The sequence below is a fragment of the Sceloporus occidentalis genome, unplaced genomic scaffold, assembly GCF_023333645.1.
Source record: "Sceloporus occidentalis isolate IW3139 unplaced genomic scaffold, rSceOcc1.0.p SCAF_2, whole genome shotgun sequence".
NCBI lineage: Eukaryota > Metazoa > Chordata > Lepidosauria > Squamata > Phrynosomatidae > Sceloporus > Sceloporus occidentalis.
Window position 1 is genome coordinate 168598306 of NW_028316982.1, and position 72089 is coordinate 168670394.

General features: G+C 40.6%; 1 protein-coding gene and 1 pseudogene across 1 annotated transcript; both read right to left on the minus strand.

Annotated features, from left to right (window-relative positions):
• Positions 1–1624: 1624 nt before the first annotated feature.
• On the minus strand, positions 1625–51992 carry LOC149319265 (sodium/hydrogen exchanger 2-like). Its single transcript, XM_089508009.1, has 12 exons — positions 51532–51992; positions 42623–43086; positions 32368–32618; positions 23459–23676; positions 21734–21936; positions 19052–19141; positions 17381–17451; positions 14907–15068; positions 12442–12541; positions 9956–10081; positions 8857–8947; positions 1625–3313 (listed from the first exon to the last, which is right to left on the minus strand). The coding sequence occupies exons 1-12, from the start codon at positions 51785–51787 to the stop codon at positions 2976–2978; spliced, it is 2370 nt and encodes a 789-aa protein (XP_089364135.1). The 5' UTR covers positions 51788–51992; the 3' UTR covers positions 1625–2975.
• Positions 51993–57498: 5506 nt separating this feature from the next.
• LOC149319266 (ATP synthase F(0) complex subunit C3, mitochondrial pseudogene) lies at positions 57499–57930 on the minus strand (annotated as a pseudogene).
• Positions 57931–72089: the final 14159 nt, after the last annotated feature.

Sequence of the window (72089 nt, forward strand, 5' to 3'; positions counted from 1 at the left end):
CAAACAAGTTGAAACTGAATTCAGATAAGACAAAGGTGTTTTTTGTCAGTCAGAAGATCAAGGAATAGGGATTCAGCCTGTGTTACATGGTGGTACAAGTCCCCCTGAAGACACAGGTTCGCAGTTTGGGGATACTCTTGGTCTCAGCTTTGAATGTGAAGACTCAGATTTCTGCAGCGGCCAGGAGTGCTTTTAGACATTTAAAGTTTGTGTGCCAACTGCACCCATTCCTTGAGACATCAAATCTGACCACAGTGGTACATGCCTTAGTTACATCCTATTTGGGCAACTTTAATGTGCTATACTTGGGGCTGCTTCTGAAGGGTGTTTGGAAACTTCGGGGCTGTACAGACCACCCCTAATGGGTAGCCTGCAGCCACCTCTTTCTTTGCCAGATTGGGGCCATGGCAACCACATGCCACGGCCCTCATCTGGCCTATCTTATTGTAATTTTATCTCTGTTGTAATCCCACCACAATCTGCAGGGAGAGGCAGGAAATATAAGTAAACCATTATTATTATTATTATTATTATTATTATTATTATTTCCGCAGTGCAAAAAGGAGCCACAAAAAGCAGCTCCTTTCTGCACCATGGAAAGGGCACCATAGCCATCGGCACCACAGCTTTTCTGTGCTCTTTTGGTGCTGCATCATCTAGACGCAGCACCAGAGGAGTACCATGATGCCACCCACTGTATGGTGGGGTGCGCAGCATCACACCAACACGGGGGCAGAGTCGAGCCGTGTGTTGTGTGGTGTCATGAGAAAGGGAAGTCTTTCACTTAGTCCCACCACCATCACAAGCATGGTTGGTGGGGACACAAAAGAGGGCTGTCTTGGTGGCTGCCCCTAGACTCTGGGACTCCCTTCCAAGAGAGGCCTTGTTGTCCTTCTGTTGGCAAGCTAAAGCCTTTTTATTCAGGCATGCTTTTAAAACAGAAAGGGATTTTTTAAAATAAAAGTAAAATAAAATGGGGTAAGAGGTACTATATTGTTATAAACAGTTTTTAAAGAGCTTTCCATCTTTTCAATTGCATTTTATTCTTTTAAATTTCAATGTGAATTGTTTGATGCTATAATTTAATTCTATTTTACTGTTCACTTTTTGTATGTTTTTAATAGTAATGTTCTTTTAAATTGTGAGACACCTCGAGGGCCAATGGGGGGGGGGGAGAGGAATACAAATAAATATAACAACAACAACTTGATTTTCCACAGTAAAATGCATATCATCTTTCAGAAAGATTAAATTTGCTCATTTTAAAAAGGTCATATCTGATACAGTTTGGACTCAATCAACACACTGAGGGGAACATTCAAGACAACCTGAGTTCATTTAGAGATCTGACAAAAATTTCAAGTTAAAATTTTAAAAGCTGGGAGATCGGTAGGAAAGGAAATTATACTCACAGTTTTCTCCCTCTCAAGTGACAAGGCAACTCCAAAGGGAACAAATATTCAGAAGGGAGTGGATAATCAGGACAATATACAGTATAAAAACATTCTGTTTGTAACTGTCAGTTCTGATACACATTATTGTTCTTCACATCATATTGAAGGCTGAAAGATGATTAAAAAATATTTTATTGAATAAATAATATGTCTCATTTAACTCTTTTACGTAAAAAAGTATGTCTAGATGAAATAAGAGCATTTTATGTCTTCATTTTTACCAGGGTTGAGAATTTAGATATCTTCGAAGCATCCTTCATATTACCTGGACCAAATAATAACATTAAAGACTGCAACATACACAGAAATATTACATTGGTTAAATAAGAATAGTGTTCCATCTATATCCATGCATTGTACATCCCTAAATTATATGAACAACTTTTGAATCTGATACAGACCATTTGATATGGCAGTAAAAGGGGAGGACGGACTGGAGGGGAGGGGAAGAGAATGTATACAGCTGCTGCTGCTGCTGAATAGCATGTTCAAGCATGAGGAAGGCGGCAATCCTTCACTCACCTACTTAGGTGTAAGCCCCTTTGAACTCAGTGGACCTTACTTGTGAGTATGCATGTGCTGGGTTGCTCTTGTTAAGACATTTCACAGTTCACTACTGTAGCCTTTTCACTCATCAGCACCGCTCTAGCTTGCAACATGTAATTGTGTTTTGGTGCCTTGTGCACACTTAAGAGCAGGGATGGGCAACTGTGGAAGGCTAGCGGTCCATATTAGCTTCCTGCGACACCTAGGAGAGTTGCAATGCTTCCACAAAAAATAAATACCTGTAAATAACCCCCCCCCCCCAAAAAAAAAAAATACCTCTAGGGGCAATGGGGGCATTTTCACCATATTTGGCCAGGAAATGTGCACACACACACACAGACCATGGGCTTATTGAAGTTATTTGGGGGCAAAAAAGTTTTTTGGGGGAAAATGCAAGAATTGTTTTTAACCTCTGCAGGGGCCTCCTAATCTGGTGTAAATGCCCCCTAGGGTGCATCTGGGGAATTCTGGAACAAAACTGAAAAAAGATTTTATTTCTGATAGGGGTGCTGGAGGCCACAAGAAATGGCCACATGGACTGCATGCCACTTTGCAAACCCCAGCCTTAGAAAAACACTTGCAGAGAATGCATTCTTGCAAGTCCCATTAAAAGGAGGTGCATTGTGCAATTTTTCAGTGCAGCTCATAGTTAAAATTCACCATTGACAACGTTTACAATAAAACAAATTGTGCATATTAAAAATACAATACAGTACATACTTGGCAAAAGTTCCCTTCATTGTAGAAATTAGAAAATAATTGCAAAATTGTTGCATTATTTGGCTCCATATAGCAGATAAGGATCCCTCTATTCTCCTGGCAACTTAGTGAAAGAACATGATTTTCCTTCCTTCCCATCTTGTACCAGTTTTGGGGACTATACCTTTAAATGGATCCAGCTGATCACTTACAGCCTACAGAGTACTGGCCTGCTACATCTGTTCTTGACTAATATTTACTCTGTGTATTAGTTTTTCAGTATGGTTCATTCTCGGATTTATCTCTAGGCTTTTCTGCTTTCGAGGACTGACGGGCTAGCCGAGGTGGTGGTACTGGCTTGGCTGATCTGTCTTCTTCTGTTGCCTCTTCTTCACTCACTGTGCCAAATGTTGGTCTTGGCAGTAATGGTTGCCTGAAGCCCCTGGTTCCCAGAGGATGACTTCCTGGGTCTCTGTTATCCCTCTCCATTTCATTCTTCCATTCAAATCTACACTGCTGCTGTCGAAGTCTCTGGTCTCTCAAAATTCTCCCAGCTTCTGACTTCAAATTCAGCACTGAGGTATGGTCAGATTCAGAATCACTGCTCTCACTTACTGTAAATGTAGAAATTATTAGATATTAATACCTTTTCCAAATATTTAGCATGAAAATATATTATGGAGCAAAATGTTATAATAAGAATCCCAAAATGTGAAATCCTTGAGAGACACTTATTATGTGAATTACCTTGTTGCTGTGTGCATTCAAGTCATTTCCAGCTAATGAGAATGCTAAAGTGAACCTATTATAGGCAATGGCATCACTTACTATGGTGTCACTCAGTGCGGGAAGGGCAGGCATGTGCCCTACCTGCTCCTCCATCCCCAGGCTTCCTCCCTGGATAGGAAACCAAGGGATGGAGCAGTCAGCAAGGGCACATGCCTTCTGCCCTGAAGGGGGAAGAGGGCCCAACTAAGAGTCACCCCTCTTCTGGGTGTCATTTGGTGCGGTCCACACCCTTTGCATCCCTCTTTCCCATGACACCACTGATTACAGGGTTCTCTTAGCAAGATTTGTTCAGAGAAGATTTGCTTTCCTCTGATACAAAGAGAGTGTGATTTGTCCAAGGTTACCCAGTGGATTTCCATTGCCGATTCTGGTACCTCAGAGTCCTAATGCAATTCTCAATCCACTACACAACATTGGCTCCATTCCATTATATATTGCTTTACCTTGTGGAGATGAGAGACCCACCCTTTCACATGACTGTTGACTCAATGTATTAATCACATGACTGAAAATGCTTCACAAATAACTAAAGTATTACTCATTCCCTAGACATCTGCATAGATGCATTCCAATTATCTGTACCCAGCCTACTTGCCATTGTCAAATATTCGGACCAAGATGCATACCAAATTTCATGTTTCCCTGGCAAAGTTTTATTTGGGATATACTCCTGTATGAAATGGGATTTGGGATTTGCCACAGAAGGAAATCCTAATGAAAAAGAGACATTCCTCCTGATGTATCCAATACTATGTCTCACCAGTCAGGTCCCAGTACACAGGGGTGGAAAAGCTGGGAGAAAGACTCTTTATAAGAATCATCTGCTATATAGCAAAACCGAGTTTTTGCACACATGGTTGAATCAGGGTGCAAAGCTAGGAAGCGATGTGAAGATGTGCCATCTCTCCTCTTTCCATCCAACACTGTAGGGTGAATTCTACTTTCTGAGACCGCAAATTCCATGCCTGTTCTTATGTAGATTCAAAGTTGTTGCAGCAGCATCCCAGTGTGATCCAGTGGTGACGTGGAAAAGTCATGCAGTGCTTTGAAACTTGAGTGCTAATTTACTTTTAAATAATATCACGGTGGGAGAGCAAGATCATACTTATGCCAAAACATGAAATAGACATAGTAGGCAATGAGAGCAGGCTGATAAATTACCACAACACTGTCATTGTGTTGCAGTTCCAAAAGGAACATGAAATGGTAGAATGGTTATGGACAGATCCTAGCACCTTTCAGATCAAAAGAGCTTTTTACCAAGGCATGTCACTAAGAGAAAGATATTAAAATCTAGGAAACTATGAAAGATGCAGTGGCATAACTAGACCTCTGGTCAAATGCCTTAGGCATTGCAGCAGTGGCATTGAAAAAGGAAATAATAATAATAATAATAATAATAATAATAATAATAATAATAATTTGTTTTATTTATATACCGCTATTCCAAAGATCATAGCGGTGAACAGCAAGTAAGCTAATTAGCAAGTAAGCTAATTTGCCCCCAACAGTCTGGGTACTCATTTTAGCGACCTCGGAAGGATGCAAGCCTGAGTCGAGCTTGGGCCCTTTTGCTGGTCTTGAACTGTTGAAATGTTGTTACTTGTTTGAACTTGATGTTCACATGACAGTTACGGTGTTTTTATTCTTTCAAATACTACATGTTTACAACACATGTTCTAGTTAAAGCAGAGGGTTTGAAAAACAGGGCTAATACGCAACCCAGTGATATTGAAAACCTGTAGGTATCAGGAATCTATGGCTGAGATGCAAAAAATTGCACAGCTAGTTCCATACACCATTGGTTTTTTTAGGGGTTGTGGTTCTTAAACAGCTCCCTGGCAAACTGCTCTGGAGGCTTTTCAAAAGTAGCTTTGCTGCATAGAAGCCTGCATCTGACCTGGATAAAGTAAAGAAGGGAACTGGGAATGTTCAAAACCCTGGATGTGCCTTCAGTAGTTCTTTGGATCTGGGCCTAGTACTTTAACGTCAGAAGAAGACAATAGCTTCTTTCAGAGAAGTAAAGATGTTGCAACAGGGCCTTTGTTACATGTCCCACTCTTGTCTCTGTTCAAACAGGTTTTGCAGGCTGTTTTTAAAAGTGAGACAATATACAACAACAGGACTAAAGTAATGGGTGTGTACACAATAGCCAATGATGCTTCCATCATACTCCTTTCCAGGACTAGCTTAAGGTGGTGGTGGTGAGAGTGAAATTTAGTCAAATGCTTTCCTGTGGGCCATCACCACCCTCCAGTCTTACTCAGTGAAAAGTCCTGTCAAACCCTGTTTCCACCCTCCTATTCTTGTAAAAAAGTAGGCAACAGAAACTGTCACTTCTTGCTGTTACTATTAACATACTGTCACTCAAATGTACTATAGACTGTGAACAAGTGTGCCCATGCATGAGTGTCTAAGGCAGTCAAACAGCATGTCAGGATTCTTTGACCTGGAGTTACAATGTTCAGTGAAATGAACTGATAGATGGGGAAGAAATGTAAGCTGTGTTCTCACTCTATAATGGGGAATGATTAACAAGTCAGGAGACAGGGTTGGAATAACTGAGTATGATATTTATTGCAGACAAAGAACAGAAACACATATACACAAGCTAATAAGTCTGACAACTAAAGAGTTAAGTTCATAGAGGAGGATCAATGAAGTAGGGGTAGAAGATGCAGCATATTAGAGAAGTTATCAAAAGAAGGGGATAGAAAGGAGGAAGAGGAGGGGGGTTGGACCCAAATGGAAAAGTGGAAAGTAACACTGGGGAAGGGAAAAATAACGAAATATAAATATCTTGCACTTCACGGTACACAGGTAATTTGCTTAGGCAAGGAAGGAGAGATAGATAATGTGAAAGTGGAGAGAAAACAAGAGAATAGGATGCAATATTATCTCATCTAAAGAGAGGGTAGACCTGATGTGAATTGTGAGACTAATTCTTATACTAAAGTGCAAGGGATATGCTAGTTGTCTCTTATAAATGACTAATCCCTCCCTGGGACTTAGATAATAGGTTGTGGGCTATTATCCAAAAGCAGAACTGTGAAATTTCTCAACTTGATTCTGTTATGTTTCTACAAATATCCTGCTTTGTGTTTGTGTGTGTGTGTGGTGGGGGGGGGGGGGAGGTTGCAAGGAAATTTGTTAGGGTGTCCTTTTCTATGTTTAACAGGAGCACATATTTTGTATGCATTTTAATATATGTGTTTTCCCACTGGGGAACATATGTATGAATGTTTAGCTGATCGTATTTTTAAAATGTTGATAGGACTTTGGGGCATAACTTCTTGTTGTTGATGATGTTGTTGGGCCTTGAAACCATTTCTGACTTATGCCAACCCTAAAGCAACATAATCAGGGTTTTTCTTGGCAGATTTGTTCAGAAGGGGTTTGCCTTTGCCTTCCACCGAGGCTGACAGAGTATGCCTTGCCCAAGGTCACACAATGGGTTTTCATGGCCAAGCTGGGAACCCTGGTCTCTAGAATGTAGGCCAACACTCAAACCACTACACCATGCTGGCTCTTCCAGAACATATCATGTTTCTCCAAAATGCCCTGTAAACTTCACAAAAGTGTAGAATTGGCAGGCAGGCTGTGTTTTATCTCATAAAACTAAGGGAAGTCAATGGCAATAGGCAAATACTATGAATAGAACTGTACACACTAGGGGACAAAAAAAGTAAAGGGACTGGGGGAGAGAAGGGTCTTAGCAACTCCAGAAGGGGGAGTTGAAGCATCAAAAATAGATCAGCTAAACAAATTTCTGATGTACACTCTTAAAGGATTGGTTTAGTGTGAGAGAGGTCTTCTCAGGGGGCAAAAGTGATCTAAATAAATCTTCTTTACCATGGATGCTGTGTGCAAAAAGTAGACCTATGGTGAGCTTATTGTCTACCCTGAGTGCAACTAGAATTCCATGTATCCATTTTAGGTAGATATTCTTAAAGACTGCTAATCATTTTACTAGCAAAAATCATACTTTTTGGCATGGAGTCACCCTTGCCATGATTCTGGCTTGGCCCATTAAAGGGTGTTCCCTGGGTGCTTTATATTATTATTATTATTATTATTATTATTATTATTATTATTATTATTTCATAAGACTCCCCCTATTAGGTGAGATTACAAGATTCCCTCCCTTCCCCCCCATTTTGGGACTTGGGGGTTTTTTTGGAGGGGGGGTGCAAGAACATTCATTTATGCAAACCAGCCCAAATTGTGCGAAAGATTTCATGTGATATTAAAATAAATGAGGATATCAGCTGAGATCCTGCAGTAGAATTATGGGTATGATACTGTAGCTACACTCCATCTCCTGATCCAGTCCCTGAAACCTATTTTAAAACCTAATCAGCCCTTCTGAGCAATGGAGTTCTGCAGTGCTGGGATCTAATGGGCAGTGTGCTGAGAAGTTACAACAGGAGTCGCTCCTGCTGCTCCTGGCACTCTTGCTGACTGATGGAAGGCGGTGGCATTACTAAGGGGTGTGGGGAGTGTGGCCTGCACTTGGTGACACCCAAAAAGAGGTGGGCCCTCCTACTGCTGTGCCACTCCCAGCTTCGCTGCAGCAGTAGAGGCCTCCTCACAAGGAGACCTCTGCTGCCATGGCAAAGAGGGCCGAGCATACCCTTTTGGCTGCCCCCCCCAACAGCTCCCCTGCACCAGTTGACACCAGGACTGGGATGCCACTGGTGGGAGGGAGCTGCTCACATCATTCCTCAGCACTCCTCTTATCAGCACCACATAGCTCCATCATTCAGAATGTCTGGCTGGCCTTTAAGGTGAGTATCAGGGCAAAAAATCATAAATGTGAATATGAAACAGATGTGTGTTCATAATCTAACTTACTAACAGAATGCAGCCACTCTTTTCTTTCTTTCTTTCTGTCAAGGATAGGAAAATATGCAAATATTATTTACATCCCTGTTTCTGACACATCTTCATCTCCTGAAGATCAGAGAGTTGCTCGTTTACTTATTGGACTAAAAGTCCCAGAATTCCCCAGTCTGCATAACTGCTCACTCCTCCTGTCCTGGTAGCATAAACTTTTGCTTTGCATCATCTCTCAGACAGAATAAAATGTGCTCAAGTCAAAGCATTAAGCATTATACCCAGCAGCCAGGCCAAGTCCCACAGTAAAAAAAATAATATATTAGTATACAATTATATACACAAATATACTTAGAGAATGTTGCTTATACAACATATTCAACATGCTGCCTATAAAATAAATAGATGTGCAGTAAAACTACTTTAAACATATGAATAAAGCTCATGGCTTAGTCTAACATTTTTGATCCTTTAACAGGTAACCATGACAGAAAAAAATGCTGAATAATCCATTCTTCTTTTCATTCATTACCTTTGAAAGAAGACTGATTTCTTTTCCGTACATTCTCAGCAAGTTTAGTGTTTTTAGGTAGTGAAAGGTAACGTGGTGCTTTGGAAGTCGGCTGTGAAAACAAGCATAATACTGTATGTAAATGTACAATATACCTAATGCATATTAGTGGAGCTTCTTACACAACATTCTGAATTTTAGTGCAAATAGAAGTATGTGAAATACATGTTACATTGGTAAGTATGTCATGTGTTAACCATAGAATTTTTCCTCCATTTAAAATAATTTTTTATAAATTTAAAAATATTTAAAACTATAGCCAGAAAATCTAGCTATTCTTCCATATTTTTGGAAAGATAATATATACATATGTGATTCTCTCAACTGAGAAGGCAGGGTGCCTTTTATTCTCATCCTTTTTACCCAAAGACCTCCCACCTTCCAAATCCTTAGCCCTCTTATCAAGATCTACTTTTGTTTCTCCTTTAGAAAAAATAAGGGCAATCCCTGGTAACATTTCAGAGCAAAAAGGCTGAACAAAGTTTCCAAAGTTGAAATTAGGACATAGGTGTGCTAGATAATTCCTTCTGGCTCCTTCTTTCCCTCCTCCACCCGCTAAAGGCAGAAGTAAAAAAAAATATTGAAAAGGTGTAGACAGTGCAGAACTGAGCAAATTAGAAATATCATAGAAAGTCATGTAGTGTATACATGACACATAATTCAACTTTCTGTGTTATAGGATGTAATTTCCATAGTGCAGAACTTTTGATATCTCTTCAAAGCTCTATGTGCATATATCCTTGCGTTAAATAGCCCTCTAAGATGTAACTCATGTGATGCTTTATAAAAAAAAATACTCAATTTTCATTGGCAATGACATTATGATCACTGCCATATTCCCACATTAGATGAAGGTGACTATCTAATTCTACCTTAAGGTCAGATGAATTTTACTTATAGGTATAGTCTGGCTGTGTGACCATGAAATAGAAACCACAGGTACCAAATAGAGCATGCTCCGACTATTGAAAGCCACCCAGTGGCCTCACCATGTTGTTCCAATAACATTATATATTATTTAGTCAGCTTGCTAGTAGGACATATTATGAATTATGAGTACCGGTCTTGACAGGCTGTTGCTCTTCCTAATGCTCTCCCTCAGGCTGTGCCGGCGACGAATCAAGATTTCTTTAGCTTGTTTTTCATTTGCGTCTTCAGCTAGACTGTATCTGTTGTACGATGGTGTCTGAAACAAACAAAAGCAATTGCCATATAGCTCAAACTGTATTAATGCAGTGACTAGTGTGTGTGTGTGTGTGTGTAGGCACATGCACCTTCAATTTGCCTGTAGAATTAGAAACATAGACTGATAGTGTTGGACAGGGCCTTATGGGACATCAAATCCAAGCCCCTGGTCAGTGCAGAATCTCTAGCTAAAGCATTCCCAGACTCTTTTTGAAGGAGTCCTCACCACTTCTCTAGGCAATTGGTTCCACTGCTGAACTGCTCTTACTGTCAAGAAGTTCCTCCTAATGTTCAATCAAAATCTACTCTCCTGTAACTTCAAACCATTAGTCTTGACCCTTCCCGCTGGGACAGCAGAGAACAGGCCTGCTCTCTCTTCTGTGACAGCCTTTGAGGTGTATAAAATGGAATAATCTGGTCAACAATACCCTTGATCCCCTGCAAATTTAATGCATGGCAGCCCCATAAATATTATAGGAAATATAGCCTACAGCATGTGGTATTTGTTGGTGGACTCCAATCCAAGTACTAATGGGGGCTGACCCTTCTTAGTATCCAGAATGAGACAAGACCTGGTGCCTTCAAGGCATTTAATCATCCCAAAATGCAGCCATAGTTCAATGTGTTTAGGAGTTTCATGAATATTCAGACACATAAAAAAGAAAACAGATGTGCCACCTAGGTTTTTTGACAGCAATGGATTTTAATTGTTCATAAAAATATTGGAACATTATATTATGTATAAAATGTGTTTTAAACCACTTCACCTTTGTGTTTTAAATAGAACTGTTCATTTAATTTTTGAAAATTTAGTATTAATAAGATTTTAGCTGTATTTTGTTTTTAATTTGTTAGAAGCCACCTTGGATCACTGGCATACACTGACTTGGTGACACCCGGTATGGGGGTGGGGCTTATGGGGGCGGGGCTTATGGGGGCAGGGCTTCACATGCCTGTGAATTGCACGCATGGCCCCGCAGCGGCCCGGACATGGCTCTGGAGGCCCTGCAACAGCCCCAATATTGCTCTGGAGGGCCAACAGTGGCCCAGACAGGGCTCTGGAGGCCCCACAACTGCCCAAACAGGGCTCTGGAGGACCCACAGTGTCCCAGAGAGTGGGTCCAAGGTCCCAGTAAGGCCCCGTGAGGGGCAGGAGACCAACAGGATGTCACCCCCTCTTCTGGGGTGTCGCTACTGCCTTGGACCTCATGCCTGGAAAAAGATAAGGAATTAATGAATCAATCAATTAGTTCAGAATTTTAGGTATCACAAGTGATGCTTCAAGTGATACTTACTCCTATTCACCCAAGAGCATTAATGTATAATACACAACATAGATATACGTTATTTCTGCCTCCTCTGTTAGGACGACAACGTTCCACAATTTTGAGTTCTCTCAGATATCTCCCAAGAAATATTGGCTGGAGGGCATGAATAGGGATTCCTTAACATTCAGCATGTAGGAGCCCAGGCAAAGAACACAAAAATGCATCAGTACAACTATCACTGTGCTCCTTCATGCAGGATCCCAGCAAACAGAGCAACAGCTACCACAAGGAGTAATGAGGAGCAAAGTTACAATAGCTTCATCTGCTGCTTGGAATATGGATGATTGTTGGCAGGTGCAACAGTCAGTAGTGATTCTTGGGCAGGGTACAGACTGCCAGAAAGAGGCGGCTGGGACCAAATTGCGTGATACGGCTAAGCAAGAAAAAAAGGACCACTAAAAAGTGGTTTCGTTTTGCGCCGCCGCAAACAGCACCGTCTATTTGTCTAGAAGCACCACCCCTAGCATGTGATGAGGGAGTCCTTTTCGGCCCATCTGTACCGGGTCTTGGTTTCCATATCACTGGGGTGGTGAATCTGTTCCAGGTTTTGTCCTGAACTTTAAAGGAGTTAGAATTCTACACCTTGAATAGCTCATTTGAAGACTGGATGAAAACTCATCATCCCACTGACACTGAAACCACCAGCAGCAAAATAGGAACTCAGCCTAATGATGCAGAGTTTATTTTAGACTAAAAACTGCTACTCCGGCTTAGTGCCAAAGAGTACTGTACATATTTGAAACAAAGTTCCAGCAGGCTGTTGCAATCTCCTCTTAAGCTTTTTTGTAAAGACAGTAGTACAGCTTGTCAAATTTCTTTGCCTTCACTACATTTATTCATCATCTTTCTTATATGCTAATCCTAAGTACATTTGCTTGGAGGCAAGTCCTACTGATTTTAATGGAAATTACTTCCAAATAAGCTTGCTTATGATGGCATCCTAGTGCTTTTAATAGGAGATGAAAAACATTACCAGCTGAGGAAGTAGATACATTCACAACAGGGTGTTCCATTAATACAGTTTGCTACTTACTCTCTGCCGTATTTGATAGAGATTCTTTGTTAAAATATCTCTTATATCATCTGTCTGGACAGGATAAGAAGGACTTCTTTTTTCTTCTTCTTGATGCTCACTGTTGCAAAATAAAATATAAAGCTCAACATGTCATAATTTGGAATAATCTGAGCTACATTTCCCTTCAAGAAAAATAGCATTTTAGAAGTATCGGAGGACATGCATTGGAAGACATTTGTTATATTCCAAAAGAAGCATGAGAGGACATTTCTTATAGTTTTATCACACAAACCTGACTGGTCTAATTAAAATTGTTACACATTAGCTTTAAATTGCTCAAAAAAGAGGAAAGCAGATAAAAACTCATTAAGTTCCTCAGCTTTCTGAAGCTGAAGCTAAACAATTTGGTTCAAAATAATGGTTGATAGGGTGGACAACTGATTTTAAAAAGTTTAATTGATCATATGCCTTTTCAACAGATTATTCAATGTAAATACATGTTTATAGTATTGAAATAAAAGTCTTGCTGAACACACTCAAATACCTCACAGTAAGATATAAACTATCTCACAATAAAAAGTTCATGACATCTAACAGCAAAAATCTCAACAAATAAAGAAAATCAATACATTTTTTTCATTCCACCACATAATACTCGACAATAAAAACTCACAAAGACAAATCAGCTTGTCCATAACTCTAAGTCCACCCACAAATAAATTGACAGACTGCTTTAGCAGATTAATCTACATTATGCTTCCACTAAGCCTGTTTATTCAATAACATTTTTCTGCAGGTATAGTTGTCAGCAACAAGACATTGGGCCTCTCCAGTGCTGAACCTCCCATTGTGGAATGCTCTTTGTAGAGAAAGTCACCTGATATTTGCTTTTCTTGTAATTCTGGCACAAGGCAAGTACTTTTCCCACAGTCCCAAATATTTTAAATTTTATCCCTCTCTGATTTTGCAGGGATAGTCCTGATTAATCCTCTGATGTTGCATTTTTTTCATCTGTTAAAAAAATGTCCACAGTTCTCTTTCCTCCTCCCACTTCTTTTCTTTGTCTTCAGTTTACTTCAGTTGCTGCAAATTGAGTTTAAAGTGCAAAAGTAGTTTGCACTCAGTTAATTCAGCAGTGGGGGGAGATGTTACCCCAGGAACCAGCTCATAATCATCCCTATTCAACCACAGATATCAAATCAATATCAAAAATGGAGGTTGCCAGTGGGTAGCCACCAGGGGGCTCCCCAGCACATGAAACCAGCTATACCATAGTAGGACATCCAGATGGCTCAGCATGGGAAAAATCAGGGGCACTCAGCTGGGATCGCTCTAAATCTAAATCATCATAATCCCTTCACTAAGAAGAGTGATGGTAGTGAGCTGGACTTGGAAATTGTTTGCATACAGCAGACAAATACAGTTTCCTTTTGGGAATGTAACTCTTTTTGTCTGAAGACATTCACGTCAATTGTCAAGACGTTCCTGCATACTGCATCCCATTCTTCTCCCCTGCGAAAGTCACTTAAGCCTTTCAGCTCCTGAAACACTGCCCTCAGGACACATTTCTTATTATAAATACATGTGTTTAGACAATAGCAAATCAGTCTAATTGAAACCAGACAAAACCTCTGTTTGATTTCAGCTAGAGACCTCAGTAGCTGCCCACCCCACATGTTGCAAGTGGGGCTATGCTTCAGATCAGTACAGTATTACCTCTTGGCCACCCTGCAACTTGCTATTACCTACTGCCTTTTGCCTCATTAGTTCTTGTGTGTGTGAGTGAGAATGTGTGCTTCTGAGTGTGGATTCCCCTTTTCAAATAAACTATATTAATTTGTAAAATTGCCTCTGGCATTCTCTGGGTTTGGAACTGTTATAAAGTTGAGACCCCAAGTTTCCATTACTGAAGTCTTCTCACTGCTTCCCTTTGAGCTGAAGCAATTTCCTAATTGAATACAATTTGTGGATGCCCTGTCAGGTCTCCCTGCAATGTAAGTAATGGAGAGGAGGGGATAGAGTCCTGCTCTTCCCTGCACACTCAGGCAAAAGCAAGCTGCTGCTGCGTCTACTAATTTGTGCCATTCTGACCAATTTGTCAGGTATAAATTTTAACCAATTTCACAATTTGTGCCATTCTGACCACACTTTGAAGTTGCTTGGCCACACCTGTCTCAGTTTTCATCACACTCATTGTTGTACTACTATTGTTGCTTTTAGCTCTTGCATGTTTCCTTTACGTATACATCTTACTGTTTTATTATGTTGGAAACCACCCTGGAAATCCTTTGAGCTGAAGAATATAACTCTTTGAAATATTTTAATTAAACTGTGTAGCTCTAAATGTGGAAAATAATCTACGTTCACTTTTGCCTTTGATTGGACAACAGGAAAACAACACAAACCTTGAGGCAAATAATATTTTTACATGCAACATCTAGTACTGACAAGCTAAATCGATAATGGTTTTGTCCTCTACATACCTGATAGAAGCTAGAGATGGCACTGTAGTCATCATTCCATTCTCAGCCATCTCAATGGCATGTTTTATTTCAAGTTTCTTATACAGGGCTACTATACTTGATTTGGGCTGACTTTCCCTAATCAGAAGTTTCCTCAGGTACATCTTGTCAAATTTTACAAACCTGTGAGAAGCAGGAATAATACTGTTAACTAATTCATCTTGCAAATGCATTAAAGGAGCTGTGTAGTTAAGACATGTTCCACCCCATTCCCCAGGTGACATTCTCCTTAAGCTTCAAAATTATATTACTTATAAAAATCACACCAGTTGAGCTAATAATCTGAAATTGAATGTTCATTCCCTACTCAATCGAATCTGTGAAGGCATCAAATTCAAATCAATTCAGTAACATTTGCCACAGATGCAGGAAAGTAAAATTTGTCAGATTTTTTACTATAGTTTTTAAACAGGCATATCATATAGCATTTTTTGGCGCGACCTCCGGACTCTTAGGACCCATGCATCATTTAAATAGCATACCTCCAAAGAGACCCAAAGCAGCTTTATTTTGGCAGTCTATAACAGGCCAAGGTGACTATAAAGGTTACTAAGGTTTTCCTATTCCATTAACACGTATGGTGGTACCTACTAGCAAACATATCCTGTCCATGCTCAGTTTCATTATTAAAATAAAAAGCTGCCCGTTTCTACTTGGAACTACTTAACTGATTCCAATAACCAACTAATGGATTGTGTGTCGTATGGGGTCAAGGGAAGGCAAGCAACGTGTGCCTCATAGCTGCTATCCTTTTTAACCTGCCCCTCTAGGTAACTAAAAATCCACTATTCAGAAGTAGTGGTGGAAGATGGAGAAGACGATTGGCAAAGGAGAGGACAGGGTAAAGCAGACAGGAGGACAACTAGCATGAATTACAGGAAAATTTTCATGAACTACAAGAGCTGCATTCATAGTCAGTTAGAAAATGACAAATAAGCCATCTTAAACAAGAGAGCCAGTATTTTATGGGGTGTCTGTCTAACTGGGATGTGTGGCCAAACTCTGCTCAACTAAAGAGAAAAAATTGTGTGACTGAGGACATTATCACATTCTATTTAAACTGACTTATCCCTGACCAGATAAAGTCACGTTTAATTTTAAAAGTGGGTGTTATCACACTCAGCTGCGAAAAGGCGAGTGCAACCCATCTGCAGTCCAAATCCCAGCTGCACTTATCCAGTGGCTTTTAAAAAATAGTAAGTTCCTGTTTTTGAAAAGCCGCTGGATAAGCATGGCTGGGATCTGGGGTGCATATGGGTTGCACTCGCCCAGCCTCAGCTGAATGCAATAACACCTGCTTTTAAAATTAAACGCAACTTTATCCGGTCAGGGATAAGTTGCTTTAAAGTGAATGCAATAATCTCTTTTGTCTCTGCTGAACAGGAAAAGTGAGTACCTAAAACTGCAAGTTCCTACAAACCACAAAATTTTATGACCCTGCACATCATTACTGATCACAGGATACATCTATTCAGCTAACAGCTTTAGCTTTCATTTCTTCCCAAATTTCCATTTGTTTTGTTTTTTAATTTTTCCATTTTGGTTTTTCTTTTTACCTTTTAAAACTAATATTTATTAACCACCTTTAGCAAAAAAAAAAATAGTATAAAGATAGCTTAAAATGTAATAAATAATATACTGATTAAACTCTGTTCTTAAACCTGCAGGGATTGTTTCTTTTCATCACTAAATGAGAATGGCTCCATGATTGAAATAAAGCCCAAACAGAATGCTTTGTGGACATTTGCATGAATTGATATTTTGAATATATGATTCATTTTTTTAAAAAAAAATATTCTAAATGAAGACACATTTTGAATATGGATAGTGAGTTGACAGGCAAGCCTTCATGGTGTAGAAATTTGGAGCATTGTGCTATGACTCTAGAAACTAGAGTTCAAATCCCTGCTCAGCCATGGAAACCCACTGGGTGGCCTTTTCTCAGCCTCAGAAGAAGACAATGGCAAATCCCAGAACAAATCTTCTTACCCTTTCCCTTCACCACTCCCTTCTCCTTCTGTGTCATGTCTTTTTAGATTGTAAGCCCGAGGGCAGGGAACCGTCTAACTAAAGAGATTGCATGTACAGCGCTGTGTAAATTTACAGCGCTTCATAAATAAAGGTTAATAATAATAATAATAACAAATTGTGCCAAGAAAACCCTGTGATAGGTTCACCTTAGGGTTGCCCTAAATTGGAATTGACTTGAAGGCACAGAAGAACAGTGAGTTGGCAGATGTGAGAAATATCAAGCAAGAAACAACACAGAAAAAGTAGAGTGGCTGTATAAATTTAATATTAGCAATCAAGTCTGATTCATTGTGAAATATTGCCACACAATATAACATTTTGTAGAATTAGCATATTTCAGAAAGCAAATATTGAGCTAAGCAATCTAATTAGCTTTCACCCTTATTCTTCAATGTTGTACTTACTTATCTTTCCAAAAGTTACGACCCCAGTGTCCACACACATCTTCAATGCCAGCCTTCACATGATCAAAGAGCTTAAACGTAAAAACAGAGTCATTACATGTTTTTTGTGCATATTGTGGATTTTACAGAAACATTAGTCTGTCACATAGGTCCCAAACACACTGTAGAAATAATCCAGTTTAAGACTGCTTTCTAGGAACTGTCATTTTTTAAGACATTTATCCTTCTCTGTCAGAGAGGTCTGGTGCCACAATCAACTACAAATCCCAGGATTCCTAGCACTGAGCCTTGACAATTTAAACAATCTCAAACTGAATTATTTCTGCAGTGTGTTTTGGACCATAGATACAACAGAAAAGTCTCAAATGATACGACTAATTCTGACTAAGCCTACTCTCAAGCCTGACTACATATTTAATAGCCGTAAACTTTCATGCTACCATACCCTGGGTGGCACAGCCGGATGGGTGGAGGAAGTCTGGTTTATGGCTCAAGGCATTTCTCCTTTATTCCCTCTCCAACCTATTTTTGGCCACCAGGGCCCAATTTATTAGATCACCCTTTGCTTTCAAGGGAAGGCCTCTGTGTGTGTGTGTGTAAATACACACACATATACACCTATGTACATCCTGGTATGCAAGCAGTTCTTGCTTCAGAGTGTATTCCCAAGGTCAGTGGTTGTGGAACAAAAGAGAGCTAGCTCCACTGAGCCATTTGTCTGCTATGTTGCCTGTAAGACAGGAATCCACATGCAGTACATAATTTTGCCTGAGATTAAAAGAAGTGAACTGGCTGCCAGTATGCAATAGCAAGTACATTTCTATACTGCTTATCAGTGCACTTAAGCACTCCCTAAGCGGTTTACAAAGTGTAAGCTAATTGCACCCAATAATCTGGGTACTCATTTTAGCAACCTCAGAAGGATGCAAGCCTGAGTCGAGATTGAGCCCTTTCACTGGTATTGAACTCACAACCTTATGGTTTTGGGTGAGTGGCTGCAGTACAGGCATTTAACCACTGCACCACCAAGGGCTCTAGCAATATGCTTGCTAGCGATGACATTACCCAAATTGCTTGGGATCTTGATACTTGAAGGAACACTGCTTCATATACACACCTGCCAAACATATAAGTCTGCTAAGAGAGCCCTCCTCTGTGGCTCCTCATTCAGGGCAATATGCTATGGTAATATGTGGCAGAGAGCCTTCTTTGTTGTGGCACCTCTGATATGGAACACATTTCCCTTGTAGGCCCTATTGGCACAAACACTGTTGTCATTCCAGCACCAAGTGAAAACATAATTCTTCACTAAAGCTTTGAGGACCTAACTGGGTTTCCATAAACCCTCACATGTATATGATATTAAATTGTTTTAAACGGATTTAACTGTTTTAATCTGTCTTTTTAACTTGTTAAATTGTTCTTAGCTTTTAAAAATCGTCGTCGTTGTTGTTGTTATTCAAAAACTAAAGACTTAGAGTGTTGTAAAGGATCAGAGAATATCTCATTCAAAAATATTTAGGTTCTTAAAATAAACCATAAATTTATATAACAAGTACAATACAAGTGTATTATGTATAACACATTATTTCCTATTACAAAACAAACAGGCAGCTATTGAGACAAAAACTGAATGCATTTCCAAGTCATGCACTCAAACTTCAAACATACCCGACAATAAATTTCTTCACTGACAGCTGGTTGCTTTTTATTTGCTCTTTTAACATCAAGAAATTCCACCAGTGGGCGAATTGTTATTCCCTGTGCAAAGAACAACAGCAACAAGCATGAAAATCAGTTCAACCCTTATAAGTTATTTCCCATTTTGTTATTTTTATATTTTATAAAGCATTTAGTTCAATAAATGAATTTTCAGCATGTGGCACAAGGATATGAGGTTTTCAAAAGTAAAGACAAGACATTTGTGTTACATAAGAGTAAGCATAGCATTAAGAAAGACTTTGACATTGATTTGAGTGGCATTATAGACTAAGTTAAAAAGACTGAGATGTCAGAGGAGTAGGAGAAGGATGTACTACTCTAGTAAGTACAAAAGTAAGACTACACTACAATCCAGAATTTTAGAGGGAAAAGAGACAAATGTCTGGATTTTTTAAATGGCATACAGGTCAAAATGGCAATACTGAATGTGGAATGCAAAGGCAATGGAGATACCCAAGCCATGCCTAGTCGATGTTAAGAGGTGCTGTTTTTTTAAAAAAAAAAATTCCTATGTATGCCACCTTTCTCACAGAGTGTGACTCAAGTCAGCTCCCAGACAGAGACAATTAAAAAAAACTTCACAGTTTTTAAAAATATAAAATAAATAAAATTACAACATAAAAAAAACCATTTAAAAACAGTTTACAAAGATAAATAAAACATCTCAATAAGACTTCCCCTGTAAATCTTTTGAACTTGTATGGGGAGATACAGTCTTTCAGATAGTCTTGACCTAAGCCATTCAGGGCTAAGCTGTATAGTAAGCAACCTTATCTTGCTTATACTAACTGTTTATTTGCATGCCAGATGACTTCTTAATTGTTTGTTTTTCCACACCTTCTGTCTTCCTGCCTCACTTTTATTCTCAGTCATTTTTTCTTCCCTCTTTCTCTTCCATTAGACAATGTGCTTGATTTTGCACAAGTGTCTGTAGGTAATCTACTTTTATGCATTTTTCAAAGAAGACTAAAGGGCTGTATGAACAGCCCGTAAGGGGCGGCTCTAAGCACCCCTCAAAGTGCTGGGTTGGGGACATGGCAACTGCACACCACGCCCTCAATTCGGTACAAAAAGGTCCTGTGAATTGCGGCTCCTATCTGCCCCCCTACAGGGACGCTTTAAGCGACCCAGCATGGCACGGCCTTATGACTCCCCTTGTGTGCAGTGCTGTTTGGGTGCTCTGTACAAGCAATGTCATCATGGGGCACGCTGTCTGCTCAGGCACGTGCCAAGATGGCGCCCAGGTGCTGGCACAAGGGCTTTGAGCCTAGTTCAGGTCCAGGCTGGCATAAAGTGCTGGTCTGTACACCCTCTAAACTTTTTTCTTTGCTAGAACCTGTTGAAGGGGTGGGTGAAGCTGGTTGTTGTTCAGCTTCTGCCTTGCCAGTTGATCACTCTGCTATCCACTGCTATCTTTCACATAACCCAACAGTTAATAAGGTAGACGGTTATACCAGGCCTGGAGGGTAGGAATAAGGAGTAAAGGAGTAAGAGGTTTTTACAGGATTAGGAATAACATTTTTAAAAATCTTACCCTGGAGTAGGACAAGGAGTAAACCCAATATTACCACTACTCCCTAGGCCTGTATTAATCAGGGCTGGGGAGTGGAAGTAAGAGTAAGGAGTAAAAGAGTAAGAGGTTCTTACAGGAGTAGGAGTAAGAATAACATTGAGAAAAAATATCTTACTCCAGAGTAGGACAAGGAGTAACCCCAAAATCACCACTACTCACCAGCCCTGGGTTATACTGTCACTGGGTAGAGTGATCAAGGAGATTGGTACTGAATTTGACATTAGTAGTGATTGATTTAGTATTGCCAGTGGAGGTGACAAAGGAGATCATTGCTGAATACTAAGTGAATATTAAATGATATATCCTTCAATAATAAATGCCATCAGATTTCTGATTTCTATGCATGATCTAGATAGTATAGAAAACTGATAGGAAGAGAATCATCTCATTTCAATATGGTGCTGGATAAATAAATGCATCCAAGATTAAATCAGGCTTGAACTAACCCTAGCAGCCAAGATGACTAAACTGAGGCTGTTGTAATTGGCCATATCATAAGAATAGATGACTTAGAAAAGACAGTAACGTTTGGTAGAAGGAAGTAGGAAAAGAAGACCCCACTGCAAGGGATAGACACAATCAAAGAAGCCACAGCCTGAGTCTGCAAGACCTGTCCAGAGCAGTAGATGATAGGGGGTGTTGGAGATGTTTCATTCATGAGGTCGCCATAAATCGAAGTTGACTTGAAGGCAGTTAACAACAATTAAGAAATTTAGAACTCTTAGCCAGAGAGAGAGAGTCTCTCACCAGACTATACACCCCAGGATTCCATAGGATGCAGCCATGGCAATTAAACTAAATCATAATGCTATATGTAGTGTGAAAGGTTTATAAGATATGACCATACAAGAGATTAGACAATAAGAGTGGATATTATTTATTGCATTATTAGTTCTTGTGGGGAAAAATGTTATTGATAAGGTAATAAGGTCATATCAGCTCATGTATTTCTTCTCATTTGAAAACTTTAGTACTGGCAATTGGGCGAATTACAGGATTGTAATGCAAATAACTGTTTAATCCCATCACACTGGAAAATACTATGAGCACATTCTTACCTGAATAAAAACAGTAAAGAATATCACCACAATAGCAGCTGTAATGAAAAGCTTCTTTCTAGGGAACACAGCAGAAGGAAGCAGGAAAACAAGTGAAAAGCATATGGCTCCTCGGAGACCTCCATAGGCGATAATAAACTGGTCCTTAAATGTTATAGGAATTGTCCGAAACACATTAATGATCTGAGTCAATGCAAAAACGCCTAAAAGAAATAGGAAAGCACATAAACGTATCATTCAGAACCTTACATTTAAGATAACTGAAAGCTTAAGAAACAGTGGCCGGTTACAGACCGGCACTTTAGTGCGTGACGAGCATGCACTAGGGTTACAAAAGGGCGGTGCTTCCGCACCGCCCTAACCCTAGTGCGTGCTCGTCACGCACTAAACGACGGCGGCCCTTCCATACGGCCGCCACCGTGAGGACGTCACGGCCGCGCCGCCTCTAGACGGGGTGGCGCGGACGTGACGTCCTTGCTCCACGCCAGGGCGCTTAGTGCACCCTGAACACGGAGCAGGAAGGAGCTCCGTTTCGGAGCTCCTTCCTGGTTTAGTCCGCTGGGCGCAGCCTTCAGACGGCTGCACCCAGCAGACTAAAAGAGAAAGGGGCCAAGCGGCCCCTTTCTCTTCTCCCCGCCGCCGTGGGGTGTCCTTGGGGCTTGAAGCCCCAGGGACACCCCTTTTCAGGCTGCGGGGAAGCAGCGTTTTGCTGCTTCCCCGCAGCCTGAAAAGCGGCGGATCGGGGCCTCAGCGGCTGCCGTTCTCGCCGCTGAGGCCCCGATACTCCGGGGAAAGGGGAGGGTCCAGACCGCCCCAAATGGGCGGTCTATAACCCGCCAATGAAAAACACATGCCTTTCTGTTTGCATCATCTATAGCTACATATGAACTTCCCCCAAGAACACCTGTTCAGCAGCAACTTAATCATTCTTAAGAGTCTCCCCCATCCCTATGTATTGTGCTTGATGGTGAATTTTCTTGAAAAAAAATCTCATATATATGAAAATGTAAGAGGACACTATTCTGCTGTGAAAAAAATTCCACCCCAGCTGCATTTTAAAGAAATCTGACTAAAAGATTCCATGAAATTTCATTTTGTTTTTACAGCTGTATGCCATTTTCTTTCTCTGTTTCCCCTGCTGATGTTACATAGGCGTGTTACAGGCCGCCCAAAAGGGGCAGTCTTGTGCCACTGCCGGTTGCAGCGCAAAGGAGTTGCAGCAGCCAAACCGTGCGACTCCTCTATGCTGCAAATAAGAAGCGCCAAATTTGTGGTGCAGATATGATGCCGCGAGGCGCCAGTGGTGCACTCACAGCATCATATGCGGACACAGTGCATCTGCTATGTAAAGATGGCGGCCCCCATGTGGAACGGGAGCCGCCATTTTGTACGGACTCGGTCCATATTTGGGTTAGGGGCATCTGGAAGTGACGCCCCTTTCTAACCCTAATACGGACCCAGTCTGTACTATAGGCCCGTTTGTAACGGGCCTTAGATAGAATGGCTGCCTCCTCAGTTCTGGATCGGAGATGGGTCAATTTTAATTCTTAAAAGATGCTAGGAAGGGTCATCTGGAAAGATCCACAATTTTAGTATCTTTTAAGCAGTTTTCACTTTCTTTGACAGTAGCTCCTTCTTTAACAAAGATTCTGCTCCATTACAGATAAGATTTTCAGTTATAAAATATGTTAAAGATCAAGTTAGAATGTTTTCAGTGACTCTTACCTAGTGCACGCCAAATCAAACAGAACAGGAGAGTGAAGCAAACAAAGGCCCAGTTCCACTCATGGTTTTTTCCAACTGTAGATACTCCCATAAAAATAAAGATAAGTGTCTCACTGACACTGCTCAGCATCTTCATGAAATACTTTATTGTAGTGTAAGATTTCTGAGAAACATTCTCCTCCACATATTTATTCATGGTCATAGCACAAGCAGTAATCCTGCAGGAGGAAACCATATTTAGTTTCTTCATATTTTCATTAAAGCTTTTTTACCATGATCACCAAAGCATAGGCTTTTGTCCTAGAAAGTTTCTAAGAATCACTCATGACCATATCCAAATTCCTGGTGAAATTCCTACTTAAACATTTCAGTATATTTTCAAAACTTTACAGAACATTCACACAAACAAACAAACCTGGAGAAATAATTAAAAGTAGAGCAGCATCTTGATAGCAAGAAGAGTATTGGGCTGGAATGGGAAGAAATAGCTCCATACATTTAGGCTGCAGTATTATACTTACTTTCTGAGTTGACTTATTTTCTGAGTTGTGCCTATCAGTTGACCATGTGGATCAGGATCCTTACATACTAATGAACTGTACTGGTGTATCTGAGGAAGGAGACCAAGTCTATGAAAACGTATGTTACAATGTCTTTTGCTCAGTCTCAAAGATCCCTTTGCATACTGATATCATTTTGCATACTGATATCCAGAATAATACTAGGTATGTGAATTCTACTCCCTTGGGAAGCTGTACTTCCCAAGTTTCACTGGGATTAAGGGATCTACCTACATTAGGGCAGGACTTCAGTTTCTCATGTTATTTAATGGCAAGACCCTAATATTATTTCATATTGTACCACAAACTGCAGTTTATGTTGGAAATTGTGCAAGCCTTTTTGCAAGATACTGCCAGAGAATTGCACTAAATAAACATGCATCAAGGTTATACCAAGCACACACACACACACACACACACACACACACACACACTGCACAAAAAGCCAGAGGGCCGAAAAGAAGGAGATGCTTTTTCCTGATCCATCCAGCACCAAAGGCTATTTTACATGGTAGTATAATGCATTGTAGAAACTGAGAGAAAATCTCATTGAGACATTCCAGATCGAAGATACATTGGCACATCCCATGAGGTATGATGTTTCTGTACATCAAAGCAGAACTCACAAAAACTATTAGGTATAACATAGTTTTAATAATAAGGTATTAATATATGGTCATGAAAATAGAAAGGTAATAGTAATTTTACTTTTCTATTTATTTATTTTCTGCACTATTTGTTTAAAGAAATAACTTTGCTCCTGATTTAAGCTCATATTGCCAACTTCACATAATTCCATGAGCTCATGAGAGCTCTAAGATTATCTGGAGAGACCCTTCTCTCTATCCCACCACCTTCTCAGACACCTTCGGGCCTTCTTGGTGGCTGATCTCAGACTTTGGAAGTTCTACCCTAAGGAGGTTAGGATGGCCCTGCCCTTTATCTCCTATCATGAAGTCAAAATATTTTTACATCATCAGGCTTTTAGAAGCTGACTGGGGTGGAGTTTTAACGTTGTGCAGTGCTATTTTAAGGTTTGTATAATCAACCCTGTTGGTAAACTTGTCATCTGCAGATTGGAATATGCACGGAAGGCATTACCCTGTTCTCCTGAATGGAGGTGCGTGCATGCAGCCGTGCCAATGTGACCATGTACACACCATGCCACTATTGACTGTAATGGGACTTGAGGTCCTGTGGTATTTTGAATATATATATATATCATTGGAAAGCAAGGCAGATACAAATGGCGGACTGTATATAGTCTTTTAATGAATTTTAATATTTTAAATATTTTAATTTTCTAAATTAACTCATAACTTATAAAATAGGTCTTATATTTATACTTTTTAATGCCTTTGTATAGTTCAAATTTGTGTTGTTTTTAAATATGTTAGCCACCTTGAGTTCTCTTATTGGGAGAAAGCTAAGATATAAATGAATAAAATGATAATAATGATAATGATAATTATGCACATTTTATTTTCCTACTGCACAGTATATCCAGCAGTACTTTGGAATAATGCCTGACATGCACACATTGTTCATTAGATAAGGCTTAACTCTTTTTTTTTCATTTTTTATCTGTAGAAAAAGAGAAAGTAATGACTCTTCAAGGGAAGTTATTTGCTTTTGTAGTTCTGGAAAGCCTGACCATCATGCTGACCTTCCAGGCCAAGCAGCTGCTATAATTAAGTGTGTCTTTTTTGTTGTACATCTTTAGGGATATGATGTGTCATGATTTCACTTTTCACAAGATGCCATTTGATGACTTCAGATGAACTGCAAATAGATGTGTTGTGTGGGTGGCTCTGCCAGATCTTCCATTTTAATTTTGAACTCAGAGGTGTTTTCCATGATGTGGAACCTATCAGATATTTTCCAGGTTCACACTTGGAACTTCTGTTTCATGGAAATATCAAACATTTGCAGCAGGAAATCTGGATTTGCCACAGCTCCCAATCAGAGATTGGAAAAGTTATTCTTTGGATTATAACTGCCAGGTCCCCCAACCAACATATGAACTGTTTTAGCTATACTCTGGATGCCACCTAGTTTTCAAATGGTTCACAGACATATAAATGTTAAGTAACCATATGAAGGCTGCAAGATAGCAGAAGCTGTTTATATTCAACAATTCACCAGACAGCTTCTTCATCAACTGCAGCTTTTGGAAGAAGAGGGTGAATACAATGGGAAAGTTTACACCCAGTCACAGTCTTCTGCTGGGCCACAAGAATATTCCAGATCCACACTACGCTATGGACTGATCATAGAATCATAGAGTTGGAAGAGACCATAAGGGTCATCCAGCCCAACCCCCTGCTGTGTAGGAATAATTATTCAAAGAAGTCCCGACAAATAGCCATCCAGCCTCTGTTTAAACATCTCCAGAGAAGAACATCCACCACTCTCCAAGGCAGTGTGTCCCACTATCAAACAGTTCTCACCATCAGGAAGTTTTTCATAATGTTGAGGTGGAATCTCTTTTCCTGTAGCTTGAATCCATGGCTCTGTGTCCCATTCTCTGGGGCAGCAGAAAACAAGCTTGCTCCATTTTCAAATATTATTCCTTCAAATATCTAAACATGGATATCATGTCACACCTTAACCTTCTCTTCCCCAGGCTAAATATATCCTGCTCTGTAAGTTGTTCCTCATAGGGCACGGTTTCCAGATTTTTCACTATTTTGGTTGCCCTCCTCTGTACACACTCCAGCTTGTCCACATCCATCTTGGATTGTGGTGGCCAGAACTGGTCACAATATTCCAGATGAGATCTGACCAAGAGCAGAATATAGTGGCACTACTACTTCCCTTAATAATTACAGCAGCATTCTGGACTGAAGCTATAATGGCTGGAATAAATTGTTGTAAACATTTTGCAGCTGTACAGTATTTAGCAGATTTAACAGTGCAATGCCATACATGCCTATTCCGAAATAAGTCCACTGAGTTCAGCAGGAACTCTATTTTTCCCCTATCTGGTTATCCAATGAAGAGTCAGTTAAAACATTGGATTTTAAAAATTTGGTTACAAAGAAATGAAGCAGAAAGGAGAAAGAAAAAGGAAAGGAGGAACAGAGAAGAGAAGTAAAAGTATGTAGGGCTAGACATATCAACTGAGCAGATTTCCAAAAATACATTTTCTTGAAATTGACATATATAAAATTTGTGAATGCATATATTTCATGATAGCTAAAGATTGACAGTAAGAAATTATTCTGCTACCTTAAAAGCACCTGGAATAATCACATTCACTTATCTAAAACCATCTTTAAACCAGGAAAAGGAAAATGTTTAATGTCAATATAAACTGCATCTCATTATGGACCTACCAGTATTGCAAGTCATCCTGCACAAACAAGGCAGTTTCTGTCTGGTGACTGGAAAAATCTAGAGCACTAAATGTAGTCATCAAGTTTCTTTGACCTACTACTAAGACTTACAAAAGTTTCAGTGTGCTTCTAAGCACTCTAATTCAAAGCAAAAATAAAATAAAATAAAAACGTAAAAAGAACAACATGAGAAGTTTTAAAAGTAAGAACAGACAAAAGGCTAACTTTCCAGAAGCCAAAAGATCACTAAGTTGATCTTTTCTAATGGATCTTTAAGTAAAGGCCATGTAAGAGATGATCCGGAGTTGAATGTGAAGCTATTCCAAAAACACAACTGAAGCTACTCATTGCTACATACTGTATCTTTCTCTTCATTTCCCATCAGACAAAACATAATAGGTTGGATCCTATTAATAATAGTATTATTATTATTATTATTAGTAGTAGTAGTAATAGTGCCACTGTACTCTGCTCTGGTCAGGCCCCACCTGGAATATTGTGTCCAGTTCTGGGCACCACAATTCAAAAAGGACATTGAGAAACTGGAGGGTGTCCAGAGGAGGGCGACTAAAATGGTGAAAGGTCTGGAAACCATGCCCTATGAGTAACGACTCAGGGAGCTGGGGATGTTTAGCCTGGAGAAGAGAAGGTTAAGAGGTGATATGATAGCCCTGTTTAAATATTTGAAAGGATGTCATATTGAGGAGGGAGCAAGCTTGTTTTCTGCTGCTCCAGAGAACAGGACCCGGAACAATGGATGCAAGCTACAGAAAAAGAGATTCCACCTCAACATTAGGAAGAACTTCCTGACAGTAAGGGCTGTTCGACAGTGGAACACACTCCTTCCTCGGAGTGTAGTGGAGTCTCCTTCCTTGGAGGTCTTTAAGCAGAGGCTAGATGGCCATCTGTCGGGGATGCTCTGATTTGGATTTCCTGCATGGCAGGGGGTTGGACTGGATGGCCCGTGCGGTCTCTTCCAACTCTATGATTCTATGAACGTTTACAATACATAGATTACCATTGAAGTGAATGTGCCATTAATCATGACTATTGATTTCAATGAGTCTGCTCAAAGTATTATTACTCCAAGGTACACACCAGCTCTTTGTGCAATCAGAAGTGACATCACATCACTTCTTTGAAATGACTGGTTTTTTGTAGTGATTTGACTGTGTGTGTGTGTGTGTGTGTGTGTGTGTGTGTGTGTGTGTTTGACTTTTTCTCTTTTTGGAGGGGCTGAATATTTTTTAATTGAAAACCTAGAGAGTCCAGGGTCTCAGGGGTCAAAACTGGGCTTCTGGGGGACAAAAAAATTAGCTCCACAATAGCTAGATGTGGCCCATGGGATGCTTTTCCCCCACCTCTGATATATCAAACTTCTTAGTATGACTGTAGCTACCATTCATGGCTCTATCAAGAGAGAGCCTATGTGAAATGGGTTATCCTCTAGGACAATATATAAGGAATGAAATTAAAAAGAGACATGTCTAGGTTATTTGTTGCCTTCAAGTCATTTCCAACTTAAGGAGACTAAAGGTAAATTTATAATTGGGTTTTCTTGGCAGTATTTGTTCAGAGGGGGTTTCCCATTGCCTTTCTCTGAGGCTGAGAGAGTTTGACTTGCCCAAGGCCATGCAATAGGTTTCCATGGCTCAGCAGAGATCTGAACCTTCATCTCCCAGAGTGTTAGTCCAGCACTCCATGGTAGCTTTCGGTTTCTAGGTTAATGAACTTTTAGCCCAGCACCCTAGCTGTTAGCCTAGTATGCCATATACACAGCTTATCAGCAAAGAACACTCTTGCAGGCTTCAGGTAGCATGTTGGACTTTATTCCATCTGCTCATCTACTAATTCACCACTGGCTAATGGTTATTAATGATTGGTTCAGGGACTCTAACCTAATGTAGCCATGCTCTGAACTACACATAAGAAATTATAGTAGGTTATTAGAATTTGTCAGAACAAAATGTTATAGCAGTACTGATGTTAACAGTAGTTATAGCTAAACTATGATCCAGCTAGACCAGTATTTCAAACTGGCTGTGTTAGCATTTCCAGAATAACTGCCTTGTATTTCATATAATTACAATGCATCACTTAAGAAAGCAAATTCCCAGTGATTTGGAGGCTCTGTGCTAGCTGAAAGTAATAAATAATTATCTCAGCAAAAGACTGATAAAATGACTGTGTATCATAAAAAGGACAATCACCCTGTTAATGCCTTGAGAACTCATTATATGTGCAGTCAAATGTACTAGAAGGCCAGATGTAGTAGTCTGTTATAAACACAACAAAGAATCTTGTGGCACTTTTAAGACTAACAGATTTATTGTGGCATGAGCTTCCATGGACTTTGTCAGATGCATGAAGAAAATGTAATCCAAATTAGAAACAGAAGGAAACTGGAAACTATTCAAATGCTATTAATAGAATTTGAAAGAGGAGATAGGGCTTTTCAGAATGAGGTCAAATGGATTAATGTGTTTTACTTGGATTCATATCTAAGAAGAAGGCACGTCTAACCTTATTTATATTAATATATTTTTTCACTGTTTAACTTTATGCAAGGCTAGGAAATCTTCTGGGGCAGACTTGGCACCATGGAGGGATGTAGAAAAAGAAAAGTCCCAATGCTATTGGCATTAGTTGCTGAAGTATAATTAAAGTGAAACTGAGCAGCTCAACAGACAGCCCCTAAGGGGGGCTCCGTGCCGCCCCTTTCCTCGCCTGATCAGGGCCCCGGCAGCCGCATGCTGCAGCCCTGATTTGGCCTTTCTGCAGCACAAAAAAGCTGCAAAAGCAGCTCCTTTTCACGCCATGGAAAGGGCATCATAGCCACCATGGTGGAGGTTTTTTGGCACTCCTTTGGTGCAGTGTGTTTAAACACTGTGCCAACAGAGCGCCATGATGCCCTCTCCAACTGTGTGATTGGGCACAGAGTGTTATGCCGGCATGGGAGTGGCTGGCATGCGTACACCACACCCCACTCCTGCGTACAACACTGGCTCTGAGTTCCAGCACTTTAAAGTAAGCCTGTAATAGCACTGTATTTAACCACAACCAGATGCCGCAGCCTCCAGAAGGACCAAAACCAACCTGCTTCCCAGCAGGTTCTTTCTGTGTCCAGAAGGGGAACTACAGGTGTGCTCATGTGCCATTATGATGCCCCTTCCGTCCAGTGTCATTTGGGTGCTGCACTGCCCATGCATCATCATAGTTCGAACTGTATGGATGGGCGCACGCCATGATGGCAGCTAGGCAGCAAAAGTAAGGCTAGGAGCACGTGGACACTCAGCCCTACCTGAACCCTACTGCACATGCAGGCTGACACAAAGTGCCAGTCTGTACTACTTCTAGGTTTTGGAAAGTCAGCTATGAAACATATATCACTGGATAGCAAGGTCAGGATCTTCCATGACATTGTATTTCTGATTTCTATATATAGTTGTGAAAGTTAGACAGTGAAGAAAACTGACAAAAAGAATAAACTCATTTGAAATGTGGCACTGAAGAATAGTTCTACAGTTATCATGGACTGCAAAAAAGACAAATAATTATGTCACAGAACAAATCAAGGCTGACATCTCCCTAGAAGCCAAAGTGGCTAAACTGGCTATTGTACTATGGCCATGTCATGAAATTAGAGGACTCATTAGAAAAAACAGTAAATGACTGGTAAAATGAGAGGCAGTTGGAAAAGGAAAAAGGAAAAGTGTGTTTTACAGGTGCATAGACTCAATCAGGGAAGCTACATTTCTGAATTTGCAAGATCTTAAAGGGGCTGTTAATAATGGTATATCTTGGAGGTCTGTCATTCATAAGGTCACCATAAGTCAAAGCCAATTTAACAGCCATTATGAACACCAAGAAGTTATTATCACTTCAGAAAGTTAAAAATATTGTATATAAAATGTACTGTGACATTTAGAACTAATGTATAATACAGTGGGTCTTCCATATTCACTGGGGTTAGGGGCACAAACACCCCATGAAAGTGGAAAAAACACAAATTAAAAATCACTATTTTTTTAAAACTGAGAGAACAGCTCTCTAGAAATCTCTAGGTCCTCCAGTGCAAATCTATGGTCACCTTCTTGCAGAGTTGTATTGCAGGACCTAGACATTCCTAGAGAGAACATATTAATCAAATCTGGGAATAATCAAATCCGCAAAAGTCAAAACCACAAATGTAGATGGCCAACTGTATAGTATTTTACCTATGCAGCAGATGTGGGGGGAGGGGGCTTGATGTGAGCTTGGTGTCTTGATTCAGACCATGCAACAAGTTAATAGTACAGTATAAACAAGTTTTGAATACATGAATATAGGAACTATATAACACTAGCTACTATTATGATCTATGGCAAATGTCCCTGGATGCATACAACTGCAGCTATTGTTTAAACTCAGCTAGGTCAATGGTGAAATTAAAACATTTTTGTTAAGCACATCTGGAAAATGTTTGGTAATTTATTTGGAGAAACCGTCAATGAATAAAATGCAACTCTAACAGCTGATTTACTTACATACCATCTTACATATGCTACTAACTGATTTGCTGGTGTGTTTTTTCCAAAACAATTTTTAAAAGGATATTACATTAAAATATTCGTCATCAATACAATCCAGTTAAAGCCATTAATAATCTGAGTATCGTGAAAGTAATACAAAAACAGTGATCAATTAATTCATGGGCTACATAGAGTCTTGATGGCCCAATTTTATCTGATCATTTCAGGGGGAGACATCCCCCAGATTAATCTTCGCAGGTCTTGAGACCCCTTGCTCCCTTGTTCATGTGTCTTTGTCTGGAGAAAATCTAATTTTGCCACTTAAAATTTTTATCTATGCTGCAGTCTAAGGATTCTGAACTGAACACTGGTACAGTATTCTGAATATTCTTAACTCACAGCTAAATCCTAGTGATCTTAAAGCAAGAGCAGAGATTAAAGATACTAATACATCCATGGTATTCGTAGCATCCTATATGTTTTTAAAAATCAATACTTACGCCATAATACCTGAAAGGTGAAACATTTCGGCTGTTATGTATGCCAGGTAACTGTATAAGAAGACAAACAGTGGCTCAATCACTCGGATTTTATGGGTATAACGAGTAGTAAAAGCTGCTACAAATCCCAGTATGATGCCAATCAAGACTCCACCAATGCCAACTACAAAGAAATTAGCAATTCCAGCAAATATGTCAATGACTTCAATTGTACGCATCTGGCAAAAAGACTTGAATAAGTTGTACAGGACCTATGAAAGGAAAAGGTTAACATTTTAGAATCCTGTTCATATCAGATCAGCATAATATTAACCTCAAATGTAAAAGAGTATAACTTAGCTGTTATAGTTTCAGATAGCAGAACAAGTTTAGAAATAAATACAATAATTATTTTTAAAACACAGGAAATAGGTGCTCTTGGAACACAAGCTGGTCAAAACAAGTTCTTTTAGCTTGAATTAGTATTTGAAATAAATGTGCTTACTTATGACAAGATCATGACCACGGTATTTCACTAGAGGATTGTGTGTGTGCATGTGTGTGTGTCTGTGTGGATGAGAAATTCTTAGTCAAACTCATTTGTAATACCTTTCTGTAACAATAAAAAATCTCTTAAATCCTTCTAAATAGGATGTTCATGTAGTCTACCAGTGGAGTCATGTTTATTATTTATTTTTCTAATTCCTTCATTGCTTTTTTTTCTTGTTAATTCATTTTCTAGCTGTTTAAACATATGGGTGTGAACCCAGACATCGTAATTTTCTAAGAATTTTGAATCTGTTCACCCATTCGTCATTATCTTTGCTCTATGATTCACAACCACAGGTGATCCATGAATTATATTCTGTACAGTTTAATCTTTGGCCCATGGGAGAGAATTTGACCATATAATAATGTTTATTTCATGCTGTCTGAATTTTCACAAGTTTCATTTGCTAAGAAAACTGCTGAATGTCTGATGTTCACAGAGTTTAAAAGTCATGCCCTCCACTTGAGCTCTTCCTGAATGACAATGTCCTCTTCATTCTCTCAGCTGCTGATTTGTTGTTGATGATGATGATGATTTAGCTAAAATTCAATAGTATTTCTAATAATTTCAGAATAGTGACTTAGGCTGGTGCCACACTACAGAAATAGAGCAGTTTGACACCACTTTAACGTCCATGTCTCAATGTGATAGATTTTATTGCATGCTTCCCTGATCCAGTCTCCCCCAGCACTTTTTGAAAGAACAGGATTTTCCCATTCTTTGCAAAGTAAAGGATACCATGATTGGGTATGGGATGCCTCCAGGCTGGGCACAGAGACATGCAATAAAATCCATCTTTAAAAGTTTTCATCCTGCACCTAGGTCAGGAAAGAAGGAAGGAAGGATGGGAAAGGGCAGTACAATAATCTTCACAGTTATAGCACTGTGATTCCACTTAAACTGCCATGGCAGTTCGGAAACTTCAGTGGGTCTATGCTGCTGCCAGAATGCTGACCAGAGCCAAATATAGGGAGCATATAACTCCCTTGTTAGAACAGCTTCACTGGCTACCAGCTCATTTCTGGGCACAATTCAAAGTGCTGGTCATGACCTATAAAGCCCTATACAGTTTGATCCAGATTATTTGAAGAAACATATCTCCCCATATGAACCTGGCAGAACACTATGATCATTTGGGGAAGGCTCTCCCTTGGTCCCATGCACCTGGTGAGGACATGAGAGAGAGCCTTCTCAGTGGCTGCTCTCACCCTTTGGAACTCCCTTTCGCAAGAGGATAGACTGGCCCCCTCGCTGCTTACCTTTCAATGGCAGGCTAAGAGGTTTTTATTTAAACAAGCATTTAAAACAAAAGCATGCTATGGTGGTTTTTATACTGAGTATGTGTATTTGTCATACCTTTTAACGTCTGTATATTTCCATGTAATTTTTTTACTGTTTTTAGATTATTTTAACTGTTTTTAATTTTATTGTAATGTGTTTTTTTTATCTGTGAGCCTCCTTGGGTCCCTTTGGGGAGAAAGGTGGCATAGAAATGAAATGAAATGAAAGATGACAGCATCCTATGAAATCATGGGGTTTGCATTTAATAGCAGTATTTAGAATGCTCAGCCAGAGATCACCAGTGCCTCAACAGACTAAAAATCCCAGGAGTGTGTAAAGTTGGCCTACAACTGCCAGTTCACCAGATGTTGTTGGCCTACAGCTTCCAATCGTGTAGGCAATGCCTCTGACAGAATGACTGGGCATTTCGAAGACTATTGATACTAGGCTGGTATAACTGAATGCTATGGGGCTGCATCAATGGAAATGGCCTATCACTCATCGTATTAGTTAGAGAAGCAATCTCTAAAAGACAAGTTTTCTGATGAAAGTAAAACATTAAATAACGAAGGGCCAGGATATTATTTATATTTATATATATTTACCATGAACTTTTATAAATCAGCCTTTAACCACAAGGGATCCCAGGGAGATATTGAAACATTAAAAATATATAAATGAAAAGCAATTACAAAATAAGAACTACTCAAGTACCAAACAACTCAAAGAACTTAAAATAATACTAGCCAGAATATACTGTTGTATGTGTTCTTGCACCCTTTCCAGTGGCAGATACAATGCATTACATATCTCACTCTTTATAGATGAGTTTAACGTATATGATGTCCTTGATTCAATTCACATGTGTACTCTGCAGTATTATAGTCATTTAAAATATGAATGCATCCTGACTCAAAGAGCAAAATGTGCATATGAAGGCTTTCCATACACAGGTGTGAAGATTTGCTTCATAAACCTCTGCTCTCACAATTTACAACTCTATGGTAATAATGGTTAGAAGGAGCTGTTACAACTTGGTCTTGTTTGTACAAACAAGCTATGATAATTAACCATACTTTGAAGTTAGTTTGATTTCAGAAACTAACCACAGTTTATTTTTGTGGGGACATAAAACCAAATTTTGTTTCATTGGTTAAAAACTGAATGATCTTTTCATCTTATTGATGCTGCTTTGGAGAAGAAAGGGAAGGGTAATAAATTTCTTTAAAAAAAGAAAATGCAGAAACCACACCATGAAAATGTTAATTAGACTGCAAAAAAAAGCAGAACTTTTATAACAGATACAGCAGAAGGATGCATCCATTTACTTAAGCAGAAGATTTAATAATATCCATCTCATCAAAGATTTTGCAACTATGAGTCTGGTGAAACTGAGGGTATCTTCCATTATTTATTAAGCTGCCCAATGTTTTTATTATATCTCCAAGGCATGATTTGTATGGTATAAAATATCCTAATAAAATACAGAAATCTCAACAACAACAAAAAAGTCACCAAGGCATAATTTGCTTACCTGCATCTTCAATTGTTTGTCAGATAGAATCACCCTAGAACACATGTGTACAGTGCTAGGAGGCAGTGATATTTTATCTACAATTCTGGTTGCAAAATTTGCCCTGATTTCTAGAATTATTGTTTGAATTATTGTGTACTTTATTAGTGTGCCCATTGTATTAAAAGAGAAAGTTTTACTGTAAATCTTACTCCTGCCCCCATGTATCCACTGTTTGATAACCATAAATGTCAGATTTAACTGATTTGTACTTTTATATGTACTTTGCATTTTTATGCTTTTAATTGTGATGGCCTATGGCTATAATAATATAATAATAATAAAGATTTATTTATAGCCCGCCCAATCACGAAGAATCCGGGCGGGTTACAACAATAAAATACATCAATTACAATGAAGTTAAAAATCAAACCCTAGACCTACCGCCCCCCCATACCCAGTACTAAAACAGAATTAAACAATAATAGTATAACAAAACAATGAAGTTACAAGTTATAGATACAGTTACTTCAACAGATTTAATTAGAGGGCAGTTTGCCAAACAAAAAGAGAGGGCAAAACATTTAAGCCCCAGACAGCCTTTGCTTTGAAGCACTTTAGCATATGATTTAAATCTACTGCACAGGAGTGAAAATGAACTCTGAGCAATGCTTTCCCATCTCACATTAAAGCAGCTTGCTCACTTCCTTGTTCCATTCCCCAGGCATTCCTTCCTCCTATCAAATGTCTGCCATTAAATTTAGGCATTAGGGCAGTTTATTTTCAGCAGAATGGAGCAGTCACTGAATCTCAGCACTTCAGTCTGCAGGTGAAGAACTGCATGTTTGAATGATCCCTATTGAAAAAAAAATCCTACTTTTAGAAGAATGTCTTACAAGGGGGGGGGGGGGGGGCAAAGAATGGTATGCTTTCCCATATCACATTAAAGCAGCTTGCTCACTTCCTTGTTCCATTCCCCTGTTCAGTATTTACAAGTACAGTATTTATGAGATCATAACTTGGATTTATGATCTTTTTGTTTGGGGGATTCATGTTCAGGTTGCTGATGACCAGACATGACTCCAAAAACCTACCTCTTAAGCCAGGAAGCAGCCCAACCAAATGGTGCCTGTGGCTGCATCTGCACAGCAAAATTAATGCAGTTTGGCACTGCTTTAACTGCCATAGTTCAATGCTATGGAATTATGGGATTTGTAGTTTTGTGAGATGTTTAGCCTTCTCTGTTAGAGACCTTTGCTGCCACAGCAAACTACAAGTTCCAGGATTTCATAGAATGGAGCCATAACAATTAAAGCAATATCAAATTGCATTAGTTCTGCACTGTAGCAGCCACCTGAGGTGCTGAAGATTGCAGCACAGGGAAATGATAGTGTTCTCCCTGTCCCAGTGCACATTGCAACAAGCAGTTCTGGCAAGACCCTGAGGCGTCTCTCCATCTACTTATCTCAAAGTGCTACTCAACACAAAGATAGCTGCAATCATAATTTCTAAGTGACCCAATCCACAGTGTATTGGAAACCCTCTAGCTGGGGTGCTACCTGGTTACAACGTAGGTTTTGGGTGGTTAGCTTCAGCAGAAATAGCTACAATGAAGGGGCTCAGTCATTTTAGCTATGTCTGATGATGCAGGAGCCTGACTGTTCTTGGAATTTTATCTCCTGATGTTAGACTTTTGTGTGTGCTTTTTGGAAGAAGGAACATTCAAGCATACTTCCCCACCTTCTGCTACCTAAAGTGGTCGAATATGCTCTCATATAATAGGCACTGACTGCTACATGTACCGAAAAGAAGAAACAATGAGTAATCAAATTCTTCTGAATTAATAACAATACAAAATTCAATTCAACAAAACTGGGGAGCATCTACTTATGGAAGTCTTTTATAGAAGACAGCTGCAGATATGATACCTATGATATCATAGCTGTACAGGCTATGAAATCTAATCAAAATCACCAAGCTAAGAAGTAAATCTGACTGGGGACACAAATAGCTTTAGTCACCTTGGTGTGTGATCTAAACTAGGAAGAGTAAAAGATAATGTGGTGGTTCTTCTTGGAATTTTCAACAATATTTATTATCAAAAAACATGGTAGCCTTCCAGAATTTTTAGTGGCTATGGTTCTTGACAGCATTGTTTTCAGTGATTGTGGTTGTGTTTGTGAAATTCTCACAGCAGGTTTGTTACTACTAGTGTTCAGTTCTGAAAAGTTATCTTATGGGGGTTTTTAAAGCTCAATATCAAACACTATATACTTGCATGAATCTGCTCAGATACGTCATATAGCGTTTGGGTTTAAGTCTCATCTGTATTTTGGGAATACCTGTCCATCCCTAATTCCATGGAGGATGTGTCAGTCATGAATCTGTCTAGATATGGATGGAGGTGAACAAACTAAGACCCTATCTCATGGGGTTGAAACTCCAGCTTACCTTTCCCAAATTCAATGCTAATTCGGGAGGCAACCGGGTCCTATCACACAGAAATCGTCACCAAATTGCTACCCAGGTCCATCCTGGATGCAGCCCAGGTCCTGTAAGCCACTTCAGCAGCCATTTTTAGTAATCGGAAGCTTCCTAAGGGTCCTAAAGCTCAGTCCAGATGACACAGATGTTGGTTAGTAGACAATTCAGCCTAGTAGCTTTACAACCTTTTCTTGATGGAGCTGCACTCCCTGGGTAGGACCAAGTTTATGGCTCGGGAGTGTTCTTTAACTCTGCGCTGCTCCTAGAGGATCGGGCAACACTTATTCATCTTCAGTTAATACAAGAATCTGACCATTTATTATTTGTGCCTTAAGGACCTTTTGCTATCACAGTGCACTCTACGTGGATCTGCCTTTGTAATGTGTTTGGAAGCTACAGCAAGTGCAGAATATAGCAAGCAGGATGTTGTCTGGTGTGCACTAGTCGCAAACCAGTTCCACTACTTTGAGTTTGTTTCTAAGTCAAGACACTGATTCTGTCATATAAAAACCTAAACAGCTTTTGGCCAAGATACCTGAAAGACTATTTCCTGCCTTTTGAACCTGTCTGGTCTGACATCTTTATTAAAAGTCCCGTTGCATTTTCCACTATCCAGTGAAGTTAGTGAATGGGTACACGGGATAAGATGTTATCTGAATTAGCACCTCAGTTGTCAAACTCCCTCCTATATGAGGTCAGGGTAGTTCCATCCCTATTTAATATTCACCAGGAAGTTAAATCTGCATTGGTTTGACATACCTTTGGCTTTTAAAACTGTTTTTGATCTTTTTAACAAATAATGTTTGTCATTATGTTTTGTTTGTATGTGATTATGATTTTACTGTCCATTACTTTAAATTTCCTGGAAAAGCCATATATATCTAAATTTCTTTATAAAACACAAAAACACACACATGTTATAAATAAATGTGTAGTATAGTTTCTACTGCTGATCATCACAGAAGCATCTGTTCATTGGAGAAATCAGAATGCAGGATTAGATGGACCTTTGGTCAGATCTAGCAAAGCTTATCTTATGTTCTTATGTTCTCAACATAATAATAGCACATTTTATAAATATTTCATAAGCCTCCAAAGCATAACTGGTAAAATCTGCTAGTATATTATTAGATCACATATAGTGTATAGTGAGCAATCTATAAGATTTTTAGACTTTTTCATTTATTTATTTTTAATTTAACAGAACATTCCATTGAGGAAGACTCATGTTATCATGAAGACAACTAATCTCAAAGCATTGGCTGTTAGCTAAGTGTTATTGATCTAAAAATCTATAAGGCAGGTTTAGGGAACCATGTGGTTCTCCAGATGTTATTAGACGCCCCTCATCCTTAGACAGAATAGCCATTCGTGAAGAATGATAGGAGCTGTCCAGCAACATCTGGAGAACCAGATATTGCCCATCCCTCAGATAACTCATAAAAAGATGTTGATTGTTCTTAAGCAAATAGTTATATTCATTTTAATTCCACTGATCAGACTATCTTAATCATTTCCAACACTAAACATCATCATTGCCTTCACAACTTTACTCCATGCAACACAAAATATCAAGACATCCAAGGAACTTCATGCTGTGTATTAAAAAAGGCTTCCTCAACTTTCACAATTTGGCAGGAACAGTCCAAATTAATCCTTTGCCATCCACTTTTTCAGCTGCTTTCAAAATATCCCAATTTTTCTCTCTTCCTCCCACTTCCACCCTTTAGGTTTTCAGCTTACTTCAATCACTGCAAACTGAGTTCAAAGTACAAAAGTAATTTGTACTCAATTAACTCAGCAGTGAGAGAAAGGGGTAGCACAATCTTTCCCTTCCCTGCAGACTCAGGGAAAAGCAAACTGCTGTAGCCACTTCGACATTCTTTGGAGGGGAGGGTTCCTCATTAATAATTTATACCATTTTGGTCACACTCTGATGTTGCTTTGGCCATATGTGTCCTGGTTGTCATCTGTGAAATACTGGAGGATAGGATGATGTGGAAAATAATTTGTTCTAGAATGGAGACAGGAATGCAGAGAGGAGCAGAACCAGTTCAATACAAGACTGGATCCTGGATTAGCAGACTATAGTGGGTGTTTTATTCCTATTCCATGTACAATTTGTCAGGACTCACATATGACATTTAAATATGTACACAGCCAGAAGCCTAAATCCAATTGCTAATGCCAAATGAAATGCAGCCATTAAATTAATTGACTTTACACAAGGGTTGGCTTTGCATTCAGCTGTTGACTCATTGTCTCTACCTCAGTTTGAACTAGCAATTAGGTGCAAACACACATTGTTTAGTTCATATCATAGTGGACCCTCACAAAATCTTTTCATAACTGAGTAATTCCCTCCACCGCCCATCACCCAAGGGTCTTCAGAGGAAATGAGGACACTGTGGTTTACTTCTACTGCAACTCATCCCTGAGCAGCAGTGTATCCATGAATGGTTTGAAAACTATGTGAAAATTTCTCATAGGACTTGTTATAGTCCTTGCATAATTCCATTGTGAGATGATTAATGATAATTTAAAAGGTTTCAGCTTCAACAACAACAACAACACCTAGATAAAATGTTGGGTGGAGCATCAACATTTTCACTATGATATTTCTTTTATTACAAAGCTCCACTATGTAGGTTCACATTAGACTGGTGGCATTCAGCTACATATCTTGCTTTTCTTTATTACATTACAAGTCTAGCAGGGGATGGAATATCAGAAGAGAAGCATGTGTTTCTTTCCTCAGCACAGTTAGAACCAAAGTGCCACCACTGTGAAGCTAGAATACATAAGAAAACTGTTTTCATTGGTTCCAATGGCAGGAAAAGGTTTTCTTCCCATTTCTATGAGCTTTATACCAGTAAGCTTTCTAGTCATGCACACAAGTCCACAATTCACTAAGAAAAGACAAAGAGGTAAACTTGAAAGTTATGTACCTAGTGAAGATCTAATTTGGCCTTCAATATTTTCTTCTCAAATAGCCAGTTTGATGGTCCATCATTTGCAGATCTTTGACTGGCTTCAGTGTGCTGAGCATGCATATGACTTCCTTATTACAATATCTCCACTGGATACCAATCCATTTCAAGATACAGTTCTGGTTATGACCTATAAAGCCCTATGCAGTTTGGGTCCAGGCTTTTTAAAGGGAGTGGAGTTTATCTGATATGTCTCTCTCTCACACACACAAAAGTACCTTATGGCACTGTATGCAAAGAGGAGTTTAAATGCGTATCAGGGCAAAGCAGACTGGCAGCTCGGCCAAGGACCATGGCAACTGGGTGTCCCATATTAAAGCAGGCCATTACCACAGTCTCAGATGGGCCACCGACCAGGATCGGCTTTTTGCTGCTTCTTTTGCCGGAATCCTCAGAGCAGCTTCCAATCATGTTGGGGTCTGCATTGTCTGCAAATCAAAAAGCAGCTGGAAGCCACACTTTATGGCCTGTATGTTTCGGGCCTCAGAAAGTAATCCAAAATCTTTGATTACCCTTATTCAAAGGGGCTATCAGAATCTTGTGCCAACAGAGATTCTGTAAAAGATACTACTTTGCCTATTCTGCATTTTCCATGCTCTGAGACAAGTATATGAAAGTTAAAAGAGGGGTATTTCTTTATTTGAGCAGAAGAATACTATGCATTTAAGAAAGAAAAAGGATTCCAAGGGCTATCTATGTATGTTTGGGAGAGGACTGATGACATTGTTTATAAAATAGTAATTTAGCTGCTATAGCAGGAACTGATTGATGCAAACAAAGACTTTTCAAAAGAAAACTGAGTGAAGGCCAAGGTCTAATAACGTCCCTTGTGTAACAATTGTCACTTATGGAAATGGATTGCTCAGGTAAATGACATATATAATCTTTTAAAACCAATCCAGTTAATGATTAAACTGTGCTCCCATCTAAGGGCTGCAAGATGAATTACATAAAGTAATAATCTCAGAGCACTTTTAAGCAGGCAAGTGTCCACAATGAGACACTGCTATGTGAACCATCTCAATGTAATATTCATTTGAACTCCAGGCTGTGATACTTATCCCATGTGTCAGGTTGTGCCAATGATCCCTTTCTCACACCTTCATATTTCTGCTTTCTGTGGAGACTGACTGAAAAATTTATAGAATATATAAAACAATGAGAAGAACCAATAATAGAACCATTAGCACATATTATAAGTATTTCTCCTGCAATTAGATTGAGCAGGAATAGGGATTGTTCTTAAACACAAACATTCTGCTCTATGACTTTTATTGCTGAAAGAAATATAAGAAGTTGCAAGGACTGCACTGGTTAATCCCAACTAGAATGGAACTGGTTAAAATGGTTGAAAAGTAAGTCAACTCAATTCAGTTGGGTCTACTAAAGATAGTATTAACAATGGAATTCGGACTTCAAGAGTTTAAAGTGACAAAAGATTTTTTAAAAGCAACTTACCACGGTTACAGCATCATTCAAGAGTGACTCTCCAAAAACTAGGATGTACAATTGCTCATTGACATGAATGTTTTCAAAAACAGCCAACACTGCCACAGGATCCACAGCTGAAATCAAGCTGCCAAAGAGGAGGCTTTGCAGGAGAGTGATGTCAGTCAGGCCAAAGGCCTCAACCTGGCAAATGGCAAAGAGTGAAATGCCAATGCCAAAGGAATTCCAGAGAGTTCCCACAACTGCATACCAGAAAATAGTACCAAAGTTCTCAAAGAAGAGGCGTGTTGGCATAAAATAGCCGGCATCAAGGACAATCGGAGGGAGAAGATACAAGAAAAAAACATCACTCTTCATCACTGGTGGCGACATTTCTTGTACTCCAAATATAATCCCCCCTAGAATCAATCCAACCAGAATAAGGAGGCAGCTCTCAGGCACTACATGGGGCAACTTGTGGTAGAGATGGAAACCTTCAGAAGGAAGCAAAAAACAGAGAGAGAGAGAGAGAGAGAGAGAGAGAGAGAGAGAGAGAGAGAGAGTTAGCTTGTGCATAAGAAATAAACTAATGTTACACTATTCTCCCTGAAATTATTTACTTATTTTACCCGGAGTTTCCCACTAGATTACTAGACTGAAGGATTGTTCAAGGCACCAACAGATTTTAAATAATCACACAATATGGCACAAAGACAAGATAACAATTAAAATCCAGATTACACAAACACATGTATATTCAGAAGCAAACAAATTGCAAGCAGATAAACAAAAAGGGCCACCAAAATAAAATCATTTTGGTCTTCTACAGAATTCAGAGGTGGGGAAATCATGGCTTCCCAGAGGTCTATAACTCCCACCAGCCCTAACCAGCATAGCCAGAAGTGAGCACTACTGGAAATGGTATCCCAGCATCTTGAGGGCCACAAAAATATTCCTGGCTCCAATCTATAGCTCAGGGGAATATTTCCCCCATAAGGTGGGTAAAGTCATTGCTTTTGCCACCAGTTGATACTGGTGCTTGGTGTATCTAGTGGTGTTTCCAAGAGCTGTCCTGTTCCTGTTGAGCAGACAATAAAGTTGTTTTCTAGCTTTCTGACTTGTCTCCTTCAAATTGGGATGAGGAACATTTGTTTATCCAGATGTTGTTGGACTGCAACTCTCATCAGCCTATCCAGTGTTGAGGGGTGGTAGAAGTTCTACTCATGGGACACTTTTATCAGTGGAAGAGTGAAAAGTGGATTTCTTTTACTCCCCCCTCTCCACAGCATTTTGGTCACCACAAAATCTCAGAAGCACTGGGTGATATTCTGCAATAGTGTGCGAGGGAAACAAAGGAAGAAGGAACTAGCAGAATCGGGTTCTTCCTTCTGCTGGCAAGATTCTCTGCTGGTTCTCAGTCATGTCTGAGAATGGAAAGAAGTCTTTAGCTCACAGAATTCTTGTTATTTTCTGAACCAGGATTTGGGGATAATTTTGATATGGGACTGTTTGGATTACAGCTATATGTCAAGACCCTGGCCTTGAATTTGGACTCAGAGATGGATAAGCCAAGCAAGGATAAGGTTGCTATACCACTGGTTAAGTAGACCAGATTCCTGCTACTAATATTGTAACTAGTGTTCAGGGTCCTGAAGAATCCAAGACTGAATCCTTCCCTTACCTGAGGCGAATATACTTGAAAAATTCAGTTCAGTACTTCCTGCACCACCTTAGCTACTATTGATGTAGGGATGATGCCAGGTAGCATGTGCTTGACTTTAGTATAGAGAATGGCTTTTAATGAGTCACATGTTTCACACATTGAGTTAAAGCTTGGGAGGGGTAGACTGGGTGGAGGGGTTCATAATGCTTTGGCTGAAGTTATACACTCAGAGCTTTCCATGGTGCTGCAACCCCTGGACTGGCCTGTGAGTACTTTCTGAAGACAGATTTGAATGTCCTTGGACTAGGGATTTCAACTCTCTGCCTTTAACTTAAGGGTATCTCACAGGTGTTTGGTAACACTTCCTCTATCATAATTTCCTTTAAAAAAGTACCAGCATACCAGAAAGGACATATAAAATGAACCCAGATTAATAAGACTTTCAAAGCATGATCATATGAGCAAATGCTTAAGGTGTTTAGGTCAAGATGGAAATAGTTCAAGTGTCATAAACAAAATGGGAGAAATGGTTACCACCATCTAACATCCTTACTGTTCCCACAGCACCCCCTCTACACTTTCTGAAAACCCGGAGGGTTTCCATAGTTTTGGAGCAGGTTTTGAAGACACACTGGTGTGGGGAGGGGGCTGGAAGAAGAGGAGGCATCCTCCATCTTCCACTGGACAGAAACTGTTGAATCAGTTTAAAAAAAACCCTCCACTGGATTGTCTCTCAAGGCTTTATCCCTAAGGAATATTTAAAGATCTAAGTCCAATTGAAACCTTTTTTGTGTGGTGCAGGATATAAATGGGAGTGGCAACATAAGACTGTGGTTTGAATTTTTGGCACATACAGACTGATGGCCATCCATCTGCTGGGACAAGAAAGGAAACACAGTTTGGATTTTGCACTTCAGGAAGACATCATTGATCAATTTCTTTTCATTTAATCCATCTAATGACAATACAATGTGATTTTGATTGCTCTATGCACATTTCCTCTTTAACTTCCTCTGTAGTTCTCAGGCAAAGTAATGGAAGTTTATTTTTAAAAGGCCACCACTCCTCATTATCTTAAAGGAAGAAGTCTACAGGTTGGAAATGGATGGCCTATATGACACAGACTCACAAGTGCTAAAATCTAAAGTCATTTGAGAAGCCTATATGAAAGCAGTAATGAAGGTCCAGAAGCTCTGAATCATTGTCATTGATTGTGTTTAATAAAGCCAAAGCTGATTCACAGACATTTTGGGTTCTGAAACATCAGGGTCAACAAAAACAACAAAAATATGTTTGGTACATGTTTACTTGGGAGTCAAACCTGCTGTGTTAAATGGAGCACATCCCCAAGTAAGAATGGATACAACTGCAACCCTATTCTGTTGGGAAGCTCAACAGGATTGACTGCTGAGTAAACATTACCTGGGAAAGGATTATCTTCAATTATAGTTTTGTTAGGTTGCCTACTCCCACTATTTGTACTTTTTTTTATATCTCAGTGTTCTTTTTCCAAGCTGCAATGGTTCAACCTCAGCATTAAGGTCACATTTCAAAAATTCAAATTTAACACAGGGGGAACAACTGAAGACATAGCTGCCTAAAGCAAAGGAAAGCAAAGCACTCCCAACTAGTTTTAAAGGTCTTGTTTGTGGACAAAGAGCCAGATATTCATAGCTCACTGTTGAAGTTTCACCTAATAGAATCATAAGTTGCAATGTTCTGAGGTACATCATAAAATGACACTTTTTATTGCATTGAGAGACTTTTCTTCAAAAGCCAGAATTTTATGACTGCCTTCCCTAGATGCCTAGGGAAAAAATCATTGACATATTTTCCTATGTACTGTAATGGAAAGCTGACAAGTAGCATTGTCTTGTGAACTCTTTTTTATTGCTGTTTTTCTGGACTTTTATAGCTTACAATGATGAGTGATATTCCATAATAGTATACCATGTACTGCGAGTGGTACCATATATTATGGCAGCCATTGGGTAGAGTATATCATTATAATGTACCACTCATCACTGTGAGCTATAAAAGCATAAAAGAATAGATCTCTATTACAGAGCATGGTCTGAAAAAAAATATGAATCAAGAACAATCGAAACTGCAGGTAGGGGAACTACCCTGTGGTGGCAAAATCTTTCACACTGTAATACAGGTAGTCTTCCTCCAGAGTTCTGGTGAGAAGAGAAATCTGCTTACATCTTACTTCAAGTTAATTATATGATGTGGAAACATTTATACTGTTATTCAATGCTTTTCAATGTGTATATCTTTATTAATAAAATTTCAGATCATGCATGAATCAATGGAAATTGAACAAGAAAAAATGAATACCAGAGTGCCATTTTTATTTCAAGATGCTCTGCTGGTACAGGGCAAAGACTTTTCTAGACTGGTATCTTTCCTCCCTTAGTAGTCAAACAGTTCCCAATTGGAAGCCCACAACCAGGACATGAGAAACTATTAACTGCACCTCAGCAACTAGCATACCGCCACTAAATCTGGAGGTAGTAAACATTATGACTATATGATATTATGGTCTTACAGAACAATCCTGAACTTTTATAGTGTTACAGTAGCCATTGAGATTACTATGAGGTTATCAGTACAAGCCTATGCATCCACATAGAACACCATGAGGAAAAGTTAGTTTCAGAACTATTCAAGCCACACAGCCAAACGTAATACCCACTAAATTAAACGAAACTTTACTCCTGGGCCAGTGTGTCTAGGAGATGCCTAAAGTGCAGCTCTCCAGCTATTGTCAGACTGCAACTCCCTGCATTCTTCACCCTTGGCAATGTTGGCTAGGCCTGCTGGAAGTTGTAGTCTAACAAAATTTGAAGGTCGACATTCTGTGTTACTTCTCATGTATGTGATGACAGCCTTATGAATCATAGCTTTCTTTAATCTCCCTTTAAAGCCATTAAACCGATGGGTCCCACCACATCTTGATGAAGAAAATTTAAGCACTGGTGAAGAAGTAATTCCTTTTGCCTGTCCTGAGTGCAGGTTCTAATAATGGCAGTCACTATTGCTGCCACCATCCCAGGATTGTCCAAAAATGGAGATTCTTTTGATCCATATCATCTATTTGGATCCATGACAGCTGTTTTGATCCATATCGTTTCTGATTTATATTTTCATCTCCATCGGGACAAAGCTGACAGGAGTTAATTGCCCACTCAAGACCAAGCCATTGCAAAGTACTTGGCTATACAATAAGGGCAGGTCAATACATCATATTTGATAAAACTCATTCCCCTGTCCACCTGCTACTGTGAGAAAGAAATGCGACTAAGCTCAGAGGAAGCTTGAGTGCAGATGACACTATTGTCCCTCCTAGTCAAAAAGTCATGGTTATCTGGATCTTGCTATTCCTGCCTTCACATACTACTGGGCCTGAATTAGTACAGACTCAGTATTCCTGCAATAAATTGTTTTGCTGTGTGCTTTACATGAAGGTAAAATGAAAGTGTACATTACTAGATAAACCACACTGCAGTCATGATCACATGTGTCCTCACTTTATTGGTAAAAACGAATTCCACTACATGAACAGGAGACATACATGCAGTAATAAAAAAGTAAACTACACTGAGGTCTGAGTAGACCTACATAAGACTGCAGAATTAGGGCCTGGAAACAGTGACTTTGGAGGCTATAATTCCCACATTCATCTATTATTTATTTATTACATTAATGTGTATCCTGCTTTTCTCCCAAAATTGGGACCCAAAGCGGTTTACAGTCTAAAAATTTACAATTAAAAACTTACAAAAATACAATTAAAAACTCACAAAGATGACAATTAAAATGTAATTAAATGTATTCCATTTTAAATCTAGCCCATGTATGAAAGCAAGAACCGGTTTCATAACAACCTTGTGCTTGTGGTTATCATTGGTGAACCAACTGCTATAGCTTCATGTTAGCAAATATATCCATGATGCTTTTATTTAATATTAAGCTTGGAGTAAAAGAAGTTGCTTTTGTGCTGTGTATGCAGCTGTATGAGTTGTACTGGCTCTCCTCCTAAGATGACATTTATCTACCTCTAGGCACTGAGGGTGCGGGGAGTGAGGACCGCACCAGGTGGCATCCCAGATTGGTTGCTGCACCTCATGAGAAGACCACCAACCACTGCGGCCAATTTTACGAATCTACTATTTTACTTATTCAGAATAATTAATATTCCACTCTGTAACACAAAAGGTATTAGAGTGGCTCCCAATATAAAACCAAAACAATTGCAAAAGCTAAAATGTAAAATGATTTTAAAAACCTATTACAAAATAAGTCAACAAAATGATCCAAGAGAAAATCTGTAAAGTGAGGAGTGTGGGGTGGACAGGAGGGAGCCCTCAAAGCCTCAGGGTCATTAATAAAGAAGAGCACAAAATAACACACTCTGCACAACAGGAGGATTCTCTTTAGGAAGAGAATTTCAAAACTCTATGTGATTGACAAGTCCCTGTGTCTTTCTTCTGTTACTGTTCTTCTTATTTTTGTTGGCATGAGACTGAAAAAATATACACAGACACGTTGTTGCACACATATCACAACAGAAAACACATGTGACAAGAGAAAAATAGAATCAGAAAACTAGAACCGGTATCACACATCTCATTCATGGACTAAATCAGATTACCTCCAAATAAGTAATTCTCAGGGGAACACCTACTGTACATGAAAACATGTGCAATACTTTGCATTTTTAAGCTCCATTTGTTTCAGTGGAAAAATCAAATACATTCTCAACATTCAGATGTTACAAAGGAATAATTATATTAGAACGGGACTACTTCTTATTGTTTGCCTTCAAGTTGTTTCCAATTCACAGCAACCCTAAGGTGAACCTATCATGGGGTTTTCTGTGTTCAGCTGAGGTTTGTCGTTGCCTTCCCCTGAGGCTGAGAGCATGTGACTTGACCAAGGTTACCCAGTGGGTTTTCATAGACAACTGGGCATTTGAACCCTGTTCTCCAGAGTCATAGTCAAATATTCAAACCATTAAACCACAGGGTAGTTAGAGGTGACCAACAAAACTAGGTAACAACAATGGAAAGAATGCAGTACTGGTGTGAGAATTTCTACAATATGTGTGGTGCAGTGGCTGGAGCACTGGACTACAGCACTGGAGTCCAGGGATTGAATCTATGGAAACCCTCTTGAACAAGTCACACTCTCTCAGCCTTAGAAATCTTGCTAAGCAAATTAGGGATCAACTCAAAGTCACACAACAAGTCTCCTTCCTTAGCGGTCTTTAAACAGAGGCTGGATGGCCATCTGTTGGGGATGCTTTGACTGAGATTTCCTTCATGGCAGAATGGAGTTGGACTGGATGACCCTTGTGGTCTCTTCCAACTCTAGGATTCTGTGGTTCTAACAATGCCATATGTTGCTACAGAACAGTGCTTCTCAGGCTATCGATGTCTGGAAACTAACTTTTCTTTTTTCCTAATGTGCCTGGCACCACATTTGTGTTCTTTCTTTCTTTCTTTCTTTCCAGGAAAGTCCCAATGGAGCGACAGCTAATGGCTGGAAGACCTGCCCTTGAGTAGCACTGCCATCGGTGATGCTGTAATAGATGTTTTTAGATGAATTATTTAATAATAATAATAATAATAATAATAATAATAATAATAATAGTATTTGAGGTGCAACAAACACGAACCCTTCTTCTAGGGAACAGGAATCTCAGTCCCTCCCAAGTCTTTATTTATTTATTTATTTACAATTGTTCTGCTTCTACAGAAGAGATAACAAAGCCTGGCAGGGCTAAAGGGATCCGATTGCACATCAGAAAGATATTATTATGCAGGAATCCTCCAACACCCGATCCTTATCTCGAGATGTTTCTCCGGCCACAAGAGCAAGCGATGCTGCTGCCTTTGTGATAGAAGGAATCCGCCCCGATTGCTTTATGAGCAACAAATTGTATTGAGAGCGAAATCTTGATCATGCAAACAGGGAAAGGCTCTGAATTGGAGGAGCCCAAGTGTTTTCAATACATCTTCGTGATCTGTCCTAATCTGACCACAAGGATGAGGAGGGGGACCTGGAAGGGGGCAAGGGGTGGCCTCAGTTAAGGAGTTGGTCAGTTTTGTGAAAAGTCAGCGAGGGAAAAGTTTGCTCCAGGGCTTAGAAAATCACACTTCTCTTTCTGCAGAGAATCACAGAACAATAGAGTTGGAAGAGACCGCAAGGGCCATCCAGTCCAACCCCCTGCCATGCAGGAACTCTCCATCAAAGCATCCCCGACAGATAACCATCCAGCCTCTGTTTAAAAGATGGGGGGAGACCCTGGATTTCCAGATGTGCCCTGCTACAACACCCATCAATGTCCAGCCATTCCACAAAACTTTGGTCCTCCCCGGGTGTTTTGGACTCCAGCTCCCATAAGCCCCAGCCACCTTGGCCATCAGACAAGGATGATGGGAGCTGGAGGAGCAAAGTTTGGGGATCCTTGCATGCTGTCTGGGGACGATGGGATTAGGAGTCCAAACCATGGGGAGGGGCCCCTCCCGATAGTTTGGACTCCTGATCCCATCATCCCCAGACAGCAGGCAGGGATCCCCAAACTTTGCTCCTCCAGACTCCAGCTCCCATCATTCTTGCCTTTCTGAGCCCTTGCCAATAGGTCTCACATTCACCTCTCCCATTTGGGACCCAGCCAAGGCGAAATAAATAAAATCGTTGTTGTTGTTGTTGTTGTTGTTGTGTGCCTTCAAGTACCCTTTTGTTTTTTTCTTTTCCCTTGGCCAGATCATGCGTTTAGAGGAGGTTTGCTTTGGCCACCCTCTGAGGCTGAGAGAGTGTGAGGTTCCCCAGTGGGTTTCAATAGGGATGCACTAAAGCAAATGACAGTACTTGCCCATAGTGAAACCATACTTGCCCATAGAGAATCATTGCACAATACTTGCCCATAGGGAAACATAGTGGAATAGTTGCCCATAAAGAATCATTGGGGAATTCATGCCCATAGAGAATCATTGATTATTTGCCCGTAGAGAATCACTGGGGAATACCTGCTCATAGAAAATCATAGGGCAAGTCTTTCCCAATGATTCTCTATGGGCAAGCATTCTCCTACGTCTCCCTAGGGGCAAGCATGGTTCCTCTATTGACAAGTCTGCTTTCCCTATGGGCAAATACTGCCATCCCGAGCAAAGGGCCCAAATGCCAAGCCCGGGGTGCCAAATGCAGGACAGCCTGGGACTTCTGGGTGGCTCTGCTTGCTCTCCTCCTGCCCCGGCCCTCGTCTTACCGATCTTGGCTAAGGAAGCCAGCAGGATCCAGAGGGTGATCTCGAAGGGGACCTGGACGTGGGGGTAATCCAGCGTGAAGACGTGGAGCCGGGTCTCCTCTCCGGCGGGGGTGCCAGTGCTGGGCAAGGTCTCTGGGGCTGCGGGGCTGGGGCTGAGGCCGGCCATGGCAGCCTCCTGGAGGGCGGCCACGGAGGAGGGCTGGAGGAGCCCCGCCAGGAGCAGAGGCCAGGGCTGCAGCCGGAGGAGAGCCCCCATGGCAGGGAGGGGACCTTTCCCTCTTCCTCCTCCTCCTCCTTGTCTCTTCCGCTGTGTGCCTTCAAAGTTTTCTTCACTTTGCCCTGGCCATCATCCTCTGAGGCTGAGAGGGTGTGACTCGCCCACTGGGTTCCATGGCTGAGTGGGGACTCGAACCCTGGTCTTTCCAGAGACACTCAACCCTCTGCCCCACGCTACTGGCTCTCGTCCCTCCTCCAAGCGCTGCCCGGCTCCCGACGGAGGAAGGCAGGAGGCAGGCAGGGAGGGAGGGAGTCCTCCCTGCACCTGCTGCGGCGGGGCCACTGGGCTCCTCCTCCTCCTCCTCTTCTTCTTCCTCTTCCTCGCCGCAAAGGAGGAGAAGGGCTCCCCGTGTGGGGCAGGCGAGGGAAAGGCTCAAGAATGTAAAGTGTAGAAACGTCAATCCGTGCTTCGCAGCCACGCTCAGTAGATGGAGGACATAAGAATACCACACACAAGCTCCAAACACTCCCTCTTTTGTTTTATTTGTGTCAATGGCTTCTCTCTCGCCTTTTCTATGCCGCCTTTCTTCCCACACTGGGATTGAAGGCGGGTACCACATAAAAGCTTTACCACAGAAAAATAAAAAACACTCCTAGAAATGTAAACCCATGCTTCCCAGCCATGCTCAGCATGGAGGACTTTTACCACACACACGCTCAAAACACTCCCTCTTTTGTTTTACTTTAGTTATGTATTTCAAGGGTTTCTATCCCGCCTTTCTTTCCACAGTGGGATTCAAGGCGGGCAAAAGCCCCAAACACTCCCGTGCTTCTCTGTCAATGGAGGACGTTTTGGAATCCCTCCTGGAGAGAGGGTTGGCGTGGAGGACAGGAAAAGGAGGACACCTCGGGCTTCCCACTCGCCTCACCGGCGCTTCAGGGCTCCACCGCAGTTGTGTGCCTCCGAGTCCTTTCCTTCTTCGGGCGCCGCTAATGCCAGCCTCTCCTGCTGGGGTTTGCTGGCTGAGATTCCTTCAGAGGGGGCTTGCCCTGGGGCCTTGCTCTGAGGGAGTGGGACTTGCCCAAGGGCGCCCAGTGGGTTTCCGTGACCCTAGGCTTAAACCACTGCCACACACACTCACATGCACACCCAAGTTAGTCTCAAAGACTTATGGCGACCCTCAGGCGGCGAAGCTATCATGGGGCTTTCTTGGCCAGTTTCTTCAGAGTGGGTTTGCCCTGGCCATCCTCTGAGGCTGAGAGAGTGTGACATGGCAGGGACTCGAACCCAGGCCGTTCTTGGCGCCCGGGGGCAGGAGCGCCTGGGGCCGTGTGTGTGCGTGGCTCCCCGCTTCACAGAGCCAGAAAGGGACAAGAGGAGTTCCTCCCAAGCAGCAGGGAAGCCAAGCCAGGCCCGCAGCCCCGCCTCGGCCGGGACAGGGGCCGCCAGGGAGGAGCCGCCTGGGCCTGGGTTCAAGGGAGGTCGCCCCCGGCGAGGGCAAAAGGCCAGCCAGCCAGGCCAGGGGTCAGCCCCTCACCCGCCAGCCGAGCCCCGAGGAGGGCTAGTGAACAGCCGGGAAAGCCAGCCCCAGGAGCCAAGCGCCACAGAGAAGGGCGTCCGCAGGGCAGGCTCTCCCTACGGTTCCCAAGGCAGCCATTGCGCCATTGGAGGGAGACGGGCAAAGGACACGGACAGCAGCAGGCCGCCATGATCTCCCGACAATCCTGGAGAGTTCCTGTTATGTTGTTGCTGTTGCTGTTGCTGCTGTTAACTGCCCTCGAGTCAATCTCAACTCATGGCAACCCTATGGACATCTCCACACCCTTGTCCTCCACTGCTCTGCTTGATTCCTGCTGCAACCCCATGAAACCCATGACCTCCTTAATAGAGTCCATCCATCTTGTCTGCGCCCTTCCTCTCTTCCTCCTTCCCTCCACCTTTCCCAGCATTATGGTCTTTTCCAAGGAGTCCTTCCTTCTCATGATGTGTCCAAAGTCCGACAACCTCAATTTTGTCCTCTTGGCCTCCAGAGAGGTTTCCTGCTTCATCTGCTCTAGGACCCATTTGTTTGCCCTTTTGGCTGTCCATGGGATCCTCTGCACTCTTCTCCAGCACCAGATCTCAGATGAATGGATTTTCTTCCTATCCTCTTTCCTAACTGTCCAGCTCTCACATCCATACATAGTAATAGGGAATGCAATGGCTTGTATGCTTCTAACTTTTGTGCTCAGTTGTATATCTTTGCATTTTAGGATCTTTTCTAGTTCTTTCATAGGCCCTCTTCCCATTCTTGATTTCCTGACTGCAGTCCGCATTTCTATCAATCTATGATCCCAGGGATGGGGATTCTTTTACTATTTATATTGCTTCGTTGTCTAGTAGGTTGAACTTGTAAAGGTCCTCAGTGGTCATTATTTTTGTTTTCTCTCTGTTCAGCATTAAGCCTGCCTTTGCTCCTTCTTCCTTGATGAGGGCTATTAGACCTCACTTTGTGGTTGGATACCTCAGGATTAATTATCCCCAGCAAATTCCTTATTCATGAAACTTCTGGCTTTCTCATTTGTAACTCACTGGTTCAGACAACAACAACAACAACAACACTAGTTGTTTTAATGCATATGTATCCTGCTTGTTCTTTTAAATTGATGTATGTTTCAGCTGATATTGTGTTTTTAACCTATTTGTTGGTCTGTTGATGTTCCCTATCTCATTTTCTGGGGAGAGGCAGGTTAAAAATGATGATGTTGATGATGATGATGATGATATAGTGGTTGTTATTTCTTTCCTACCTCTCCTCATGGACTGAGGTGGGGAGCAACAGCAGACCAACAAATATGTTAAAAGCACATCAGTTAAAACATACATCAGTTTAAAAGAACAAGCAAGAGACATATGTATTAAATCAGTCAATATGTATGAATTAATACGTATTAAAGCAAGCACTTATTGCACTGTTTTTCACAATGTGTGACACAGGTATGTGCTCCTTGTTGTTGTTTGCCTTCAAATCATTCCCAACTTATGGCGACACTATCATGGGTTTTTCTTGGCAGGGTTGGTTCACATTTGTCATTGTCTTCCCCTGTTAGGCTGAGAGAATGTGACTTGCCCAATGTCACCCAGTGAGTCTTTATGACCAAGCAGGGATTCACATCCTGATCTCCAGAGTTATAGTCCATTGCTCAGACCACTACACCACTCTGCTTCTCAATAATGTGACTACTAATAAGGAGTCAAACAATGGGTCAGTGAAGTACACATTGTCATTTGTAATTCACTGTTTCCGCCAACACACAAGCTGTTATTGCATTATTTTTCACAATGTGTGACATGGATTTATGTTCTACTGAAACAATAGTGTGATGTATTTATGAAGTTTAGGGTTGCATTTCAAGTAGGCACTAGACTTACAGCATGTTGTTGTTGTTGTTGTGTATGTTCACATAGTTTCTGATTTATAGTGACTCAGGGGTTTCCTTGTTCAGATAGGGTTTGCCTTTGTCTTTCTCTGAGGCTGAGAGAGTGTGACTTGTCCAAGGTCACAGTGGGACTCTATGGCCAAGTGAGGATTCAAACCCCGATCTCCAGAGTCTGAGTTCAACACTCAACCACTATGCTATGTTGGCTCTTAATAGCATTATAGCTTTCCATAAAGTAATTCTCCATAACAACCTGTCTACTCGGTCCATTTTTAAAAACCAGCCCATAAACTGAATGCTATTACAAGGTTTGATGCCATTAAATTAGCTGTCCTAGTGATGAAAAAACATCCTCAGAGTTGACAGGGCCAAGACAGAAAAACTACCTTTTTGCCTGAGACAGTCCTCATTTTCCCTGGCTTACCAACTTTACCAGTAACTGCATCTACACTTTTTGCAGGGCGGCAACATAGGAGGCATGCTGTATAACACATTAAAAAGCATGCATATCTATCAAATATGAATCTATGCTTTTGCGAAAAACATACTTTATGTGTTTGTCAGTGTGGGCAATAATCTCCTGTACAAATCTGAATGTTCCAAGAACAGCAAAAATCCTCCTGGGAGGATTGTATCACTAATACTCCAGAGAGTTCTGCACTTTTATGGCTTACTCACTATGATATAGTGTTCTTGTTCTTGCCCTGCCAGCTCTGGGATACTGTGAATAAATAGAAACCTGATTCCAATAATAGCCATGACCAAATGCCTATGGTCTTCTGTTGGTGCAGATTTAGCTACTAGAACTCCATCCTTCTCATGGCCTGGATTTCTCCTAGAGGTAAGGAACACTGAAAGAACAATGTTCTATGGGGTTGGGGAGAGGAAAGTTTGTCAGCACTAGGACAACCAGCCTCCCTATGGAGTCAAGCACTAGAACAGCATATCTTCCCATGGAATGAAACATTCAATTTATTTGTTTATTTTCCAAAATGTATTCAGATTTAGTACAAAAAGTGATGTGGAAGGATATTATAAGTCTTCTGTAAATTAATGTTGCACATCCAGTGAGGCTGTAGTGGTTTGAGCATTGGACTATGACTCTGGAAACCAGTGATTGAATCCCAGCTCAGCCATGGAAACCCACTGGAGTGACCTTAGGCAAGTCACAGGAGTTTATCACATGGGAGGAATTTCTCTTAATTTCGAATGAAAAGAAAGTGGGGCCAGAACACATTCATGTGAATGTGCTAGTTCAGCCAATTTATGTGAATTCGAATTGCATTCAAACCGACTTCCCATTGCCCCAAAATAGCTTGCCATTGCCCGAAATTGCATGTAATCACTTCTCACGCAATAATGTGAAACCCCATGATTGCGTTCTGACTGACTTCCCATTGCCCAAAATTGTGTGTGGTAGTCTATCATGCAATAACATTAAACCCCATGATTGCGTTCGGATTGCCATTGGATTATACTTCCAATTTCCCTTGTCTGATAATGTCCACAGTCTCTCAGCTTGTGTTCCTGGCCTATGCAAGTGTACATACTCAGATATAGAATGGTTACATCTGTTGACATCTCCAGAGAACCCCAACAGATTGCAATGGACAATATCATCACTAGTCTGCATCTGGCTCTGGGGACACAGCTGGATACTTCTCTGATCCCTTTCCCACCAACTCTCCACCATTTACTCAATGGCTTTTGAGGTTGCAGTGACTAAACAGGGAGTTCAAGAGAAACTGGGAGGACAGATGCAACATAGTTTCACCTTTATAATGTTTATGCTACATTCTACACCACATAATCTGGTCCAAAGTATGTGAAGTATTTTAAATACTCCAAGAGTGATACTATGTTTTGGAATATTGTTGCAATATTTTATGTAATCTGTCTAGAGATGAGAAACTGAAGATTAGTTTATATACACATTTGTAATATTTATATTCCACTTTTCTCCAGTGAGAAAGGTAACTTTCCTCTCCCCAATTTTACTCTAACCATGACTATAGGGTAGATTTTCGATTTCCCGCTTGGCCATGGAAACCCATTGTGTGACCTTGGGCAAGTTACATGTTCTCAGCCTCAGGGGAAGGCAATGGCAAACCTCCTATGAACAAATCTTGCCAAGAAAAGCCCATGACAGGTTCAACTTATGGTTGCCATAAGTCAGCAACAACTTTAATCAAATGTTTTTTTTAAAAAAAACCTCATTACCATCTTTAATTAAGCTGCTTTGGAAGTAGCATACATTTCCACGTTTTACCGAGGTGACATTCATAGAATCACATTGTAGTTCATTAATGCCAAAAGTACGAAAGGGTATCCTCACATGGCAAACAGGATCAAGAATGCAACCATCAGACAGAAGAGACCCATGGCTTCAGACAGGGCAAATCCCAGAATAGCATAGGAGAACAACTGCTGTTTCAGAAAAGGATTTCTTGCATAACCAATGATTACACTTCCAAAGACTGTTCCAGTACCAGCACCAGAACCAGCCACTCCTACTGTGGCAGCACCAGCACCAATAAATTTGGCAGCAGTGTCAATGTCTCTGCTGATAGCACTCCTTTAAAATTCCCTTAGTGCTAGGTGACTGCCCATGTTTTGAGCCCCAGTAAGGAAAGGTGTACTGCCCTCTCCAGTCCTGACCTCCGGCCTAGACAACACTGATACAGAAATTGGTCTATAAAGGATTCTTGATCCCACACACATCAACACAGGGGAACCAGTGGCCAGCTTGGCACAGGCAAACATGGAGGCAATTGCTTTAGCTGCTGCTGATTGCAGAGGTGGCGTCTGGGGCCAGAGGGACTCTGGGCCTTCTGGCCAGCAGCGGTGGCTCCTCCGTCTGGGCTAGTGCAGTGGTAGAGGTCAAAGGGACGGCAGGCCACAACTTGAATCAAATAAGAACATTATAATTTATTAAATGTTTGGTTTCTTGTAATGTGTTGCTAGAATTTGAAAGCACACAACAACAATAAGCTAGAATTTTAAACCAAGTATAATAATAATAATAAAAATAATAATAATGCAAATGTAAACAAGTCTAGACTGCAACTCTTAGGAAAATCCCTTCTAAAGTCACAATGGGAGTGGTTGCTTTTGAATGGATGAAAGGCATTTTGAAACATATCCATTCATTTTCCACCACAGGACTCCGAAGGCAGCTTTTAAAAATCCCATCAAGAGCAACTTACAAAACCAGTAAATTCCTACCAAAAACAAACCCATAATTAAATAATGATTGAAATAATAGCTTGCAGCAGCTGTTTGAAGCAGCATAGAATTTAATGTAAAAACAAAGGAGAGAATAAAATACCCTTCCTTTCAGTTTATATCAGCTGGCTGCCCAATCCTCTTGGATGAGGACTCTTGTTGAAATATACATTTTAATTGACTGGGTTCCAGAAGGATGGAGTTTGCCTGACAAATTTTCATATGGAAGAATTTTTAAAGGAAGAGCAGGCCTGGCCCAAGTTATTGTGCTGTACTGAGAGACTACTGTATGTATCATAATTTTGATGGCAGGATGGGATGTGCTACTGTAATACGTAACTGTGGTCTCAAAAGTTTCCAAATAAGATTTGTCTTGCACCTTTTGAAACACAAAATCCCACAAATATATTTCCACCTTCCCACAAAATGACAATAATAACACATTAAATAATTTGTTGCCCTTTCATGTCACCTTGAGTTAGCTGCCACAAGCCTAGTGGGAGGTGCAGCCCTTCTGCTGTATAAAATCTAGTCGACATGAGAGAGCAGGCATGCAGGCCCAGTCCCACTATTAAACAGAGCAATGTCCAGGCATTAGGAAACAACTGAAAGATGTTGGAGAAAAGAGCTGAGTGGCACACAGTCTGTCCTGCACCCCATAAGCTAGTTTGCAGTTTCCCAGTATGGTGAAGGACTCTTAGTACCTGAGTTGCAGTGAGATTCAGTTGTGTGTATAATGGAAAGGGACATGATCATGTGATGGCAAATGATCACCATTTTGTTCTTTGTGTTAGGTAGCAAGATGGGGTGTCTGTTCAGGGCTGGTACAGAGACCCTAAACCCTTCCTAAACACCTGTAAAAAGAACCTCTGACCTTGGAAATTGTACTTTTTGGACTGCAACACCTAGAACCTCCCAATAAGGATGGCCAGAGGCCAATGTCAATAGGGAGGCTTCTGGGCAAGGATGTAATTACTGTGTTTGCCATACCACTGATGCTAAATAATATTTACTGTAATTAGAATGCAGAGACATAGCTGTGTTAGTTTAGAATATCAGATGCAAAGGGATCTTGTAGCACCTTTGAAACTAACTGTGAAAGAAGCTGTATCATAAACTTTTTATGACTTGGTCTGAATCTGAGGAAGTAAACTACATCTACAAAAGCTTATGCTACCTTTTCCCACAAAGTTAGCCTCTAAAGTATTTATTTACAGTAGCTTATTATGGCTGTGCTGGCTAGGAGGTAGGAATGGTAGCCCAAAAAGTAATGTATCCAATCTGTGCTCTGAGGATATGCACAGCAGCAATAGCAATAGCAAGAACATTTCTGTACTGCTTATCAGAGCACTTAAGCACTCCCTAAGCAGTTTAAAATATATAAGCCAATTGCCCCCCAAAAATGGGTACTCATTTTAGTGACCTCAGAAGGATGCCAGGCTGAGTTGAGCCTCAGCCCCTGGCTGGTATTGAACTCACATCCTTGAGTGAGTGGCTGTAGTACAGGCATTTAACCACTGCACCACCAGAGTAAGTGTGGTGTAGTGGTTTGAGCATTGGACTATGAGAGAGTTCAACTGGACTCTGGAGAACAAGGTTCAAATCTCCACTCAGCCATGGAAACCTATGGGTGATCTTGGGCACACTCTCAGCCTCAGAGGATGGCAATGGCAAATCCTTGCTGAAGAAACTTGCCAAGAAAACTACATGATATGTTCACCTTAGGATCACCATAAGTCAAAAACGACTTGAAGGCACACAACACCAACAACACCATGATTATATTCTAACCATGTTCAGTAGTCTAACCATTAAGTAAATGAGAACCTGAAGGCGCACGCTTACATTTCCATATTAATGTGCCTGTGGTGACACATCCCATGCTTACATCCCATTTGGACTACTGTAACACATTCTATACACAATACATAAGGTTGCCTTGGAAAATTGATTGCAAACTTCTGTTGTATCCAGAATGTTGACTAGGGCCATTTACAGGGATCACATTACTTTTGTGTTGAAAAACCTTCGCCACTTTTGGTTCATTTCCGTCACAGTTCAAAGTGCTGGTTATGACCTATCAAATCTTGTGCAGGTTAGGTAAAGACTATCTGAAAGTTCTTATATCTCCCAATATGAATTTGCCAAAGTCTTAAGATCTTCCAGGGAGAGCTTTTTCTTGATCTCACTACCATCACAAGCCTTTCTGGTAAGGACACATGAAAGAGTTGTTCCCAAACTGTGGAATTCCCTTACACAGAGGTTTATCACACGGGGCTTTTTGCAGCTCAGATCTGGGGTGACTCCTGGTTCAGCTATGTGAATTCTCATTGTAACGTGAATGTTTTATCACACCTGGTTGCCTTTCCAAATTGAGGGAGAATCGAATCCAAAGCAAGTCACGTGATGTGGATTCATGCAAAGCGGAGTGAGTGCAAATTGCATTACCACACCGGTGCATACCATGCAGATTCAACGATTCGAATTGGGACCCTTGCATATACTCAGTGGGGCTCTGGACACTGTCCTCATTCCCTGCCCCCTCCTTAGCTGTCATCCTTCATCAGGCTGAAGGAGCAGTCAGGGGACCATGGGATAGGTCGCAGGGGGTCCCTGGGGCCTGGATCGGGCTGAAGGAGCAGTCAGGGGATGATGGGATAGGTCACAGGGGGTCACTGGAGCCAGGATTGGGCTGAAGGAGCAGTCAGGGGATGATGGGATAGGTCACAGGGGGTCACTGGGGCCAGGATTGGGCTGAAGGAGCAGTCAGGGGACAATGGGATAGGTTGCAGGGGGTCACTGGGGCCAGGATCGGGTTGAAGGAGCAGTCAGGGGTTGATGGCATGGGTGGCAGGGTGGCAGATAGGACGAGATGGCATGAAGGAGGAGGAGGGGGATGAAGGAGCAGGACTCAGGGGGGCAAGGAGGGCAACATCAGAGTGATCTTCCACACCAGACCAATTCGAAGTGAAATCAAAGTGAGCTTGAAAGTGAATACTGTGAATTCACTTTTTTTCTGATTTCACCAAAATGAGGGGTCACTTTGGAATCACTGTGGAAGCACCATGAAGGAGTGCCCATAGAAAGAAATCTCGTCTGATAACACATTCACATTATAACATGAATCCGCATCGTTGGACCCGCAGTCACTCTGGATCTGAGCTGCAAAATCTCCCAAAAGCTCCATGTGATAAACTCCACAGAAAGAGCGCCCTCTCTTCTCTCTTTTCACTGGCAGTCAAAGTCGTTTGTATTCAGACAGTCATTTAATGATTAAATTGTTTCCAGAAGTCATTTTTATTGGGGTCTAGAGGCTGCTATATTTTTAACTTTATTTTTAATTTTTTAAAAATGATTTTTTTTCTTTTTAATAATTTAATGACACTTGTAAATAACTCCTTAAAAATGAATTTTAGACTGTTTTAATTATTAGTTTGTTTTTTAAAACTCCCATGCATTTTAACATTGTTGTAAGCTGTCTTGATCCTAAGCTACAAGAAAGGTAGGATACAAATAAAATAAACCAAATAAAGTTTTTCCTACTGCTGTATAACAGCAGCTCATCCAGGTCCCTCCCTCCCTCCAATATCTCTTGGGAAACAAGCTTGCTATGTCTGTGGGCATAATTCCAGCCTGGAGTCCTAACACCTTTCAGAACCATGGGTGGGTGTGTTTGCACATGCTTCAAGTCACCTGTTGACTTATGGAAACCCCATGAATTTCGTAGGGTTTTCTTTGACAAGGAATACTCAGAGGTGGTTTTGCCAGTTCCTTCCACTGAAATATAGTCTACTACACATGGTATTCATTGGCGGTCTTACAGCCAAGTACTAACCTAAGCTGTCCCTGCTTAGCTTCTGAAATCAAATGGGATCTGTCCTGAGAGCGAAGCATTTCAAGGATGTCTCAAGTCCTGTGATCACAGTTTCTGCAAATAAAATTCTTTCATTATTTGAATGCAAATGTTTTAAACTTCTCTGCCTCTTACATCCTGACCACATTTCCTCCAATTCATGATTTTGCATGAATCTTTCTCTTTCCATTCCACTCAGGTTAACTTCCTGTTATTTTGACTCTGTATCCCATGCAAGTTGCTATCTCTGGTCCCTAATTTTTTAGCGGGCCCTATACTAGGATAGGAGACCACCAATGAATACCAGGCATGATAGGGTATATTTCAGAGGAAGGAACTGGCAAAACCACCTCTGAGTATTTCTTGCCTTAGAAAACCCTATGAATTTTGTGGGGTTGCCATAAGCCAACAGGTGGTCCTCTCTTATTCCTCAGGCAGCCTCAGCCATTGTTATTCTTTAGCAAAATCCTTCCAAAGTCTTTCCAGATTGATCTTAGTCTCATCTTAAACTATCTGCCACAATCATTCAATACTTCCCCCTCCACATACCTCATTAGTTCCCAACCTCTTATGGCACCAGAAAAAATCTTGAATAGCCAGTGTAGTTGGTGAGCGTCCTGGGCACGGGCTAGTCTCATTTCAGTGCCTGCCACTCTTTTTATGCTGAATACATATTTAATAGCAACAGTATGTATTTACCTCATTGTTTGTTTTAGGTAGTGCAGCATTGCCACTAAGAGATTTATAAACCATAAAGAGTCAGGTTTTGTCTCTGACATGAACACCCTAACCAGCCTTCAAAAAGTCCATATCAGTTTGCCTCAGCTCTTGTCATCATCCCTATTTGCAACACGTGGATCCTAATAATACTCTCCCACCTTACAGGATTTGTTGTGCAGCTAGCAGAATTGCTGAATATTGTAAAGATTATCCAAAAACAAAGGGAAAGATAGTGAAGTTCACCAAAGAATTTCAGAAGAAAATCAGCCTGTGCTTTAAACATTATAGCAAAGCCTTTGGTAATATTCTGAAAAACTTTCAAAGAAATTGATGTGTCACAATATTTGATTGTCCTGATGAATAACCTATATTCAGGACAAGAGGCCACTTTTAGGACAGAATATGGAGAAACAGAATAGTTTCCATTTGGAAAGGGGGACAGGTAAGGCTCCATTTTATCACTGTTTAATTCATAGATAAATATATGATAATGTAAAGCTGGAGAAAGGAGTCATGAAAACTGGAGGAAGGGACATCAACAATTTACGATATGCAGATGACACCACATTACTAGCAAAAATAGCAAAGACCTGGAATGACTACTAAAGAAAGTCAAGAAAGGAACTGCAAAGGGAGCTTTACAGCTTTATATGGAGTAAGAACACTGTGACTGTACTAAAATGAAAGGATCTCCTCTGTGTTACTTCAGCTATACCACTTTGGCTTGAGTTAATATTTTATGTTCTTCTCAGAGCAGCCTCATAAAATGTCACAACACATTCATATGCAGAAGGGAATATATTTCAATGGTAGCAGTGAAATATATGGTGAAATTGGGTAGCAAATACAGTCAGCCTTCTGTATCCATGGATTTTTTATCCACAGATTCGAGCATCCATGGTTTGAAATGTTTTTAAAAATATATAAATTCCAAAAAGCAAACTTTACTTTTGCCATTTTATACAAGAAACACCATCTTACTATGCCATTGCAACAATGGGACTTGAGCATCCATGGATTTTGGTATCCATGTTGGGTCCTGGAACCAAACCCCAAAGGATACCAAGGGCTCACTGTAAATATGATCATGAAGACTGCAATATTAATCTTCCAAGGAACAGGATGTTTAACTGAAAAGTTTACTGTCTGGAAATACTAGCATACTAGCACAATATATTTTCCTAGCCACAAGAATAATTGGGATTTTATCACTCTTTCCCTATGGGGACAAAAATATCACGCATAAATGGATGTGTTGGATGCTTTCCATTTGAACCACCATCATGATGGAAAATGATTTCACAGATAATTTATCAAAATTATAAATCCAAAATTAGAGATCACAACAAACCTACACTATATTCAATGGCCTTTTAAGCCCCCATAAAACTACCTCCCTGCTTAATATTTAAACAAAAGCTAATTAAAAATTGAAAAGCACAATTGTTCTCCTTGTGTAATATGCCAGTTATTGACTTCACCTCTCTATATCCAACCCATAAGGTATGCAGTTTATAGGAATGTCAATTTGATATCTGGCAGTTTATATTCTGACAACAATACATTGATATTGGTCTAATGTAAAATAAAATATAGCCAGGTTGGTATAGTGTTTTGAGCATTAGATTATGTTTCTAGAAAGGAGCAGTCAAATCCCCACCACACCACAGAAACCCACTGGGTAACATCCTCTCAGCCTCAGGCAAAAAAAAACTATGTACATGCAAATACATTTAGGCTATGTGTGTGATATTGTAATTTAAAGGTATAATTTTAATTTTCCCAGTTGTTTATGTCACAACTGTTGCCTTTATATTCAGTGATATACAGGAGGTACAATTCATGAATAACATTAGCATAAAACAAATTATTAAGGATTCTGTATGGTGTGATTTATGGGAGGTGATCAATGCGTGAGTGACACCATATGAGTTACCACATTACCACGTAAGGTGGAACCAACCCTAATGATGCCACTGTGTTTGTGTGTTTTAACTAAAACCAGGCTACAATCTTGTGTGCAGGGCCATGGGGCAGCACTTTAACCTCTCCTCCCACTTTTCTGCCCCTAAATTGTCCCCCCAAGCTATTTTCCCCCTTGCATCCAGTATACTGGTATAATTTCTGCTATTGCAGGAAGATTTTGATCAGAAATCTGGCCAGGGGAAAAAGTGCTATGTATAACAAGTCACTCTTGTAGATATTTACTTTTAGCAACAATGAACTGAAATGGTATTAATTTTTTTGCCTTTAATGGTCAGGATTGCAATTCATTACTAATCAGTGTGAGCTAGTAGAGTTTCAGCCCATTACTCTTTACAGGGTGTCTGAGCAATAGAGGTGAGAGTGGGGAAGGCCACATAGATGTCTATCTTCTGTTCCCCCTTTGTGGAGTGAGAGGCAGCTAATGGGGAGCAGAGCAGCCAACAACAAGGTGGGGAAGTAGGAGTAGACAAATAAAACATGAGATACACTAGAGACTCAAATTGGCAAGAGAAACAGAAAGAGATAGACATTGTGAGCACATAGAGGCAAGGGACCTCTAGCCAACTGTTAGACAGCTGTCACAATAAAAACACTCTGACACATCAGCAGTGGCATTACCAGGACCATAAGGTAGACTGGTATCCCTCTTGGAGATTTGACTGTATTAGGAAGGAAAGATTCAAACTTGGACTCTTCCCCCATCCAACTCAGAACATGGAAAAAATATTTTCTGGACCCGAGTCTGGATTAAGACCTTTAGAGACCCTAAGCATGTAACATATTTTGGTGCCCCACTACACATACATATATATGCAATAATAAATAATAAAATTAAAAATTAAAAACCGCAAAATTTGTAGAAAACTCTCTATCTGGTACCACTGTACTGAGCACCATAACACTCACTCTGAGTGGATGACTGAACAGAACAGTCAACATGACTAAGATAAGAACGATCATGTGATCTTCAATGTACTGTGTGGCAGTTTATCAGTTAACAGATTCTAATTTGACTGAATTCCCAAGATTTATGTATATGATCAACCTCTATTATTACTATATTATTATTATTATTATTATTATTATTATTATTATTAGTGTTTGTGTGTGTGTGTGTGTGTGTGTGTGTGTGTGTGTCATTTTTTCATTTATTGTGGAAGCCTTTTTTTAGGGAGGAACCTGGTTCAGCTGCACCATGTGTAGTTTTTGTGCCATATGATCCATGGTAAATCTGGCAATGGAAAATTTCTGTGGTGCCCCTCTTCTCTTGATCCCCTAAACAGGTGCTTATTTTGCTTAATTTTTAATCCAGCCCTGTCTACATTTCAACACCCATGCTGGCAGGGGAATTCTGGTAGTTATACTTTTAAAAGTAATTTTTGAGTTATTACCATGCCCCCTGAATGGAAAGTGTTTGTGCAAGCTCTGATGCTATCAGAAAAGTAATAATAATAAATTACTAGGCCATAAATAATGAAGGGGCAGTGCAGATGGGTGGCTAGAAACCATCCCTGTAAGCCCTGCATCTGTGCTGCAGCATCCACATGCTGCAACATAGACATGCCCTCCAAAAGGAACCACTCTAGGCAACTCCTTTATTGAGGTGTCATAAGGGCTGCAATGCAGCCCTATGACAACTCTTCCGCCTAGAAGCCATTTGGACACTTGGGTGCCGTTACGTCACAAGGCTGTGACCCGTGTGGATGGGGCCACAGCCTTGTGACATAAGGGCACCAATATTAGGGCTCAGCTCATATAGATGCTGCACCCTATCGAGCCCTAATATTGGAGCAAACAGCCCATCTGTCTGAGCCTAAGTAAAGGGAAAGGGGATGAATGAAATGAAAGAGCAGAAGGAGAGCAGTAATTCCATTCCTCCCTGACCTGCCCTTATCCGGCTGAAGTTAGAAAATGTTGGAACACTTCAGCTTTGAATTAGTTTTCTCCTACCCAACTAATTTCAAACCTGTTTAAATGACTGGAAATGAGGCCCAGGAACTGTAGTTTGATGCAGGTCCTACACCCTGTAATAAGAAGAAAATAGCAACATGGCTGTGTCCAATCCTCAGCAAATCTCCACCTCCTCCATAAGAATATTCATCGCAGCTAGCTTGTAGCTGAAATCCTACTTAGCAGTGGTAGAGCATAAAGTTCCACTAACACACTTACACAGGAAGGCCAAGAGAAGGTGATGATGCAAAGGACCTCTCCTAGTGCCCCATCCCACAACTCAGTGTCTGTTTGCGCTAAGGGGACTGGTCATGGATATAGGTAGCACTAAACAGGAAACCTAGCAGGAAGAATCACTATGAGATTTCCCTTTCTCAATGAGATTTTATCATACTTTCCTCTTTCTGGACTTTACCACCAGTGGTCAACCTGAAATTGCTTTTTGTCTGAACCTTAGAATATAACAAGAGTCCTGTTGGTCTTTCTGTTCCAACAGCCAGATGGTTATGGGACATGAGTCCAATGACACCTCCCCCCCCCCTTTACATTTTTGTATTACTCTTATTGAGTAATACATTGTCTCTGAAACTGGAGGTATGGTGTAACCAATATTGACAGTTACCACTGACAGATTTATTTTCTTTGGTGGCCCTTACTAGTGAGGACAAGTTGTTGGCCTGTAGGCATCAAAAAGGGTAAATGTACCTATTTGGGGGTGTATTCATACTGCACAATTAAAGAAGTTTGATACTACTTTAACATGCATGATTCAATACTAAAGAATTCTGGAATTTGTAGTTTGGTGCGGTATTCAGCCTGGTATATTAGAGAGCTCCAAATTCAAGGCTACTGTAGGACAGAATCATAGACAGAGTGGTTTCAAACTGCTTTAGTTCTGCAGTGTGGCTACCCCCTGAGTCTCCAAAACTCTCTTTTGCAGAAATACTATTAGCAGTAATAAGTAGAAGGTGGGGAGATATAATGATATCTTATTATTCAGAATTGTAGAAGAGTGCGTGAACTAGTCCTACCAAGCACATGCTAACATTACATAATACTAGTTTGTATATCCCCCAGAAGAACTTGATATATTTTCAAAGTAGCAAAAGTTCTGAGAAAATACAAAGCCTTTAATCCATTATGAGTATCAAAATTCAAAGCTATTATTACTTGGCAAGAGAGATGTGTGACTCTGATTCCGTTATGCTGCTTTGAAAATCTCAGTTTTACAGATCTCACTCATTCACTGAAATGAGCTAAATGGAAAAATAGCACATTTCATAACTTACAAATGGCTACTGTTCTGTGGGGAAACTAAGGAAGTTTAGAATTACTGCAGTTTTATGATGAATTATGCTTCCTTATATTCAAAGTCTTGCCCATTTATGTTCTTACACAATTTACTTTTATGATTAGTCCAATCATAAGGGGTGAATAGGTTTTAAAAGTGTCCCTACGCTTCAAATATTTTGCACTTAGTGCATTTCTGAAAAGAGATAAATGTTCTGTCCAAGCAAATGAACAAATTCTCATTTCTTAAAAGGTTTTGAGGCATAATTGATCATTTCAATCTGAAAGACTGCCTTCCTGTGTGTTGCTACACTATTTCCTTTTCATTGGCCTCAACTCTCAACTATTCTACAATCTGAGACAGGAATTCCTTTCACTTGTTCATATATTGAAGAACTTTGACTAAAGACTATTGCTGTAATTTTTAAAAAGGATTCAAAACTTTCTAATCCACTATGACCTCCCCAGAACCACCATCAAAATCCAGTACAATTGGATAAATAATTTACATGTTCATGCTGGGTTTTACTAAGACGCCACCACACAGAATAATTAGCTGCACACTCACTCTTAGAGACAAAGGGGTCAGAAGAGACTGGCACAATCATTAGGAATACTTCTCCAGTTAAATCCCTGAACAATGTACTCCACCATAGTATGAACCTTAGCTAAGTTTAATGCCCTGACTTTGACGTAACCAAATAAGATTGTCTAAGGTGATACAGCACGTCCAGGATTTACTGTTTAACCGGTTAATTTGCTTTCAGTACAGGAGATACAATTTCAGTAGAAAGAATGAATTTCCTTCTCTTCCAGAGTTCAGCAAGTCCTTTTTACACTAGCAAACATGCCAAGTTTCAGCAAAACATTTCTGTTACCAAAGTTTTAACTGACAAGTCCTCCCTCAAATGAAATAAAATAAAATAAAATAAAATAAAATAAAATAAAATAAAAAATCCACAGAGACCATGGAGAAAACTTTTAGTGCTTCAGACAAGTAAACCTACATGGTGTGGGAGGGTGGGCAACACTGATGACGAAGGGGGCGATTTTTTTTGCCATGGGCCACAGAAAAACCAGAAAAACCAGGAGGGGATCAAAACTGAGTGACTACACATCCACTCTCATTTTTGACTGGGGGCAATGAGACTTAGGGTTCCTTGTTATCCCTCCTGTGAATTAAAAAGTAAAAAAGAAATAAAACCAACCCTGTAGGCTATAAATACAGCTTAGGGTATGGGTTGCACTTTTCCCAGCCCTGGTTTAGTGGTTAGAGTGCTGGATTACAGCTGGAGCAATACTGGTTTGTTTCCCTGGGCAGCCTTGAGGAACACTGAGCAGCCTTGTGTGCCAGTCATACTCTGTCAACTTGACCAATCTCTAAAGATTGTTGTAAAAATCAAAGCAAAAGACAACAGGCCTCTGGGCTTCTTGAAGAAAGGGCCCAAAGTAGTTTACAGTGTAATTTCATTGAAGGGCAGAACCTGTCAATAGGCTTTCAATCTCACTGATATTCCATTTCAGTCTTAATGCAAGAGGTCCCTTCCGGTGCAGTTCTGCTTCTCAGGCAGACATGTGGTGTGAATGGACATGATTCTGCTTCTCTCCCTCACAGCAATTGTGGCTGCCAGTATCTTCCTGAAGCTGACTGCTGTGTATACATTCACACAGCAGCTGGCTTCAGGAAGATGTTCATAGAATCATAGAATCAGAAGAGACCACAAGGGCCATCCAGTCCAACCCCCTACCATGCAGGAAATCCAAATCAAAGCATCCCCGACAGATGGCCATCTAGCCTCTGCTTAAAGACCTCCAAGGAAGGAGACTCCACTACACTTCGAGGGAGTTTGTTCCACTGTCGAACACCCCTTACTGTCAGGAAGTTCTTCCTAATGTTGAGGTGGAATCTCTTTTCCTGTAGCTTGCATCCATTGTTCCGGGTCCTGTTCTCTGGAGCAGCAGAAAACAAGCTTGCTCCCTCCTCAATGTGACATCCTTTCAAATATTTAAACAGGGCTATCATCTCACCTCTTAACCTTCTCTTCTCCAGGCTAAACATCCCCAGCTCCCTGAGTCGTTCCTCATAGGGCATGGTTTCCAGACCTTTCACCATTTTAGTCGCCCTCCTTTGGACACGCTCCAGTTTCTCAACATCCTCTTTAAATTGTGGTGCCCAGAACTGGACGCAATATTCCAGGTGGGGCTTGACCAAAGCAGAATACAGTGGCACTATTACTTCTCTTGATCTAGACACTATACTTCTATTGATGCAGCCTAAAATTGCATTGGCCTTTTTAGCTGTTGCATCGCACTGTTCACTCATGTTCAACTTGTGGTCTACTTGGACTCCCAGATCCCTTTCACATGTTGTCTCATTCAGCCAGGTGTCCCCCATCCTATATCTGTGCATTTTATTTTTCCGCCCTAAGTGCAGTACCTTACATTTCTCCGTGTTGAATTTCATTTTGTTAGCTTTGGTCCAGCTTTCTAGTCTATTCAGGTCATTTTGAATGTTGAGCCTGTCCTCTGGGGTATTAGCTATTCCTCCTAATTTGGTGTCATCTGCAAATTTGATAAGTATGCTCCCAATTCTGTTATCCAGGTAACTGATAAAGATGTTGAATAACACTGGGCCTAGGACAGAGCCCTGTGGGATTCCACTGGTCACTTCTCTCCAGGATGAAAAGGTGCCATTGTTCAGCACCCTTTGGGTTCGGCCGGTCAACCAGTTACAAATCCATGTAATGGTTACCTTGTCTAGCCCACCTTTTACAAGCTTGTTAGCAAGAATGTCATGGGAAACCTTGTCAAAGGCCTTACTGAAATCAAGATATACTATATCCACAGCATTCCCTTGATCTACCAAGCTGGTAATTTTATCAAAGAAAGAGATTTGATTTGTCTGGCATGACTTGTTTCTCTGAAACCCATGTTGACTTTTTTTTATTATGGCATTACCTACTAGATATTCACAAACCCTCTGTTTAATATTGGCAGCCAGGATCACTTGTCCTCCCACTTCCTTCCAATCCATGGGGCTACTGAGTGAGAAGTTTCATACTGCGGGCAGCCTCACACTTCGGGGCCAGGAGGAGGAATAGCCCTAGCCCCAAACACCTTTTTGAAGCTGCTGGTATATGCTCATTCACACAGATGCTGGCTTTGGGAGGCAGATGGCTGATGTGTCCACTTGTTTCCCCTTCCTCTCAGAAAGTTGCATTTGGCACTGCGGAAAACAGATCACATAGCCATGGATTGCCAAAGTGCTATCATGAGGGGAAGTGTGATATGAAATGAGGCCAAAGGTGTATGCTTCCATTCTTAAACTAGCAGGATTCTGGTGGGACAGCAAGCTGGTATGATACTATCATAAAATTGTTTGCAAAAAAGGCTAAAATAAGATGAAACTCAAATGCCAAAGATCTCTGGTTAAGGAGGGAGACAACCAATAAAACAACACTGGGCAATTTTAAATAAATTAAAAGAACCTAGAACAATCTAAAACAATTTAAAACAGTGTACCCATTAAAAATAGCATACACAGTGCACATCAAAACAGAAATCCTCATCCTGCTCAAGCCTCAAAAGCTTTGGTGAAATGCCAGGTTTTAATTTGCACAAACATTAGGCCAACATCAGCACAAACTGGGCCTCTGGGTGTGGGGGCATTCCACAGCTAGGGTGCCTCAGCAAAGAAGGACTTCTGCCTGAACCTTACAGAGAAGAACCTTTCTTTATTTTATTTACTGCATTTCTGAATCATCACATAAGCAGACAACATACAGTTTGAACACATAAAAATGTCTCATAAAATCTAGATAATACCTGAGTGGGGATTGGCTCAGATGTCTGGATCTGGAAATTTTGTGGACTCTCAGCAGGTATACAGAGGGAGAGG

Coding starts and splice junctions, on each gene's coding strand:
- LOC149319265 (XM_089508009.1), bottom strand. CDS start 51,787: ATGGGGGCTCTCCTCCGGCTGCAGCCCTGGCCTCTGCTCCTGGCGGGG. Junction 15,069..17,380: donor CGTAACTTTTGGAAAGATAA/GTAAGTACAACA, acceptor TGCTTCTCACAG/GTTTGTAAAATTTGACAAGA. Junction 3,314..8,856: donor AAATCAGTCTTCTTTCAAAG/GTAATGAATGAA, acceptor CTACATTTACAG/TAAGTGAGAGCAGTGATTCT.